The sequence below is a fragment of the Alligator mississippiensis genome, chromosome 5 (genome assembly GCF_030867095.1).
Source record: "Alligator mississippiensis isolate rAllMis1 chromosome 5, rAllMis1, whole genome shotgun sequence".
NCBI lineage: Eukaryota > Metazoa > Chordata > Crocodylia > Alligatoridae > Alligator > Alligator mississippiensis.
This window is the reverse complement of record NC_081828.1, coordinates 38,619,361-38,688,992: the sequence shown is the minus strand read 5'-3', so window position 1 is coordinate 38,688,992 and position 69,632 is coordinate 38,619,361. Positions and strand designations below refer to the sequence as shown.

General features: G+C 55.1%; 4 protein-coding genes across 5 annotated transcripts; all 4 read right to left on the bottom strand.

Annotated features, from left to right (window-relative positions):
• Positions 1-8,353: 8,353 nt before the first annotated feature.
• Positions 8,354-14,040, bottom strand: CACNG6 (calcium voltage-gated channel auxiliary subunit gamma 6). Its single transcript, XM_006277633.4, has 4 exons — positions 13,713-14,040; positions 10,513-10,587; positions 10,131-10,268; positions 8,354-8,841 (listed from the first exon to the last, which is right to left on the bottom strand). Exons 1-4 carry the CDS (start codon positions 14,038-14,040, stop codon positions 8,612-8,614), a joined length of 771 nt encoding a protein of 256 aa, XP_006277695.1. The 3' UTR covers positions 8,354-8,611.
• Positions 14,041-18,853: 4,813 nt separating this feature from the next.
• LOC102569980 (voltage-dependent calcium channel gamma-8 subunit) lies at positions 18,854-32,867 on the bottom strand. Its single transcript, XM_006277632.3, has 5 exons — positions 31,251-32,867; positions 25,242-25,918; positions 24,784-24,867; positions 20,525-20,665; positions 18,854-19,847 (listed from the first exon to the last, which is right to left on the bottom strand). The coding sequence occupies exons 2-5, from the start codon at positions 25,462-25,464 to the stop codon at positions 19,219-19,221; spliced, it is 1,077 nt and encodes a 358-aa protein (XP_006277694.1). The 5' UTR covers positions 25,465-25,918; positions 31,251-32,867; the 3' UTR covers positions 18,854-19,218.
• A 5,539-nt stretch (positions 32,868-38,406) lies between these two features.
• CACNG7 (calcium voltage-gated channel auxiliary subunit gamma 7) lies at positions 38,407-50,229 on the bottom strand. The gene is made up of 6 exons (XM_019482484.2): positions 50,148-50,229; positions 46,076-46,308; positions 45,494-45,580; positions 44,139-44,279; positions 43,513-43,658; positions 38,407-42,693 (listed from the first exon to the last, which is right to left on the bottom strand). Exons 2-6 carry the CDS (start codon positions 46,269-46,271, stop codon positions 42,436-42,438), a joined length of 828 nt encoding a protein of 275 aa, XP_019338029.1. The 5' UTR covers positions 46,272-46,308; positions 50,148-50,229; the 3' UTR covers positions 38,407-42,435.
• Positions 50,230-53,273: 3,044 nt separating this feature from the next.
• PRKCG (protein kinase C gamma) lies at positions 53,274-69,413 on the bottom strand. Of its 2 annotated transcripts, XM_059728103.1 has the most exons (18): positions 68,719-69,413; positions 67,127-67,158; positions 64,562-64,644; positions 63,463-63,574; positions 62,838-62,969; positions 61,278-61,434; positions 59,916-60,050; positions 59,147-59,234; positions 58,336-58,365; positions 57,878-58,021; positions 57,333-57,506; positions 57,038-57,129; positions 56,747-56,809; positions 56,459-56,597; positions 56,067-56,147; positions 55,680-55,787; positions 55,399-55,539; positions 53,274-54,441 (listed from the first exon to the last, which is right to left on the bottom strand). In XM_059728103.1, the coding sequence occupies exons 1-18, from the start codon at positions 68,883-68,885 to the stop codon at positions 54,250-54,252; spliced, it is 2,070 nt and encodes a 689-aa protein (XP_059584086.1). In that variant the 5' UTR covers positions 68,886-69,413; the 3' UTR covers positions 53,274-54,249. The 2 variants fall into 2 exon arrangements, with proteins under 2 accessions (XP_059584086.1, XP_059584085.1); XM_059728102.1 differs by having other exon boundaries at positions 54,350-55,539.
• Between the last annotated feature and the right edge of the window lie 219 nt (positions 69,414-69,632).

The following is a 69,632-nucleotide window of genomic DNA, read 5'->3' as shown; positions in this document are numbered from 1 at the left end:
TTGTATCAGCTGGTCCAGTCCTTCTAGGCAGCCTTTAATCAGGGTTCATTGCCTGCAGCTGGGCTGTTGGTTTTACCAGTCTGCAGACTTCTCCCACCCTCTCCAGCTGGCAGACTGCCCCAAGGCTTCTTGAGCTGGCAGTTTGCTACATGTGCATTAGTAGTTACCTGTTCTTGACTGAATAACCTACAGTGTTACTGCTTGTTATCTGTTATTCAGCTTCTAAGTGTATGTTCTTTAATGTTAATGTTTATCTACCTGTATCCTGTTTACTTCTTCCTATCCCATTGGCTTGTGACCTCAATCCCCAGCATTTTCTGTATAAAACTGGGAACCTTCCTTTTGGCTTCTTGAGCCAGTTACTGGAGTTGCAGGGTTTATTCTAGCATGGCAAGAAGCCAGACACCAAAGGGAAAAGCAAAGAAAGGTGGCAAAACTCTTCACTCACACAAAGGATTTTGAATTTGGCCTAGGAGAGAAAGTAATAGTCAGACATACATTGCTGTACAGCAGAGGTTCTCCAACTGTGGCTCACAGACCACCACTTGTCCACGAACTCCATTCAGGTGGTCCACAGAAAGGTGACATAAGGCTAAAGCTGACAAACATTACACCTGACTTCCCAGAACTTTGCTCAAAAAAACAGGCACATCCATCACATTAGAAAGGTAAGACTACTGATATTAAAATATAAGCTGTGTGTTTTGGTTTGTAGAACAAAAAAAAGTTTATTAAGTGATCCACCGAGACCCTCAGCAATTTTCAAGTGGTCGGCAAAAAAAAAAGTTTGAGAACCACTGCTCTACAGCACACTCTCTTTGTCCTGGCTAAAAGAGACTTTAGCTGATTACAGGAATGGCCAGCCCCATTGTGTACCAGGTGTGTATTCCTCATAAAAAAAACCCTCAGTGTAAATGGTTCCATCACACACCACTACAAAGGAATAGAAAGTAATCTTCTAATATGGAAGTGACTGCAGGTCCTGACAGCAATAGCCATAAATGTGGTACTGGATTTGCTGAAACCAGCCAAAGAAATCCTGACTGATTGCTACAAACTGAAGGTAAGAACTTACCTCCCCTAGCCCCAGGAGCAGATCCAGGGGGGGTGCAATTGTACCCCTGTTTCATTCCTGTTGTTTAAAACTAACTGCTTGGCTGTCACAGCAGCATTTCTCATCAGTGTGGCAGTGCTGAGGGAGTCAACTGATTTCATGGCTCATTGTCATCTCCCTGATCCCCTCTAAACTCTTCATTCCACAGGTGTTAATGACCCTCTTTTCTTTTTAATAGTCTTGATGGCCCACCAATCAAATTGCCCTTTGATCTGCAGTTCTGCTGTCACTGCTCCTGGTAATGAAACTCCTATTTCACAACCCTGCAGATTTGTTTTTAACTCATTTCAATGAAGTGGTTGTTACTTTTGCATCAGTCTTAAACTGAATAAAGCCCCAGGCCTCTAGCCTATTAGTAAAGCTTCTGGCTTATTTTTAACTGGAGAAAAAGTGTGTTGTTTTATATCTGATGATGCACCTTCCCATGTGCACCCCACTAACCACACCATAATGGGAGATGCCATCTGCCCCTGGGGTAGCAGCGGTGGCAGTAGTGCAGAGTTGTGCAGGGGGTCCCTCAACATAGCTGGCATGGAGCTCCCAGAGGCGGCAGCACTGAGCCTCCCCACCCCACTCTGCCCTTTCATGCGGGGTCCCACCCATGGGGGCCCTGGGGGAATGGCAGCAGGGCAGGGAGCCCCAAGCCCTGCATTGGGAAGCCCGCATCCACCCCTGCCCCATGCACAAATCTGGGGGAGCACTGTCCCACCCAATCAGGGACGGGTGGTCACCCTAAGTCCACTGTTAGGAAAGGCTGTTGCCTACTCCAATATTTTAGTCCAAATGGACCTGCCTGGGTGTATCCCAGCTCTGGGAGAGGTCCATTTTAATCCCATGGCAGAGGAAGCAGCTGTCTTAGGGGATGGGGAGTGGGGCAGTGGCCTTTCTGTTTGAGGGGTGATAGCTCCAGTCTAGTCCCAAACTCAGGCCATGGGAGGACTATACGGTGGTGGCTATCATGCAGCATGAGGGCACACGTGGCACAGGCAGCCTGTGTGTGGGACATACGGAAGACTGAGGAGTGGACAGGGAGAAGAAAGAAGAACAGCAGATCAGGCAGGGAGCAGAGCAGCAGAGTGGTCAAGGAAAGGGGATGGGATTGGCACTCAGGGAAGGGATGGTGAGAGGCTAGTTTGTAGCACACCTGCCAAAAAAGTTGGCCCCCACTGGCCTCTACCAGCCCTTCACTGATGTAAACTCACACTCCATTGCAGATTAAGGGGTGGATCTGTCTCAGGGGCCAGTTCTGCCTTTGAACTCCCTGCTGCGGGGGCTAGTTGGTGACTCTAATGAGGCCCCAACCCCTGTGTTAAACAGGCCCTAACTGCTCCACTCCATCCTCTGTCCCCATAGCAAATCACAGGCCTCTTTGGAAAGCACCCTCCCAGGAACCACGGACGCTCAGCCTGGGCTCAGTGACAGGCTCACATCCACGAGATGGCAGTGCAGGCCCACCGGGGAGTTGCTCACTCAGCACCAGGCAGAGACATTTCCCTTGGGGAACAAAACCCCTTACAGTCCCCTCAGTACCCCCGGATCTTCCTCGTCTGTGTTGGCCCCATCTGGGCAACAAGAGCAACCTCTGCCAGTCCCCAAGCATTGGAAATGTGCTGGCCTGGGGGCCTCCCATGAGGGGCGGGATCAACTTTCCCAAATGGAGGGTTTGCTTTGTGAATCAGGTTGTTGTGGGTTCAAAACTCTGAGACCTGGCAGCTCATGATAGCTACCTCCAACACCATGAAAGTGTTTTAGACATAAGGAGCTTCTCTTAGACACAAATAGAAACCACTGTTTTGGACACTGTGAGGAACAACAAGGACTACCCGGCACAACCCACTACAACAACAACCACCAACTACCATCAACCAGCAGGAACCATCAGCAGCCACCTGTTTCCTTCAGAATACCAAGAGAAGAGCTTAACAACAAGCCTTTTTAATATTTATAAGACAGAGCTAAAACTATGGCTGAGGTGGCACCCACCACAGCACTACATAGCCCCTATCCCCTTGTTATAGGATAAAATAAGACAAAAACTGTTGCCAGTTTGAGAGTGGCTGCGAAAGAGGCAAGTGGTAGTTAACTCTGTGACCAGTGCTTCCAACACCATGGAAGTGTTTTAAATATCAGGTGCCTCCTATAGCAGAAACAGAACCCCCTGGCTTGGATATTGAGAGGAAGAGGAAGAGGAGGAGGAGGAGGATCGTTGTGGATAATAATAACAATAACCACAACAGCACTAATAATAGCAGTTACAACTACAATACTGATGAGGATGATAAGAATAATGAACAGGCCCTTCTCTCCAGATACTGAAAGTGGGGCTTAAAAATGCAAGACTTTTTTAAAATTCATAAGATGAAGCTAAATATATGCACTTTGTTTTTATAAAACTTGAGACTTACTGGAGAAAATTGTGATGCCATGGTACAAACGGAGTCACAAGTCTGGGTTAAGTATCTCTCTTAAAAATGCTGAGAGCCACTTAAAATTTTGAAGCAGGGTTGAGTCTCCTGTGACAGTCCAGGAAATATATGAGAAGCAAGGGTTTGTTTGTTTGGGGCAGGGTTTGGATAATGTCTTTGATGGGACTAGCTCTATAGTTGGGAGAGCTGTTAGACGAGGTTTTGACCACAGACTGTCTCAAAACTCTGAAATTCAAGGAAGCCGGAGTTAAAAAGGGATTTAAATAGGTTTACAAAACCCATGAGACTATGAAGAATCACATAGCTGGGTAAAAAGGTCAGAGACTGACTTCAAACGGCAACTTTGGGTTCAAAACCCAGAGGTTGATTTTAAAATACAGAGACTGATTTAATCATGATGTCACCATTTTAAAATTCATTAGTTTTTTTCTTTAATTACAGGTTTTTTCTGCTATTCTGGGCACCTGAAATACTTTTTTTTTAATGAAATGAGATTCTTTTATAAAGCTGAAGCCTCCAGGAACTGGTGGTTTTCAAAAGAGCAGCTAAAATGACAAGAATTGTGATAAAGTGCCTGGAGTGGAAAAAGCCACAGGTGCATGTCCCTGGGGGAAGCTGGGTACAGCCTAACAGAGAGGTAAGTGCCTCGTACAGCCAAACAGTCAGCAGTGGAGGCAGAAGATGTAGGGGGAAGGAGCACTAAGGTCTGAGATCAGCTACTACCTATTTAGTGTCCCAGCAGGAGGATTTGGACTGTGTGAGGACTCTGTTCCACAGTGGAAGCACTGGTCTGAAAAATCCCTGCACAAACATGTGCACATTTACATACACACCCACCCCCAAGCACATAAACACAATTTCATACATGCACATACAGTTACACACAAATAAACATAGGTCTGCCCAAGTGCAAAAATGCCATTTTATGCGTACATACTCACTACTGTGTAAGAACACTCACTGTTGCACACACAAGCACATGATCTGTCTCCTGTACACAGAGATGCACATCTGGTGCCACAAATGCATATGTGCCTCCACGAACCAGTGTGCACAGGGAAACAAGATATCAATGTGTGCACAAGCACTGCTGTCTGCCACCCATATGCACACATAGGCACTCACAGACATACACACAGACACATAACATGCACAGGTATACACAAACACACAACACACAGAGCTTCCCATCCCCATTACACTTGCGCAGAACCCATCAATCACCCACACCTACACCCACAGCCCACTGATATCTGCCTTCTTGCAGTGGCTCCAAGGAGGGCAGGGTTCCCCACTAGAGGGCATCGGCAGTCCGTGGTTTTCAGGGATCTCCCTGTCCCATGCAGCTCCAGCCCAGATAGTGGCTGACGCAGCCGGGCTGTGCTTGGCTGTGAAGGTCACTTTGAGGGGGATGATGCTGAGATGGCGATGCCGAAGTGTGGGAACTACCTACCTGGGCATGGGGCATGTCCCTTCCAGGGGGTGCTGACCCCAGGGCAGGAGCACTAACTGGTACAGAGGGTGGGTGGGCATGGGGCAGAGCCTTTCCCCTCTGTGACATACCAGCTCTGATCTAGCCTCAGACCAGGGGCCTTTCCCCAAAGACAGGGTCACTTGATGTCCCACTGCCCCCACCCCATCATAACACAGGCAGACAGACAAACAGGGGCGGGTGTGAATGGACAGATGAACCAGGCCCAGGCCCCCTGTCCATCTGGCAGGGCAGGGCAGGACAGCAGGCAGCGGCCCTGCTGTGCCCTTGAGCTACCCACGTTCCTCTGCCTCTTGCACTCCCCCTCCCCCTGCCCTCCCCAGCCTCTGGCAGCGCCTCCAGGACTTGGCAAAAGCCTCGTTAATTCAGCAAAATGGAAATGAGCTGCCGCTCCTGGGCCCAAGACATGGTTTAAAGGGGACGCGGCTGGGAAGGGCACTAGGCACTGGGACTGGCACCAACACGAGCATGGCCAAGGGCAACCGCGCTGGCACTGTGAGTGTGTGTGTGTATACATGCATGTGCATGTACACAGAGCAGGGTGTGTAGGGGTGTGGTGCATGGTGGATGTGCAGACTTGTGCAAGGTGGGGGTGTCTGTGTTTGTGTAGCATAACTTTCTGTGTGCAACTGTGTATGTGTGAGGAATACATAGGCTTGTGTGAATGTTTGTGTTAACCTCTGTGTGTATGTGTATGGACTTGTATGCATCTGTCTGCATAATGCTTTGTGCAGATCTGTGTGTATGTGTGTGCACGTGCATGCATGGGGGTGTGTGGGTGTGTGTAGCTATTTAGATGTGTGTGTGTGCGTGTGTGCGTGCGTGTGTGTGTGCACATGCGCCCGCGCAGTGACGTCAGCTTCCGCAGACCCGGCTACTTTTCATTCCAGTCAGCGTCTCCGCTCTGCAGAGCCCAGCTGGGGCCGCCGTGCACAATGGCCCAGACTCCCCTCCCCCAGCCTGAGCGGGGCACAGAGCCCTGCCAGACCCAGGAGGGAACCCAGGCATCCTGTCTCCCAGCACTTTTCCCCTCACCCTTGCACTAACTCATCATACCCCAAACTTCCCTCTCAGAAATAGGAGAAAACCCAGGTGTCTGGGCTCCCAGCCCCCCTGCACTTCCAGACCAGACCCAGTGTCCCCTCCCAGAGCTGAGACAGAACCCAAGCATCTGGGCTAACAGCCCCCCCTGCACTAACTCACTGTTCCCCCATTTGTCTTCCTGCTCATATTGTGCAATCTGCTTCCCTCCATGCACACACCCCAGCTGCAAATCACAGGAGCCCCATGCAGAGTAGCGAGGGTGGGGGAGCGGGGTCTGGTTGGTCAGAGCAGGGGGTGCTGACAGCCAGGATGCCAGATCTGGGAGGGGGCAGGGGTGGCAGCCCCCTCCTCCTCTGGAGCTCTGGTATAGGAAAGAACCTGGGTCAGGACTTGAGAGCTGTTTACACCACACGCTGTAACTGGAGAGCCCAGAGCTGGCCCAGAATAGCTGGGGCCTGGCTGAGCTGGGGCCTGCTGTGTGCCCCCGGCTGGCCTGTAGGGCACACACTGTTCTGCAGGAGATGTGGCTCCTTCTCACATTCTCCATGCCTCCAGCCCTCCAAGCTCCCAGCCACCCCAGACCCCTATAGACCTCCCTCCATTCATCTCTGCTTCAGCTGCAGGCAGAACCCTGCCCTCACTCCCCAAATCCTATAAGCCCTCCCCCTCAAGCCTGCCAGTGTCCCCTGGCATGGGGCCAACTCAGAGCCAGTACCCCTGGAGGGGAAAGACCCCTGTCCCATCCCTACTCAAGAAGCCAGCCAGTGCCCCCTGCCCCAGGGCCTGATCAGGGGCCAGTGCCCCCTAAAAGTAGTGACAGGAGCTACCAACTCCCTCCCACCCCCAACAAAATCCATGGTGCATGGTGCCCAGGGCTCACTGGTTTTCCACTTCCCAGTTTCCACGTCCTCTCATGGCCCCCGGCCACCAGCGCAAATCCAATACCACAGCAGCAAGTCTGCCTGCTGCACTGGCTCCATAGTTAGGCATGTCTCTGACCTCCCTGGGGTGGAGGAGCTGTGGGCAGGGAAATGCCAGTGTGACCAGAGAGTGGGGGGTGTTGAAAGCTGGGTGTAGCACCACCATCCCCACAGTGACTGTCTCAGGCACCACAGCTGCCCAAATAGTCTCGGCCTGTGGTACTGAAGCTGGACAATGAGCTAGAAGCAGGGGAGCTTTGGGCTTGGAGGTGCTGGGCACCTGCTAAGGGGCAGCTGGGGAGAGACTGAGTTAAGAAATGTGTGTGTGTGTGTATATGTGTGTGTGTGTATATGTGTGTGTGTGTGTGAGAGAGAGAGAGAGAGAGAGAGAGACAAAGTGTAAGTTAAGGTAGGTATCTGGTGGGGGGGGTGCATGTCTGTGTGAGAGTATGAGTTAAGTTGGGGGGGATGCCGCGTGTGTGTGTGGCAATGAGTTAAGGTGTGGTGTGTGCTTGTGTGTGGGATAGTGTGTGTCAGTCCCTGCTGTCCCCTGCTGGAAGGAATGAGTCCTGCTGTGTGCATGTGTGTAGGAAAGTACGTGTGCACACAGCAGGAGCATACTCTCCAGAGTGAGAGTATGTAAAGAGTGTGTGTGTATGTGTGGGGGCGGTTAGCTACCCCTCGCTGGAGGGATGAACTGTGATATGTGTGTGTGTGTGACCTGTTTGGCAGCCCGCCCTCCCAGTGAGTGCAGCTAGCATCTTGGCCCATCTGGCTTCAACGATGCTGGAGGCTCCTGCAGCCCTTGGGCTGTTGCATATCCCTTGCCGCTCCACATCAATGCCTTGGTTCTTGCTCCAGACCCACTCGCTCCATTGGGCTGCTCCACTGGGTCTGCACTGCTGGGCAAGGAGCCAGGTGCCCCATGGGGTGCAGTGTGGGGGGCAGTCCCTTGTCACAGGGCATGTTGTGTCCTCTGCTGGGTCCCCACAAGGCGGCAGGCAGATCTCAGGCAAGCTTCACCTGTCTCAGGCACCAGAAGCGGGAATCCCCCTCTGCCTTCATAGCCCTGCAGCAGGCTCTGTATCCACTCGGTATCCAGAGTGACTCTGGATTAGCCCCAAGGGAGATGAGTTCAAGGTGCAGCCTTGCAATCAGGAGTGACTCTGCATTGGCCAGCAGGGTGACTGGGCAGAGCCGGGTGGGTGAGGTGGGGGAGCTGAGAGGAGAAACACACCCCCTGAGGCTAAAAAATAGCTGTTTATAAAAACCAAGGTTTGGTACAGACCCGCTGAGGTTATGAACAATCCCGCCCACTCCAACCCCCCGCCCTGCCCCATGAGCCCACTTGTCCCTCCTTAGCGTAGCTGCCCCTCTCCTTAGCATCTCTGCCCCCTCCCCCTGAAGGGCATGAACCCTGGGGGTCATATTTACAGGTGGGAAATTACAAACAGGTCCCAGCTGGGGAGGGGACAGGGGAAAGGGCAGTTGGAGGGGAGGGGAGGGAGGAGGCAGGGCTCCTCCTCCTGGGTGGGGGTGGGGAGGGGGCCTGTGGAACCCCTCCCAATCCCTCCCTCCTGGCTCCACTGTTCCCCATGTCCCGGGGCCACGTCTGTTAAGAGCTGCTCCCTGGCCCCTTGAGGCAGAGCTCCCAGGGCTTTTTGGGCAAGGCCGGCAGGGACAGGAAGATGAAGCAGCCGCCACCAAAGATGAGGATGGTGCCAGCAGCCACAGCACAAGCCACGGACCATGAGTACTCATACTCCAGCCGGACGCTGCTGTCACTGCTGACCAGCCACCGCACCGAGTGGCGGAAAACCTCCACGCTCACCAGCACCATCAGTCCTGCAGAGACAAGAGACTGGGATAGGCAGGGAGTGCTGCACTGGGAGGAATGAGGGGATGGCAGAGGTTGGGAGGGAGGGAGTGGACTCGGGAAGGGGTGCCACGAAGTAGGGAGTGGAGCAGAAGCACTAAGCAAAATCTGGCCCATGAGCCAGATCCGGCTCATGGGGGTATTTTCCCCACCCCACGACAAGGCAGCCAAACTCCATTTCCCGGCATTCCTGGAAGCTCCTATGGCTGCCGTTGCCAGACCCAGCCCTGCTGCCCAGCCCTCCACACCCATCTGCCCCATACTCAGCACAAGGTGCAGGACCCACACAGGCAGGATGCATGGCCAGGTACCTGGGATGGGGCCATGGGCTGGCAGGGAGTGGTGTCCAGGAGCGAGATGGGCAGACAGGGCCAGGGAGAACACAGGATCTTGGAGTGGTGATAGAGCAGGGCTGGGGCCCAAGGCACTGCACACCCCTGTGATGAGTCCAGTTCCACAGGCAGGAGCATGCAGGGAACAGATCACGGCTCTGCCCCTGCCCTGGGCCCACACTGTCACCACCCCCAGATCCTGGCCCTGGCCCTGGACACAGCTTCCTGCCTGCCCACAAGCCCTGCCCATGCAGCTAGCTCCTAGCTGGTCTTCATGGAGACCCCAGGATCCCAGGGCCATGACAGTATGGGTCCGGGGCCAGGGCCAAGGCTGGGGCAGAGCCCTGGCCCCAGCCCTGCACTGTCACTGCCCCAAGATGCTGGGGTCTCCCTACTCCCACCCACCCATCTTGCTCCCAGCTGCCACTCCCCGCCAGCCCGCAGCCCCATCCCAGCCACCCAACTGTGGGCCCTGCCCATGTGAGTCCTGCCCCCCTCAGTGGGTGCAGGACACAGGCCAGAGTGCCCAAAAGCAGCACCAGAAGGAGCTACCGCTGTTGGGGCTGCCGGAAAATGGAGTCCAGCACCCCACTGCAGGCTGGACAAAATTCATCCGTGGGCCGGATTCAGCCCACAAGCTGGATATTGCCCACCCCTGAACTAGGGGGCATTGTGCTACACAGAACAGGGGTTCAGTGGCTGTAGCGGGGCAGGTGGCCATAGGAGAGAGCCATGCTGGGCCAGTGGGGCAGGTGGCACTAGGGTGCCATGAGCAGGGGAGCTGGGAGGGAACTAGACAAGGGGGAGCAGAGCAGGGGCTCGGGAGGGCATTGTGCTGGGAGGAGCAGGGCAGAGGCTCAGGAGGGCACCATGCTGGGGGGAGCAGAACAGGGGCTGGGCAGGGTGGAGCAGGATGGAGATCTTACCTGAGATGATGAAGAAGAAGGAGGCAGGTTTGAGCAGAAACTCCACGCCCTTGCTGAGGGCCATGGTGATACACAGGGAGCCCATGGCCATCAGCGTGATGCTAAGCAGGGAGACCACGGCTGCCGTGATGTTCAGCTCTGCAGGGGGGAGGCAGGAGCTGATTGGATCTATAGGAGGGAAACTCACCCCACCCCAGAGATGGCGGCTAGATGAGCCCATGGGGCTGCTCCAGGGAGCAGAGAGAGGACAATGTATCCAGGTAGAGGGGGAGGAATGTGGGGCAGGGAGAGAGTGAGATACTGGGGCAGATGGGCCCATGGGGCTGGTCAGGGGCAGGAAAGGGGTTACTGGGGTTGATGGGTCTGGGGGGCTACTCCTGACCTTTCTTCGTCGTCCTCTGGAAAATGTGGGCGTTCTCCCCTGTGGTGAAGAATTTGAAGTAGGAGCAGTTGGCTTCTGAGGAAGAAGAAATGAGCAAAGTGTGAGGCGGAAGGAAGAGACAAGGGAACAAAACATATGGATGGGAGGGATTGGGGAATGAGGACCTCTGATCACAAGGCCAATGCATGACTGTGGGGAGAGGCATTAGAGGGGCAAGTGCCCTCACTCCTGACCCACACGCCCCCTCGCCCAGCCCAGGGCTCCCTGGAGAGGAGCAGGGGCAGCCAAGTTTGCTGAGCCAAGGCTGGATCCAGCACAGCCCTGGTGACCTGGGCAGGCTGGGAGTGGGGAGCTGGCTGCATGGTGCTAGAGCGGGGGGTGGCATGTATCCAAGGCATGTTAGAGCTGCTGTAGCCAGGAACAGCTCAGACACCCACCCTCTGCCCGAGGCTGGGTCAGCTGGAGAACTGTGCAGAGCAAGGACACAGTGTGGGGCTGAGAGCACAGCCAGGTGTGTGCACAGTGACTGTGTGTATGTGTGCATGTGCAGAGGTAACGTGTTCACATGCATGTATCTGTGTGCAAGAGGCAGCTTGTAGATGGAAATAGGTGCAAAAGTGTATGCTGTATGTGTGTGTATGCACATGTACATGTGGGCAGGTTCTCTGTGTGTGTTTGTCTACAGAGGAAATGTGTTCACATGCACGTGTGTACAAGAGGTGGCATGTGGGTGGAGATAGATGCAAAATGTATGCAGTAGCCTTGTGTGTGTACACATATGTGCAGGGGCTCTGTGTGTGTGTTCACATGTGTGTGTCTGTGCAAGAGGCAGCATGTGGGTAGATAGCTGCAAGTGTGTATGCAGGGGTGTGTGAGCACATGGGTGTGTACACATGTGCAGGGGAGTGTTCACAGGCATTCACACACATGCCCTATCCTGTCCAGTCCCTTGCAGCTGCTGGGTTTCCCTGGGCATCCAGCCAAATTGGGGTGCTGTACTCTGGGTTTCTTTGAAAAGACAGGAGGGCTCCCTGGGTCCTACTTTACAAAGGGAATGGCTGTGGGATTTCCAGAGCCCCCATCCCCAAAGCCAGCCTGCTGCCCAAAGCTGTGCAGCAGTGTGCGAGCTGTGTGCTGGAGGTGCCCTGGGGTGCACATGTGGACCCCCTAAACTTTTTCCCAAGACATCACCCAGAAAGCAGAACCTGAGATAGCAGAGCAGCCCCAGCCCCCAGGCAGAACCTTGCTTCAAACCCCAGCTGTACTCACACCCCTAGTCCCAAAACCTGACCAGCCTCAGAGCATCCTGAGGGCAAAATGGACTGCCCAGGCTCCCCCTACTTTCAGAGTCATCCCAACCCCTAACATCCATCCACCCTCAAACCAAAGCCCCCTCCAGAACCAGACCTGCCAGGAAGCTAAGCAAGCTAGTCTAGATCTCCCACAAGGCAAGGACAGACAGACAGATGGGACAGAGGGGAGGAATGGGCACAGAGAGTTCTGCACAATGATGGATGGGTGGATGGACAGATAGAGACCATGTATGAGGATGGACAGAGGGGTGGGCAAGACAGACAGAAGGATACTGGCTCTAGGGATGGATGGACGGGTGGGTGGATGGATGGATGAGTAGGTGGGTGGGTGGGAATGTGGGGCTGTGGGTGGCTTGGGGAGGGGAGGAGGGCTGAGGGGACAGGGTGGGGAGATGAGGCCACTTCAGCCAGACTCCACGTAGTGCAAACCAGAACCTGGTTCCTTCACAGTCCATGGGCCAGACCATGATGGGTGTGACCCAGGCATGGGGTGTGGCTGTCCATGGGCCAGCTGGCACGGGGCCTGCACCACCATGGGCTGCATGCGAGTGCCATGCCGACTCAGCATTATGGCAGCTCGGGTTACCCCAGCCCACGCCAGGAGCCTCAGCAGCTGGAGGCTGTGGTAACCAAACCCTGGTCCCTTTCCGGACTCACATCCCTTTCTGACGGGGACTCAAGTGCTGCAGCGTCAGGAAGACAGAGCCCCAAAGCGCCTGCAGCTCCCCCCAGTAGGTGCCCATTCCAGAGCCAGACGTGGAACCCAGGAATCCAGACTACTATTGACCCCCCACGCAATCTAGCCACAAGACCCCACAGTGGGGACAGAACGCAGGTGTCTTGCTCTAGCCCACCAGACCTCACCCCCCTCACAGACCTCTGAAGCTCTTCTGCAAGGAAGATGAAGCCTGGATAGGGTAGAACCCAGGCATCCTGGTTCCAGCCCCCTCCCCTCCTACTGCTCTGGCCCACCAGCCCCTGTTCCTCTCCCAGCACTACAAACAGATCCCAGGGGCCCTGGGCTCCCCCCTGGGCTCCCTGCGCAGCCTCTGCTGGGAGCAGGCCCCCAGCTGGCAGCGCGCAAGTGACGTCACTGGGCTATTTATGACCCTCCAGCATTGGAGTCTGGGGGGCGGGGGAGGGACGGGGAAGGGGAATGTAAACAGCAGGGGGGTGCGTTGGCACAGACAGACAAACAGACAGACAGACAGAGGGGGGATGGATGGATGGATGGATGGATGGATGGATAGCAGGAGTGTATGAGGATGGATGGATTAGTAGAAGAGGGGCAAGGGATGGACAGACAGACAGAACATGGGGGTGGATACAGAGATGTGTGTAAGGGAACCGACAGCTGGACAGACCAACAGACAAAACAGTAGGTACAGGGAGGGTGTGCAGATAGAGAGACAGGGAGGACACGGATGGAAAGACAAACAGGCAGGAAAAGGTGCAGATCCCAGGGAGGGGCTGGGCAGCTGAGAGGGGGAGCTGGCAGCTTTTGGGGGGCCAGACAGGCTGGGGGCTCCTAGGGCTGGCTAAGAGGGGAGCAGGGCTATCAGAGGAGTCAAGGCAGGCTGGGGGCTCCTGGAGTTGGCTAAGAGGGGAGCTGGGCTATTCGAGGCGACAAGGCAGGGTAGGGGGGTCCTGTGCTGGCTGGTGCAGGGGGCAGATCAGTGGTACCTCACACAGGTCCCAACAGGCTGGTTGGGGAGACAGGCTGGGGGCTTCCTGGTGGATCCTGGACAGGTAGGGGGGCAGGTGCTAGCAGGTGGAGGGGAGGGATGGCATGGAGTGGGGTGGGGTGAGGCAGACTGGCCTGGCCAGGGCTCCTGGCGAGACGGATGGGGGAGGGAGGGCAGGGGCCGCAGTGCCAGCCACACTCACCGCCAGGCAGCTCAGCAGGGCCGCAGGTCTTCCGTTCCTCCTCGATGTCCTCCACCCAGAGGCGCTTGTAGCAGAACTTCCAGAGCCCGTAGTGGGCCGCCTCACATATGGTGCTATGGTTCTGCTTGTAGGTGTTTAGCTCCACCCAGAACTCAGTGCCCACGGCCAGCACAGTCAGCGTGACGCCCACAATGGCCACAAAGAAGGCCAGCTTGATCTTGCCTTCCTGGGCATCCGTCAGGGGCTTGCGCCGCTTGCCACCTGCCCGCCCCCGCAAGCCGGCCACCCGCTGCTCTTCCTCCTGGAGGAAGAAGTTGGGCCACATCATTTGGACCCCCACCGGCCCCTCGACCTGGCCCAGCTGAGCCCCGCACCTCCCTTCCCTGCTGCCTCTCCCGGCCGCTCTGTGCCTCCCTGCCAGGCTATTTAGGTCAGGCGCTTGGGTGCCAAGCTCCTCTGCACCCCAGCAGGGCTGGCAGCGCGCTCACACCCATGCGCACACACACACACACACACAGGCGCATGCACCCCCCTTCCCACCACAGCCAATGTGCTGTGCACCTGTTAGCAGGCATCACCCTGCGCTGTGGCCAGTCGGGTTATTTTAAGGTGTTTGGGGGGGGGAAATGTGTGTGATGGTTTTAAAGTGGTACAAGTCAGCGGGGGGAGCCCACAACACTCTCAGACACCAGGCAGGGGTGTCCTGCCCCATGCACCGCCCCTCCCCCCCCCAACCACAGCATCCTCTGCTGGGGCTGGAGAAGCTGGGAGTTCCCCCACAGCCAGCTCCAGGCCCACAGCACCCCCTGCTAGAGCTGCAGATGCCCCCAGAGCCAGCCCGTGCTTCCAAGTGTCTCCCAGTGGGGCTGGGAGTTCCCACCCCACAGCCAGCATTCCTGCCCCATCCCTCCCCCCCATGAGGCTGTAGCCAGCTCCTGACCCACAGCCCCTCACAGTGCCCCTTCTGGGGCTGGAGCAGCTGGGATCTCCTCCCTCTCCACAGCCACTGATCCTGCCCACAGGGCCCTCTGCTGCAGGGTGGTAATGGGGGCTGCCCCCCTGCCAGCCCAGGGATGGGGCAGCCTCTCACAAAGAGGGTAAAGAGTTAAACAGGCAGGGGACTGGCATTGTAGCTTGGCCCCCCTCAGCACCCAGACCAACAACTGTTGCCAGTGCCCCAGGAGGCTGGAGATCAGCGCTTGCTAATCGGGAGAAGCCTGAGTCAGCACCTCAGGACAAATGTCAGAGGAACACCCCAGAGTGGGCAGGGGGTGCTGTACTGCAGGGAGCAGGGTGAGGGGTGCAGTAGGGGCATCACATTGAGGGAGGCAGGAGGGCAGCAAGGGTAGGGTGCAGTCCCCCCAATGCCTCAGGCTGCTGCTAGGGATGTCATGTAAGCGAGCCCCCTATATAACCAGCCCCCATGACCCACCCCAGAGTCAGCTGCATCTGCCCCAACCTTATCTTGGGGCAGGGCAAGCAAGGCCTTAATTTGAATCAATATGAAACAGCCCAATGCAATTAGGAAATACTCACATCGACAAGCATGGGTAACATCCCGGAGGCAGAAATCTGTCAGAAAGCACCAGCCCTGAGCATATTTTTCATGGGACTTTATTTTTTTAAAGAGAGATTCCAGTAAAAATTCATGCATTTGGGGGGGAAGGGATCTTTTTTTTTTTTTTTTTTGCCATCATTTTTCATACTCAACTCCATAATATTCTCCCATTTAAATCACCAAGGACGCAACAGAGGAGGCTTGTTGTGTGTGTGTCTGTGTGTGTATCTGCGTGTAATTTTGTTGTTGCCGCTGCTGTTCTTGGTTCTTTTTTTATTCTTTGTTTTTAACCTATGTCTCTTTCATATGAAACACACCGGAAACAGGTACTTTGATGGGAGGACAACATTTTTGCTGCTGCTTTTTTTGTTTGTTTTTCAGACATATTTTGAGGGGGGGGTTGTCCTTTTGTTGTTTTTTTTTCTCAAAAATTCTCATTTCCTTTGAAGTCCATTTTTCCATCTTGTCACCATGAAAACCAGAAGAACAGAAAAGAAAAACCAGCTTATCTCCATCATGTTCTGTTTCCTCCCCTCTCCCCCACCCCCCGCCAACTGCCCTGTGTGAACTGAACAAACTCCCGAATGGTTTGTGGGGCAGGGGATAGGGAAAGAGGAAATAAATAAATAGATAAATAATCCCAAGTTCAAACCACTCCATCAAAGGCAGGAAAGGAGGGTGGGGCAGGGGCACACATTTTCCATGGGGTTTGGGGAGTGTGAGCATTAGGGAGAAAGAAGCGTCATTCATGGCTGATCCCTGGTCTGATTGGTCAATTCAGTCCTTGTAAAGTCCACGGACAAAGTCTTTGGAGGTTGTAACCATCAGTCCTGCTCCATCCCAGCCTGGTCTCAGCTGGAGACTCCCAGATGCTGGGCACCACCACAAGGGTAAACCGCAAGGTGATAACAACAAACTTGCAACCCTCTGGACCCTGGAGAGCCCCTCTCTCTTCATTCCCCCACTCTCTTCATTCCCCCACTACCCCTTCCAGAACCAGCAAACATCCTTCCCCATCCTGCTCCCAAGACTCATGCATATGTCAAAAACAGGTTGCGAAACCAGAGAAATGCAAAAATAAATAAATAAATAAATCCAACCCCCTGCCGGAAAAACACGACAGAGCAAAACCCATTATTGACAGAAACAAAAAATAACCGAAGCCCAAGAATCACAACTGATTCACTAGCCTCTTCCATATAGATACATCTATCTATATATAGTTATATATATGTGTGTGTGTGTGTGTGTGTGTGTGTGTCTACATTTGTGTGTGTGTAATTTTTTTTTAAGCTGTCTTGGGGGAGTGGGAGAGGGTTTCCAAAATGTTTCCTAATTATTTGGGAGGAGGTAGGGAGAGGGGGTGGGCAGATTTAAAGAAAAATCTAATGGAATTAATTTATTGCAAAAGGAATGATTTGGAATGGAAACAAGTTTCTGGAGGCCAGCATAAAATAGGAGCATTTCTCAGCTTAGGAAGGGAAGCATTTGTCTCAACAGCTGGGCCACCCCAAAGGCAGCTGCATCTCAGTGCCAGATGAGGGGTCCCTGTATAAAGAGACCCCCAGTGTGTCCCACCCCAGAGGCAGCTGCATCCGCACCAGGTTTTCAACCCCAACTGCTCTGATGCCCAAAGCCTCCTGGAGCAGCATTGGACCTGAGGTGGATGGGGCAGTGGCCTAGGTGTGAAGGGCTACATGTAGCACAGAAGCTGGTCCATATGGCTTGGCAGGACCGTCTCTGCTCCAGTCCATATTTCCTGAAAGGGCTATCATGGTCCATATGGCTGGGGAAGGCTGGTCAGACCATGCCCCATATAGACTGGAAACATGTCCCTTATTCCCTTTGAGGGCTGTACAACCCATACAGCCCAGAGAAAATGCTTCTTTGATGGCCATTTTCACTAATGGCCTGGGAGGCCTCTCTGTCATAGGGCTGTATAGAGCCTGCCTAATGGGGGGAAGCTTGTCACTGCAAGGCTCATGTTTATTACAATGCATGGGGGTACAGTGAATGTTATGGTCTGTAGTGCACAGGAGGACTATTTCTTGCACAGGCTATGTTGCAGGGGGAGCTGTCCCCCACAAGGAGGCTGTGCCATGATGGAACTGTGCATTATATAGTCAATATTCCATGGGAAGGGTGTTGTTTATATGCTCCATATTCCACAGGGGCCTTGTGGGGCCCACCCTGTAGGATGGAGCTGTGCATGAAATGCGTGATCTTACCTAGGACCCGGTCCACGTTGCAGGTAACACAGAGCTGCATGGGGCACTATAGGAGTCTTTGCCGCAGCTCAGAAAAGGGTGTGAATGTTTATGAGACCTGGAGGGAGGGGGGCAGAGCTGGAGCTGAGGGAGGTGCTCACAGGGAGCATTTCTGGCCCTGGTCTAAGTTATCTGGCTTGGAACAGGGCTGGCATGAGGCACTCACCCAATGCTAAGCAACACACTGCCCCAGTCTGCCCTCAGTAGGCCGAATAAGGGGGGGCGGAGGCACAGAATGGGAGTTGCCACTGGTGGAAGGGGCACAGTAAAGGAAAGGAAGACACTACTTTGCACAGCCCCTTCACAACTAAGCCACCATCCCAGAGCCCACCCCTGCATGACATGAGTTAACACGTCTCATCCAGCATTACTGGGGAGACACAAACCCTCTCCCGCTCCCAGAGAAGCTTTGGACTTCACTCAAAGGAGGGGTGTCATAGGGTGGAAGCTGCCTGAGAAATGGCTGTGCCCAGGAGGCAGGGGAGAGGGGAGAGGGGGGGCACTCCTCTTCCTTCTGCCACCCTTGTGAAAGGTGGCACAGAGGAAGAATCTGCCCCCTAGTGGATCTTGGAGTCATTTCACTCAAGGCTTCTGCATGTCGAGGTATCTCGGGGGTGCTTCTGGGTTGGGGTGAGGCTCCAAAAAAGAGAAGCTAGGCCAGGAAATGGCACCCGGGCCCCTTCCTCCATTCCCAGGGAGCCCCCAGGCACAAATGCTAAGGGGGCAGAGAGGCATGGGGTGAAGGAAGGAGCAGGCAACAAGACAAACCCTCCCCCAGCCAAGAAAAAATTTGGCACATTGAATCTCCTACCCCCACTGGCAAGGGGCACTGGGAGAGAAAGTTTGGCACTGGAGTTTGGCACAAATATGAGCCCTTGGCAGGGTGTGAAGGGAGGGGAGAAGGGGACACACACAGCCCCCTCTCCCAAAATTCCCCCTCCCCCATTTACACACACGTGAATTTGGCACTGGAGCATTTCAGGCCCCCCTGCCCCCTACATCTGGTTCCATCCCGGTCACTGCCCCCTCCCAGATGAGGAGAGGTTTGGGGCTGGGGGGTCGTGACTGGAGACAGAAGGATTCAGATGGGGTCACGGAGGTCATCTGTGGCGGTAACAGGGGAGGGAGAGGAGAAATGACTGCAGCCCCCTGTTATAGCCTAGCCCCCAATGCTGAGACATGACTAGTCCCCCACCCAGACAGGGCCTAGATTTCAAGACTTGGAAAGTTTTCAAATGGCTCCTTCACTGCTCTGGTATTCCCTCCCTCCCCCTTTACCTCCCTCCCCCCCCCCCCCCCCCCCAATTCTTTTGCAATGTTCTCCCTCCCCTCCCAGGGCTCACTCCCTACGCCACCTTTCCCCTGAGATATGAGAATGGGTAGAAGAAACTTCCTGCCAGCAGGAAAAGAGGGACATGGTCGATTCTCCACAGAAAGAGAGAGTGAAAGAACGAAAAATGAGCACTGATGAAAGAAGGCAGGCCAGGAGCCAAGGGCAGAAGCAGAAAGGCAGAAGAAGGAAGAACAAATGAAGGAAAGAGGAAGTGGGGCTGGAAAGACGCCTGAAGAGATGCTCTATTGGCTAATGACCTCCTGTGCCACCCTTGCTGTGGCTCATCATGGCAGCCACATCCCTGTGCCCACATCCCCACCCCACCCCCCAGCCTCCCTGCCGCATTCCCTACACCGGCGTGGTCTTCCTGTTGAGCGTGTTGGTGTTGGAGGAGGCATCCTTCCCCAGGGTGCCAGTGGCGCCAGCCACACCAGGACCTGTCACCGTCACCGTCACGCCGGGGTCCTTGGGGAAGGTGTTGTGGAGCTGAAGGAACCCACTGCCAGCCCCACTGGCCCCTGCAGAAGCTTCCCTCTCGCCTCCATAGAGGCTGCTCACGTTGGCCTTGGATGGGTCCCGCGAGAGCGTGTACATGGAGATGTCGGTGGAGGGGAAGCCCTTAAGGCCCACAGGCGAGGTGTCCCGCGACTGTGATGGCTCAGTGGAGCGAGAGCTGGAGCGGGAACGGCGGCGGTAGCGGAAGCGGTAGCTGGGCAGGCGCAAGATGGCCGCCGAGGAGGAGGAGGATGGGTTCTTCAGCAGCTCGGTCCGGCTCTTGCAGTGGGCCTCACGGTTCTTCTCAATGTAGATGTTGACAGCCAGAACGCCGATCATCTCAGCCAGGATGAAGGACAGGCCTCCAAAGTAGAAGGACCAGCCATAGGAGTAGTGGCTCTTCTTATCCTCATCACGCTTTGTGCCTGGGTCACCAGCGTTGGCCGAGATGTACACTATCACCCCGATGATGTTGCTGAGGCCTAGGGAGGGGGGTAGTAGAGGGGATGGAGTGGAGAGAGTGGGGCAGGGATGGAGTTTGGGGGAGTTTTGGGGTGGGAGTGGGGGCAGGGAGGTGAGACAGAATAAGAGGGGCAGAGAAGGGTTTTGGGGAGAGGGAATAAGAGGGGTGATGGGGCAGAGATTTGGAAGGCAGTTGTAGGGGTTGGAAATGGGAGGGAGGAGAAGGAAGGAGCAGAAAGACCCATTAGGGAGTCCACTCCATGGCTTCCTTCCCCTAGACCCTAGTAGTCCCTGTCACCAGCAAGGAGCAATGCCTTCCTTGATCCCATCCCAGCCCCTCGACAGCCATGTTCCAGGGCAGCAGTGGCAAAGGTACCCTGTGCCAGTGGATGGGGAGAGAGCCAGTGCCCCAGCCCGTCACATGTAAGCCTCATCCATTCACTCACACTGGCCCACTTTCCTGCTAGGAGAGCAACAGGTCAAGTTCAGTCCACTCAAGACATGGATGGGACAGGGTCTAAGAAACCCCAAAGCCATGCCCCACCAACTTGTACCACCCCCCGCCCCAGTGGACACCACATAGCCCATGGCGAGGCCCATGCCTTGGGCCAGGTTCCTATGCCAGACCATGCTGTTGCAATGACCTCTGCTGGTTTGGGTGGATGTGTGAGGCTTGTGGCAGACTGACCCCACTCACCTGCTGCAACAAACAGGATCCCAGCCCCGAGGATGATGTTGCGCTTGGACTTGTAGACACGACTGGCAGCCACGCAGAACCCTCCCAGCAGCAGCAGGATGGCACTGAGGATGGGGAAGATGCTGGAGGCACGAACCACACCTGCCAGGGAAGGAGAGACACGTCACTGTCAACGGAAGAATCCACTGTGCTGACCACTCAGCCAAAAGGAGTTGGTGGCACTCTAGGGACAGTAGCCAATCAGAATTCAGAAGTTTTAACTCATGGAGTTCTATGGTTGATCATACTCCAAGATTTCCTGGTTTTTCTAAGGCCTGTTGCCAATCAGAATGCAAGGGATACAGGTCAATGGCCACTCAGAATATAAGGTTTCTGGCTCTCTGAGGCCAATGGCCAATCAGAATTCAAGGCTCTCCAGCATCCTAAAGCCAAAGGTTATTCAGTGTTTAGACTGCACAGGCAACCAGAAGGCAGTAGCTAGTCTGAATACAGGATTAATTTGATTCACTGAGACAGTGGCCTATCAGAATCCAGGTATTCCTACATCTGTGAATTACAGCACCAGCCAGAATCCAACATTTCTCAGCTTTCAAAAGCTCTTATTAGTATAGCAGCCAAGTGCTCTCAAGCTAACAGCCAATGAAAATCAGAGTTTCCTATGCTCTGAGGCATAGGAAAAATCCAGAGTTTCCCAGCACACAAAGGCCAACAGCCAATAAGAATCTGGGATTTTTGACAGCCTTTGGGCAAAAGTCAATTACTACACACGGTATCCGCACTACCTGCAACCAACAGCCAGATTCAATGACTTCCCAGTGCCCTGAGACTAAAAACCAACAAAAGACCAAGATTGCTCAAGCCACTCAACCAATCAACCTATTAGCAATCAGGATCACTCAAAGCTCTGAACCCAGCATATACCCACATTCCAGATCTGCCTGTGCCCTGGGATCACAGCCCATCAAAATCCACTGTTTCCCCAACTTCCAAAGCTCCCAGCCAATCAGAACTCAAGATGCCCCACCACTCAGAGACCAGAGTCTAGATCAGTAGCACTGTGAGGCTAACAGTAATCACATCCATGGATCTCCCAAGGTTCTTACAACTACAGCCAATCAGAATCTAGGATCTCTCAGTATTCTGATGCTACCAGCCTATCAGTACTAGGATTGTTCACTATTCTCAAACCCACCAACCAATCAGCAACCAGAACCACTTGGCATTTTAAAGCTATCAGCCATTGAGAACGCAGGATTTCCCAGAGCCCTCATGTCACAGAAGGATTTCTGACCATCCAAGGTAATCTGAAAGAGAGACAGAGCAAACTGAGTGGCTAGGAGCTGGTGGAAAGTTCCATTATAACAACTCAGACGGGAGGGGAAGCATATTTCTTGCTTCCGAAATTTTTTTTAAACATAATACAATCATTTAAAACATAATTCCCTAAAGTGAGCTGCAGAACGTTTGCTGGGGAACAGGGATATGTTATGGGGTTGTTCAAGTGGCAGTGGCAGCATGGGAGTTAGGTGAGCCTGGGAGTTAGGGGCACAACCTCTGAATCAGAAATTTCTAGACCAGTGGTTTTCAACCTGTGGTCCATGGACCCCTGGGGGTCCATAGACTATATCTAATTGGGCCTGTAAAAGAGTATTATGATCAATCAAAAGTACATGAATACCCGCACTTATAATTCAAAGGGGTCCACACCACCATTCTATATTTTTTAGGGGTCCCCAAATGAAAAAAGGTTGAAAACCACTGTCCTAGACCTTAAACACTTGAGGCTGCAAGTGAGAAAGGAATAGCAGAAAAAGCCCTGGTCATGTCCTCTTCACTCTGTTTCAGCATCCACTCTCTGCCCCTGTGTGACACAGAATCTTGGGCAAGATGGACCTACAGTAAATGGCAGTTCTTAGGATCTTATGTTCAAAGGAATGCTGTCACAAGTCAGGAGAGGCCAGAGTTAAAGCTGTCTACATCACTCTAAGTTAAAAGCAGAGTGCCATGTTGTTCTTTGGGAAATGGTCTGAGCCCTAAAGTGATCTGGGCTCCACATTCCCCAAGGACTGCTTCCTCTCCTTATGTTCCATTGTGATCCCTAAGGTCAGGCCAGAACAACCAAGTACAGGTTCTATCTGTGCACCATGTTCATTTGGCTAAAACACGTGGGAAGTTATTCCCTGTAGTCGCTTTGTAGCTCTGAAATTTGCCCCCTGCTCCCTTCCTCTTGAGGCCCATCAGAGCCTGAGCTTGGACATGTTTTGGAAGCACTGCAAGACCTTTTTGTTTGGGCTGGTGTTTCACAGGAGAGATGAAGTTTGTGGGAGTTGTTTGAAGCATCAAGGAGTTGGTTTATTACTTTTTACTTCATTTATCTTATTTTCTTTTCTTTAAACATTTTATCCAGTTTTATAATTTATGTGTTTTAATTATATGCTGTCCTGAGCCTTTTTTGGTGGGGGGAGGACCAAAAATCCAATAAATAAAGAGAGAAAAATCTTGTTTGATGAGGTATATGGGAAGGAAACAGGGCTGGGAGTTACTGGGTTAATAGCAGTCTCCCAAACCAAAATAAAATAACATAAAGAAGCAATACTACAGAAGAGCAATGACTTCATGTTTATTCTTTCAGATAGAGAGATAAGGATACATCCATCTATCCCTACACATACCTCCATCTGTCCTTCTGGTACATACCCATCCTTCCTTCCTGCACCCATCCATCCATCCATCCATCCATCCATCCAACCATCCTAACATGACCCTCTCTGTCTGTTCTCATATATATCCAGCCAGCCAGCCCATCCCCACATCTATCTAGCTAGACACGCATCCATTCATTCATCCATCCATACTAATTGTAAATGCATTTATACTGGGGTTTTCTTTTTTATTTAACTCACCAGCAGTTGTGTGTCAGCTTATTAGCTCTGATTTTTTTAAGTCACAATTAAGTGCATTAATAAGCATGTAATTAACCTTCTGAACATGGGAGCGAGTGAAAAACTAGGTATTGGACCATGGTTGTGCCTATAAAGAGCCTTTGCCAATAGCTCTTACATGTGTGAAATGCCCCCAACTCGCCCTGGGGGGGCAGGGATACTGTCTCTGAAACATAGTTATTATCATCCAGATGAGAACGTTGTTATTACTGTCTAGAATTCATTTGTGACTAGAGGTGCTATTTAGTCAGGTACTGCCCAGACCAAATTGCCGAGATTAAAACCCTGTCCCACTACTCACTGCCTAGCCAAGGCCCCCATTGTTCTGGATGTTGCCCAGATACATGGTATGAGTCAGTCTTTGAAGCAAACAGCCAACTGATCCCAACAGAGAGAAATGAAGTAGTAGTATTACCATCTCCCTATATGTGGATCTGGGGTCAAACTTGTGTCTCCTGACACTTTAACACTTCCTTTTGCTAGTCCAAGCCTCCCTGTCCCATTCTTTGCCTTGTACTTGTGGAAAAGGAATTCCGTAGGCTGAGAGGGTATTTTTCAAGGAAAACACAGTTCTGCCTCTGACCCCTTAACTCCCCCATCCCCAAATCTAACTATTGGCCCAGCCAACCCAGGCCAGAGACAGCTATTCTAGTAGCTAAGAATATGCAACCTTCAGCCACATCACAATGGATTTTCATAGGGAGAGGGAAGGGGAAAAGAACTAGACTTGCCTGAAGGCAATTTCCCTGCCAAATATCAGCTCTGGAGTCCTAGATGGCTCCAGCTCCAGTGAGGCTTAAAAAAAAGAAAAAAACCCCAATATTGCAACAAATTTTTCTCCGTTCCAGGGAAAGCATCTCCAAACTTCACCAGGGCCCTGCCTGGCGTTTCAAAGCCAGAAGACCAAAGCCCAGCCAGGGGTCTTCAGCCACTAGCTCAGAAGAATCAGAGCAATAAAAACACCACCACAACAGGGAGGTGAAGAGTTCAAGCAACTCTAGGAAGAGCTAGGTAGAGACTGGGATAAAATCCACATTTCTGATACAAAATACAACTCCATGCCCATTAACTGGCAGTGGATTGCAATGATGCAGCGAGAGCTGAAAGCCAAAAACGCCTGACTGCATTCTCTCTGATATAGCCCAGCCCTGAGGCCCTCAGCAGGGAGACATAACTGCATCCCTTCTGCTATAGATCAGTTCCTGGGCCCCCCAATGCTGGGAGCAGAGCCTGGCCCAGTTCTGTCCTCTGGTCATGAGCACATTGGCAAGCTGTGGCACTGAGTCAGCTTGCTGTGGCAGCGCGGTCGGTACGTACGTAGGAGGTACTCTGCACTGTCATGATCATAATCCGTGTCTTCTGGGAAGTGATTAATTTTCAGGCACACTCCCCTCTTCAGACCTGAAATGGAGATAGAGAAAACCAGAGTCACACTCCATTCTCCCCAGGTCTCTCTCTCCTGTTGCCCCCCGGAACTCCAGAGCTGTGAGCTTCCCTACAGCAGTGCTCAGTGGGGGAGCCTACTGGTGTGAAGTTCCCAAGAGCAGCACCCAGTCAAGGAATCCAGTGTTGTAAACATCCCAAGACAGTGCCCAGCTGGGGATGTCAATGATATGAGTTTCCCTACAGCTGTGCCCAGCTGAGGGTGTCTAGTGCTATGAGCTTTCACACAGTAGTGCCCTGGTAGGGGTGTTCGATGCTGTGAGCTTCCCCACTTCAGTGCCCAGCTGGGGATTCAGGCTAGATCAGCATGAGGGACCCCCAAATGAACATACCTTCGAGGCAGCATATCCTCCAGAGCCCGGAGTGCGTCAAGCCACCTGGGTCCTTCTTGTCCTTGTGCTGGGTCTCCTCACTGGAGATGTTGGTGGTGTTGCAGATGAAGGCGCGGGCATAGAGCCAGTAATCAGTGCCGATGGCAATGGTCATAAGGCCAAAGGCTGCAAAGGCCCCCACGGTGGTCAGAAGGATCTGGACCCCCTTCTCGCACCACACCATTCTCTCCTCATTCCAGCGCTTCAGGGACTCCAGCTTGGCAGAAGTAATGGGGGGCACGAGCCACAGCAGGAGACAGAGGGGGTTTTCTACAGAGCTGGGATAGAACCCAGGAGTCCTGGCTCCTAGCTCCCCCCTGCTCTAACCTACTAGGCCCTGCTTCTCTCCCAGCTCTGGGGCAGACCCCAGGAGTTCTGGCTCCCAGGTTCCTCCGCTCTGCTAACCACAAGACTTCGCTGCCTGCCCAGAGCTGGGATTCTCTCTTTCTTTCCTTCCTTCGCCCCCTAGCTGGTGTCTCCTTTTTTGTCCTCAGCACCTGCTTCTTAGCTGGGACCTCGGGGGTAGTGACTCATGTGTTACCAGCCCCTGGGGCAATTCCATGGATGGAGACACTCAGCGTGGGCCAGTGTAGTGGCAGAGGACTGGTTTCCCTGCTGTTCTTCTCCAAGCGAGGGTCCTGGGGGAGATGGAGATGGAGAAAGGGAGATGTCAGTCAAAAGGGAAGGCAGGCAATAGCCAGAGCAAATGTATCCCCAGATCATGAGACCAAGCCTAGCCGGGGGACCCGTGCAGGACGCAAAGACACCCCCAGCTATGCAGCTCCCCCACATACATGCAGCCCCGTGCACTTGTCAGACCTCCACAACCTCCCCACATGGCTCCCCTACCACCCTTCAATCCACAGTCCCTGCACACCCGTCACAGAGCCCCTCTTCCATGGAACGCCCAGCAGCCTGCCTCACAGCCTCCCCATAAGCCCCTCAAAAACAGCCCCTTCACAGAAACCCCACTTCACCATGACCCCTGCCCCCCACGAGCCTCCCTCCCACAATTCCCTATAACCTCCTCCCCCCCAGCGTATATACACAGGCCATTTATACAGCTCCCCTTTACAGAGCTGGGGAACAGAGCCCCACCATGCCCCTCTCCTAGAGCCGAGGCCATAGACCCCTCACACAGACTCCTGCAATTTCCCGCGCACCCAAAATCCCTCATACTACCCTCAGTCTCCCTCACACTCAGCCCTCCCAAACACCCTGCCCCCTTGGAAAGGTCCCCCACTGTCCCTCCTGTTCACACACATCTGCCCACCTGCCCCTCATCGAGAACCCCACTCACTCCCCCATAGCCTCCCCATTTCCCTTCTCACACAGCCCCCAGAAACCCTGTGCTACTGCCACGGCTCCCCAACCTGTCCTACCCCTCACCGAGCTTCTCATACAGTCCCACACAGAGTCCCTCTGCCCCACACACAGCCCCCCAAACTGCTCCCACTAGCACCCCTACAGTGCTGCCTCATACATAGCCCCTAGTGGTCCCCCCATGGCCTTCACAACTGCCCCTCCAAGCAGAGTCCCCTGCCACTGCTGCCTCCTGGGCCCCCACAATCTGCCCCCACTGCTCCCTTACAGAGCTCCCCTACACAATGCATTATACAGCCCTGCCCCACCACACACAGCCCAAGAGAACCCCCACTGCCTCCACACAGCTCCCCCACGCACAACCATCCAGTGACTTCCCCACAGACCCCCTCACTGGTTTACCCTCCCCTTAATGTGCCCCTGCCCCAAAGGGAACCAAAAAGGGTCACAGGTGATGCCCCAAATGACTAGAGCTGCCAACTTGGAGGAAGACAAAATGGCAGGGCAGAGTGTGAAGGTGGGTGGGGCGCGCTAGGAGAGGGACAGGAGAGGTGAGATGCCTCGCATTGGGAGAGACCATGGGGAACTACAGGGAATCATTGAGATGTGAGGGAATCAGGGGTCCCCAGGGAGGATGGGAGATTGGGGGTATCAGGACTCCAGGTGGATGTAGTGAATTCAGCCATCATGGCAACAGAGTCATCCAGTGATAGGTAGAGAGGTAGATGGAGTGTATGGGGATGAAGGGATGGATAGATATATAGATGTGATGTATGGTAATGGATAGGCAGGCAGGAAGGGTATATGGATGGATGGATGGATGGATGGATGGATGGATGGATGGATGGATGGACGGACGGACATACATAGATAGCAGCAGAGCAGGGGAATGTACATATATTGAGAGAGAGAAGATGATAGATGGATAAACAGACAGATGCTGCATGGAGGCAGCTAGATACATAGACTGTGGGAGTGGACAGCAAGAGCAGTTCCATTACTTTAAAGTGTGTGTGTTCAGGGGAGGAAGGCAGAGGGAGGGTAGTTTATAGTGGATCAGCTGAATCCAGGCCTGAGTTCAGTCTGTCCTCTTCTGACTGGCAGTAAGCAGAAGCTGAAGTGGAACGCCATAACTGTTTCATCCTTGGGGTACAGCACTGCAGTTTGGCTTCACAGGCCAACGGATAGGAGCAGACAGATGGAATAGGGACACTGCATCAGCTGGCATGCCCTCCCAAGAGCCCCATCCTGCCTCCTGTCCCGTCCCCCCTCACCCCTCAATTTAATATAATGCATTGGTATGTCTGCCCAACTGACCCATGGACCCACTGACCAACAGAAGGAGACAGTGAGTGCAGATCAGAAGGAGGGGTAATGGGCTGGATGGAGACAGACAGACCAGCAAATACAAAAGGGTCCACAAGCCACTGTCCTGGACTCTTAGTGAATCTGACCTTCCCCTACTGGAACTTCCCCTTGCATTTCCCAGCAGTGCCTACCCCACACCTGCTCCTCTCCCTTGGTTGTCCTCCAGGGCCTCTCTCCGCAGGCTGTGGGACATCACCCTCCCTGTTAGAACAACCCCATCTCATTCCCTGGCATTTTGGGCATGTGCGGGGGAAAGAGCCAGGATCTCTGTTCCCTTAGAGACGAGGGATTTTTTTCTTTAATCCATCTGCCGCTCACCAATGCTGCAGCTAGAACGTCTGTGCTCACACGCGTGTGTCACTCGCACAGCTGATAGGCACGATCAATAGCAAGAAGAACTAGTACCCACCCACCATCTGCACAACCACCAACCACAGCCCACAGCTTGAACATCCACACTCACACTGCTGGGTCAGTTGGACATCCACTAACCATGATCCACACAGTTAGACCATGCGTTGACAAGTGTGTGTGTCACTTGTACAGCCATTTTCTGTGATCCATGGCTCGAATATCTATGCACACATGGCTGTGTCACTTGCACAATCATTATCCAGGATCTATGGCTAGAACATCTATGTACAAATACATGTGTCACTTACACAACTGCTAGCTACAATCTTCAGCTACAATGTTCATGTATCCACACATGAATGTTATTTACACAGATGTTAGCCACAATCCGTAGCATGAACGCATAGTGTGTGTCATTAGCATATGTGAGCTGTGAGCTAGAATATCCATGCACACACCTGTGTGCTATTTGCACAACCATTGGCTGTGTCTAGAAAGGCCATGCACATGCATGCATGTGTCATTTGCAGACTCCCAGATACCCAGCACATGTCCAGGATATTTGTGCACTCGCCCCTCTGCTTTGCACAACTCACAACTGTTAGGCACCATTTAGAGCTACAGCTTCTACACATACCTGGGTGTGTCCTTTAAATGACCCCTTGAGCTGAGATGCCTAGCTTGAATGCTGGCACATGCGCGCCATTTGCAGCACAAAATATCAGCCATGTTCCACCATTAAAACATCCATGCATGTGTCACTTACACAACTGCTAGCCACAACCCACAGCTGGAGAAGCCGTGCACACACATGTACATCCCTCACACAACTGCCAGCTCTGAGTCACGCCTAGAACAGGGTGTGAACAACTGCAAACACATACAGCCAGTATCCATGGCAAAAAATGCCAATGTACCTGTATGCGTGTGTCCTTCCATGACTGGAACATGCATGCACATATGTGTGTCCTTTGCACAATAATTACCCATAATCCCTGGCTAGAACACCCACACACACACGCTATTTGTACACCCATTAGCCACAATCCCTTTGCACACATGTACATGTCCTGTACACAACCATTTGCCACAACCCACAGATCAAACAACCTAGTATGCACAGATGTGTCATTTCCAGAAAGAAGCTCCAGCTATAAGAACACCAGTGCACACACACACATGTCATTCACTGCACACTTGTGCATCACACTCCTGCTGGGTCTCCAGCCAGGTCCCTTCAATTTCTCCTGCCTCTTGACTTCCCAAATCATATCAGCCCCAGCTCTCATGCTGAGTCGCATGCTCCTTGGTGTTACAGGTGACTCTGAAAGAAAGCACAAGCATGTGGGAACACACATGCATGCACATGAATGCACATCCAAAGAGCTGCACATGCAAAGAAACATTCCATATACATGGAATATTGTTCACACAACATCAGAACACACACACACACACAAGTGCGCACCCAGAGCATTTTGCACACAAAGAGATACAGACAGGCATGTAGCATCACATAAAGGCTAATGGAGAACAGTATACAAATGCGTACACACACATATGCATCACACACAAACAGAAACACACAAAAAGCCCCAAAGATGCACACGCAGAGCACTGCATTCACAGACACACAAATAATATACATTGTCACATCTACTCAGTGAGAAACACACCCAAAGCTTTACAGAGATGCACATAAATATATAGAAAGTGCCACACAGTCACACGCACACAGCATCCTGCACACACATGCAGAAAAACAGAAGAGTGAATGGACACACACATACACAGCATCACACAGCTTCACCAGAGGCTGGTGCACACACATGCACACACACATAACACCCCACTGACACATGCACAGCTTCATAAAGAGACACACACATATAGGCATGATCACACACCGTGTATCATACAGTAATGCACACACCAAAACACACAGACCATTGCAAAAACACATGCACCCACTCACACACACAGAGCATCCCGCTGGAAAAGCATGCCTGTTACTGAAATCTTGCCTCCTCCTGTATGAATCAATGTCTTCCCAAGCTCTGACTGGTTGTGTGTGGTTCTGTGTCTGTGTGCACGCACACACATGTGCTGGAGGAGGAAGCAATTGCTCCTGCTCCCCAAACCGCAAAGCATCCCCCGCACATGGCCTGGCCCTGCCCCCGCCATGCCCAGCCTGCTTCTGGTGCATTTTTGCACCTTGGCCCTGAGGTTCTATGTCGCCTGTTTCCAACCCTGCCTGCCACCAAACGCCCCTTCCAAGGAGCCAGCTGCACTCATCCGGGACCCAAATGACTCCCCCTTCCCCCCCCCAACCCTCTAAAGCCCACAGCCACCATGCCCCAGCTTGTAAAATAAACCACCCCTTGCTATTCCAAGCAACAATTGCCTCCCAACAAAGATGAGCTTGCTGCCAATCAGCCAGCACTGCACACATCCCCTGGGCAAAACATCCTGGGGGCAGAGCAGGTACAGAGCCAAGGGGCGACCCACGATCTGTTGCATATTTCAGATTCATTTGCTCTTCTCTCCATGAGGGTTCTGAATAAAATAGCTGTCCCTCCATCCGTGCATTCATTCATCCCTCCATCCATCCCACCCCTCCATCTATGCATCCATCTGCCCATCTGTGCACCCATCTCCCTCCATCCACTTCTTTGCCCCTCCATCCATTTAACCCTCCATCCCTCTGCCCATCCATTCATCCCTCCATCCATTCACCCCTCTCCAAAACCTCCAGTCTCTCCCACACAGCTGAAAATCAATGCAAGCTACATGTTGGTTTTGGAAGACCCCCCCTTACACATACACATACCCTTTTGCCCCCACACTTGCCCCCTGCCGAACCCTCCCCACCCCACCCCACCCCACACCCAGAGCCCACAGTCCCCAAGCAGAGGAGTGCCTTACCTCTACCATAAAAAAATCTCCCCAAGTCAAATCAAATGGAGGGGGGGGGCGGATCCTGTGCGGTTAGGCCAGGTGGGGGTCCAGGCCTGACAGTGCCCTGCCATGCAGGTCTTGTGTCCTGGTCTGTGCCCTAGAAGATTCTGTTAAATGGCGTTTCTATGAAGAAGGGTTATTTTGCAGAAAAGGAGTCGCGGGCTCTGAGCATCCTGTTATTATGTCATTGGGAGAAACCACTGGGTGAGTCGGAAAAGTAACGGAGGAGAGGGGAGGGGGGAGCCAAGCAGGGAGAGGGGATGGGGAGTGGGAGGGGTGGGGGAGGGGAAAGGCAATAGAGAAAGGGGGAGGCTATAGGGTAGGAGATGGGGGAAAGAAGAAAGGTGATGAGGAGCAGGGACAGGAAGGGGACAGGTTGGGGAAAATTGGGTGAAGAAAAGGCGTATAGAGGATGGAAAGGGGTATGAGGAGGAGTGGAGGAGGGGATAGATACATACATACATACAGACATACATACATACAAGGGAGGGGGGTGAGGCAGGCAGCCACGTGTGCCTATCTGTGCTGTGTAGTGCACTCTGTGGACAGGGCACTTGCATGTCTCCCATATGTGTGCACATGTGACACACCTGTGCATGCTGCAGATGTCACCCATGTGTGCCATGTGTGTGCAGGATATGGATCATGCTGCCAGTGTGATGGGGAAGAAACCTACTGTACAGGTCAGTGGGTCTCACCACACAAGCATGGCCAGCCTGTCTGGCCATGACTGGGGGCAGACTGAGCTGCTGCATCATAGTAAGGCCAGCCTGGAAATGCTTCCAAAAGCACATGTATGAGGCACAGATGTATAGGGCATGGAAGCAATTCACATGTGCTGCATATGCAAAACAGGCATGTTGCACACATGTAACTTGGACATCTCACAAACAGAGATAATTCCCATGCTGCACACATAGAGCCCCTGCCCAGTAAGCCCCCATGCACACACATCCCATGTGTCACACTTATGGGTGACACAAAAGCTTGGTGCATCAAAACAATGCACACGGGTTGTGCATGCATGGTGCCTACCTGCTGAGTTCATGTCACATATTAAGCACCCATGTAATGTGGGGAAGTGCAATGGGCATGCAGGATACACACATGGTATGTGTACATGCACACAGTGCACAAGCCAGTGGCCATGGGGAGAGTCCTATGGTCCGAGCTTTACAGGATGTCTCAACTAGATTTGCTTCTGGCCTGAGAATCTAGGAAGCTAGGACTCTTATGTAGGTCTGTGTGTTTCCCATGTGCATGGCCTGTGCACATCACATGTGCCTGATTCTGCACTCTAGTGTATGCAACATTGCTCGGTGCATGTTGAGGGGGAGGGTACTCTATGCCTCCCATGTACACCGCTTGTGTATTATTGCACCTGGGCAAAATATGTGCACACCATGTGTTCTGTAGCCAGAGTGGGCACATCATGAAGGCGGTGTGTGCAGGTCAGAAGCATGCATTTTGCCACAGGTTTGGGTGTGTGCATCCTCTGTGCATTGCATGCATCTCTTGCATCCACAGTGTACACACATCTTGCATGTGCATCATGTATGCATGCTCCATATGTGGGTCCCAGGCACATGCACCCTGCATTCTGTGCATGCCTCGCTCCATGCAGCTGCATCTCACCTGTGTGCACATGTGCCATTCATGTATATTCGCTGGACACATTGTGCCTGTGCAGTGCACGTGTGCACAGTGTATGCATTGCACATAGGCATTGCACAGCCATAGCTCCTGTGTGCTGCACTGAGCAATGAGTGTACATCGCATATGCACCATGCAGCAGTGCTTCACTCAGAGGTGTTGTGTGTGAGACCAGGCAGACACATCATGCACGTGCATCACATGTACTGTGCCTGTGCACATATGATTCACACACACAACGCACCAACCTGGGCCCACAAATTCGCACAGCACGCAGGAAATGTGTGGTAATGCCCAGCACTCATGCCCAGCCTAGGACCTGGTACAGGCACAGTGATCCTGTACCCAGCAGTAGCAATCCGCTCACCTCCCCCCGCCTGCTCCCTAGCTTCGGTTGCCATGCCAACAGGAATGCTCAGCGCAGGCTGTGTGCTGTGCGGCACTGTGACAGCACCGCCCCTCCCCCCTCCTCCGACCCCCAATGAGGAGCTCAGGGGGTTGGGGGAAGAAGGCACTCAGCATGGCCAGCTGCCGTTCTAGAGCCACTAATTAGCACCATGGCTTAGAGGACAGCCAGGCCATTCTGGAGTGGTCTCATCCAAAAGCAGCCTCATTCTAGAGCAATGGGCATGGGTGCTTGAGCAGTCTAGAGCCAGGCATGGGGCTTCTGAAGTGTTCTGGATCTCCTTTCTGCAGTTTTCTAGAGCAAGACACTGCGGTGCTGCACCACGCATCCAGACTGCCACCATGGTCCAACTCCTGGTGTCCAAGTAGAAACACGCTCCAGAGGAAGGTGCTCCCTTGCAGAGTCCTTCTAGGGCAGCATACACATGTCAACACCTGGAGGGCTCCAGGAGAACCTGCATGAACTGACTGCATCATTCCTAAAGCACCATAGCCTGCATCCCCCACCCGGGAAATAGTCTAGAGCAGCTCAGCCCCAATACTGTGGCTCTGCAGCACACTGAAGCAATGTACACAGGTAGTGCATCGCTCCTGAATGAAATTGCCTGGCCTCTGCTGCTCCAAAGTGATGCCTCTAAAATCCTGTAGTGTCATGGGGCAGCCAGCCCAAAGACTGATGTTCCAGAGCAGGAGTGGCCAACAACTGGTGTGGGTAGCCTGTGTGCGTGTGGCACATGGAAGACTGAGTAAGGGGCAGGCAGCACAGCAGCAGATAAGGCAGAGAGCTGAAAGCAAAGCAGCAGATTGGGTAGGGCCATGGAAGCAGAGTGCAGAGCACCCAATCAGGCAGGGGAACGTGATCAGAGTGGCACTCAGGGAGGTTGTGCTAATTTGTGGCACACCTGCCAAAACGGTTGGCCCCCACTGGTCTCATGTGAGCAACCCAGACCCAGTGGGAATCTGGCTGAGCACCTCAGTCCTGCACTGTTCTAGGCTACACCTGCAACCCTCACATCTTTCTACAAGTCATGCTATGATACACTGCATATGTCTAGTACCGTGGATTCTCTAGAGCAGTGGGGGGACCAACTTTTTTGGCAGGTGTGCTACAAATTAGCCCCATGCTCTCCCTGTGTGACACTCTGATCCCCTTCCCTTGCCCAATCTGCTGCTCCAATTTTGCTCTTGACTCTGTGCTTGCTGCTTGATATGCTCTTCTGCTTTCCATTTTCTGCCCTGTGTCTGTTCCTTCCTGCTGAAGTGTCCTTCTGCCTGATCTTCTGTTCTGCATTCTGCTCCTTATCCTACCTGCTGCTATGCTGCCTGTCGTCCCCCCCCCAGTTTGCCACATGCCCCACACAGACGCTGCCCACACTCATGGCATCCATGACAAAGTTTGGCCAACTCTGCTCTAGAACAGCAATTCAGGTAACAGCTGTGCTCTAGTCCACTACCTCCAGGCAGAGCAGCCCATCCAATTCTGTGAATAGTGATGAACACTACAGAGTCCTGGAGCCACATAGAAGTACTACAGCCTTCGAGACCAAGAGCAACAGCCCTAAAGTACTGCAGCCTTCTAGAGCTGCAGCCCAGAATACTGCAACCTTCTAGAGCAATGATCCTCAAACACTGCTGGAGTCTGCAGCCACAATGCAAAATACTGCACCTGTTGAGACCAATGACCCCCAATGGTGCACCTTTCTAGAACAATGTCCCTGAAACACTGACATGTTCTAGAGTGGAAATAAAACACACAGAAGCATCCTAGGGCAGTGGTAAATAATACTGCAGCCTGCTAAAGCAACCATTCTTAGATACTCCTGCACTCTAGAACAATTACTAGAATACTGAAGGCTTTTAGAGCATCAACCCTATCATACTATAGCCTTCTGGAGAAGTCTCTAAAAATACTATGGCCTTTTACAGCAATGATCCATACCGCTGTAGTATTCTAAAACAACCACCTTAAATACTGCTGTGGTCTACAGCAAGGGTCCAAAATGCTGTATGATTTGAGAGAAAATGCCCTGAAATGCCGAGGTGCCCTCAAGTAGAATGGTGGCATTCTAGAATGGGAGTGAGAAGCATGGCCTCCGAGTCAACTTCTTGGACTTCAAATGCTGGAGGCTGCAAGTGTGAAATGAACAGAGGAAAAAACCTTGGCTATGCCTTGCTCACTCTCGATTTCAGCCCCTGCTGTCTGGCCCTGCATGACACAGGAGACTGGGCAAGACGAACCTATGGGCTTGATCCACTAAATGACAGCTATTAGATTTTCAACTTTTATTCATTTGTGAATCCCAAAAAAATGTCCAATGGAGGTGTGGACCACTTTGAATTGTAAGTCTTGGGTATTCACGTACTTTTAAATGATCATAATCATCTTTCACAGACCCCTGAAACAGTCTGCAGACCCCCAGGAGTCTGTAGATCACAGGTTAAAAACCACTGTTCTACAGCAACAACTCCAAGCAGAGCTGTATTTTAGTGAAACAATTCCAATACACAGCAGGAAGCTCAAGTAACCCCAAACACTGCAGAATAATATTGGGGTGGGGAATCACCCTAATATTTCACAGTGTTCAAGAGTCATGAGGCTAACACATGCCATTCATTTCTAGAGCAAAATCCCCACACCCTGCTGCATTCTAGAGCAATGAGCTAAAAGGCTACTGGACTGAAAGGTTGTGGTGTTCTAGAGCAGCGGTTCTCAACCTTTTTTTGTACCGGGACCCATTCGTAAACATTGATGGCCAGTCCCAACCCAGTGCCCCTCATTCCTGACTCACTGCCTCCCACCCCCAGGCCCCAGCCCCTCAGTGTGTGGTGTGGAGGGGGAGCTATGGGGGCCCCCAAGCAGCCCCTTGAAGGCTGGAACTCTGCTATCCTGCAAGGGAAAAGCCACCGTTTCCCATGTTTTTCTCCTTTAAAAGAGAATCCATTTTTAAAGTTTGTTGATCCATTTTTTAAAGTTTGTTTGTGATAAACAAACAAACTTTCATATATTCTTGTGACTCACTTTTGGGTCGTGACCCACAGGTTGAGAAACATTGATCTAAAGGAAACACTACACATACACTACTGACCTTTAAGTACACATGCAACAACACTGTGGAATCACAACACTAAAAAAATCATGATTTTTGGGAGTGCTGACTTAACAGCTGGCATTACTCTAGAGCAGTGGCTTTCAACCTGTGGTCTGTGGACCCCTGGGATCTGCAAAAGATGACTATGATCAATCAAAAGTATATCAATACCCACACTTACAGTTCGAAGGGGTCTGCACCTCCATTCAAAATTTCCAAAGGCATCCGCAAATGAAAAAAGGTTGAAAACCATTGATCTAGAGGTACAAGCACTTCAGTAATGTGATAGCCCCTAGTATGCTGACAACTGTGTGGAGCTGGGGGAGTACTTTTATAAAGTGGTGGGGTGGGGGGCGTGGATCTTCCAGTGACGTGTAAAACCTACCTAGAGGAAAAGCCGGAGAGGACTGGAACATCAGAGCTGAAAAAAAGTCAGACCCCAAAACTGAAGCATGCCAAAAGAACAAAGTTGGCCAGGCCCAAAGTACCAGAGATCAGGAGTTACTCTTCTTCTTTTACACAGAGGAAACTGAGGCCCAGAGAGACACAGGGACCAGCTGACGGTCACACAGAGAGTGTATGTGTAAGCCAGGGAGTGAACCCCAGCATCCTGAGCCCAGGCCAAGGACTTTACCACAGCTCCTCTGCAACACTATCCTGTGGAGGTGTCAGTCTTGGGGTCTGCACCCTGGAGGGCTCCACAAGCTAGAGGGATGCAAGGAGGGAAATCCATAATGACTGGGAGGGGGTAGGGAGAGAGAAGCAATTTAAAGGAACAGCTGCCTTGGGGTTGCCATGGCAATGACATCATGAAGCTAGAAACCCCCAGCCCTACACACAGACACACGCGCATGCACACACACACACAACCCTCCCCCCTACCATGACATGAGGGGCCTGCAGAGCAGCACCCCCACCCCTGGGCCCTCATGCCCCTTTTCTGCTCCACTCCTATCTCTCTCCTTCCTCCCATCTTCTCACGCTGCGTCCCCCTCCCCATCTTCTCCCCACCCCATTCTCACCCCCACACCCCCTTCTCCAATTCTCCTTGTCATGCTACTTCCTCCCCCTGCAAAGTCCTCCACCGTTTCCCCAGCAACACCCCTCCCACCCCTGCCCCCTGCTCCCCCCAGCCCTCCCCTGCTTCTGCCGCACAGTGCCAGGCGGGCGCTGCAACTCCAACCCTGGGCAAGCATCTGAAGGACCAGGCCCAGCATGTTGCCATGGTGACTGCTAGTGCCTGCCGTGCAGGATGGAGGCCCGGCTGCTGCACCATTGCCAGCATCCTCCCACACAGCCACACAGCTGAGGCCTGCCAACCTCCACGCAGGGAAACCGAGGCACGGGACTGCAAAGGAGCGTAGCACAGACCCAGGAGTCCTGGTTCCCAGCCCCACTGCTCTAATCCCCCAGCTCCCAGGGGGAGATAAAAGCCATGTGTCCTGGCTCCCAGTCCCCCTGCTCTATCCCACCAGACCCCACTCCCCTCCCCTCCCAGAGCTGAGGCAGAACCCAGGAGTCCTGGCTCCCACCCCCTACTCTAGCCCCCCAAGTCCCAATGCGGGGATAGAACCCAGGCATTCTGGCTTCCAACCTTACTGTTCTAATGCACTACAAAGCCCAGGAGTCCTAATCCACAGGGGACAATTCCCCCCACCCCAGCTACAGGTTCCCTGGAAAGCAAAAGGCATGGCCCTGCCCTGTTCCCCAAGGGGTGAGAGATGCCCCAGAATCAGGGTGAGGGGTACCTGGAAGTCCCATGCACAGAGATGGAGCTGGGGGAAAAGGGACAGGAGCAGGGGAGAGGATGAGAGGGGATGAGGATAGAGGCTTGAAGTCAGGGCTTTCAGACTAGAGACTGATGTGCCAAGAGGGACGGATGGGAAGGTGGAGGGGCATGCAGTGGCTTGAACAGGAGGCACGCAGATGGCCGCGTGGGATGGACAGACAGACAGACTGCAGGGCCGGGGCCCTGGTGTGTTTGAAATCCAGTTTATTGAAGTCATTTTGAGTTCTATTTACATATCGTACAGCATACCTGCAGGGGAAAGGGAGCCCAGTGCCCCATAGGGACCCCAGTCGCCTGTCGGGCTGAAGGAAGGGGCCCAGGTGGCTACAAAGGAAAGTCTGGCAATAAAAACAGGAGCCCTATCAGTTATCAGGTTATAATGCACTCCCATCCCCACCCGCCCCTTTCCCCGCCCTACCACAAGCCCCTAACCTACAATGCAAACTAAGAAAATAGGCATCGCCTCCCCCTCCCCCAGGTCTCCCCTCAGCATTTCTGCCAAGCTGATGCCCACCCCACAGGCTACTGGAGTCCACTGTGCACCAAGGGGGGCATAGAAAGTTAACTCCTTCATTCCCATAATCCCTAAATGCTCACCATGACCTCCCCCATTGATCCACTGGGGTTGGAGGGGCAACAGCCCTAGGTTAACTCTTTCATTGCCATGTCCCCTCAACATTCTCCTGGGATGATCCTAGGGACGGGAAAGGAAAAGGCCAATCTTTTACCCCTGCACAGCCAATCACTGGCTCAGTCCATGGCTTGGGTGCACCCAGAAGCCTTGCAAAACCAGGAGCTGCTACACCCAGTCTTTTCCCCTCCCACCCCGCCAGATGCCACTCATTCTAGTGCAGAACAGGGCATAGCTGGGGGCAGGGGAGTTAAGGTCCTGTTAATTACTATTTCCCACCCCCATTCTTGCTTGGAAATTGTGCTGCTCCTGAATTCACTCTTGCCCCAGAATCACCTGGACCTCTAAGGGAGAGGCACAGGGTCTCTTGGCCTGACATTCAGTCCTTTCCCTTGTTTTAACTGACCAGAGCCAGTCCCCTACCAGAGCTGGGATAGAACCTAGAAGTCCTGACTCCCCTCCTGTCTTGCCTTAACCCACCAGACCCCACTACTCTCCTAACTCACCTTTCTATTCTGGGTTGTATTTAATGCATAGTAGAGAACTTAATACCAAAGGAGGAGATTGGCAGGACTCCTGGGTTCATCATGCTAATCAGACTGCCCTCCTCCACACCATCTCCCCACCACTTTCCTTGCCCCTCTTTTCCAGGCACAGAAAAGTTAAAACCCCAGAGGGATTCCTGCATTACTGTGCCCATTGCAGAGGGAGATGGGGTGGGGGGGAGGGGAGGTGAGTTGTCACCTTGGGGACTATTAGATATGGGTTGAAGTTCACCTGAAAGAGGGAAGCACCTGGGTTTGGACCTCCAGGTCTGGGTTCCCCTAAGGGGGAGGGCAGGATTGGAAGCCTGGATCAGCAACACAAAAATACAAATCCAGGCCTACTGCCTTTTGTGCTAGAAAGAGCCCTGCCACCAGGTGGCAGCAGTAGGAGGCTGTTATCTCCTGTGTGGACCAGCCACAAGGAAGGACAGGGGAGAGAAGAAGTGGCCTGTGGCAGGTCACAAGGCCTACAGCTGCTCAGAAAATGAGAACAAGCAGGAATAGCCCAATGTAGCATCACCCCCAGACTTTGACAGGGCCAAGGCCAAATCCTGATTTCAGCTCTGCTAGGTCCATCTGGAGTCAATCTGGAGTCACTCCCCCCTGCTCTCCAACTCTTGACAGCTGGATAGACTGCAGCTGAGTCTGAGAAGAGGGACTGTGAGGATAGAGACCCATTGCTCTGTCAACAGGAGGAGCAGGTACTCTTCCAGGCCCCTCTCCTCCTGCTGCCCCTCCAGAACTCTCCCCCACCTCATGCCCCAACCCCATCCCCTTCCAGAAACCCTTCTCCATGCTGTCCCACACAGGAATGCTGTCTCCATTGCAGTTTCCCCATGTGTCATAACCCCCCAACTGCTACCAGCAGAAAATGGGGGAGGAATTGTCCCCTGGCCTGGCAAGGAGAGATGTTTTTGGAGCAAGAGAATCTGAGTCCCTGAGGCTGTGGGGTGTTGGGAAACTCACAGTGCCAGAAGCCCCCTACACTGGTTTGCAGAGCTGGAATTTCCATCTGGGGCACTGCAATGAGGAAGCTCACAGCATAAGAAACTTCCAGGTTGCTACTATTGTGGGGAAGCTCACCACATCAGAGAACATGTGTGCAGATAACCTTGCCAGAGGAGTCCAGGAAAGATACACTGACTTCACCCACCTATGTCAGGGCATTAGGGACAGGATTAGCAGTACCTGGATAGCAGGGGGTCCTGCAAAGGCCCAGCTGGGGTCATGTTGGCTCCCTACCTGCCCCTGCTGCCCTACCCCTAGTGCCCCAGGCCATATCCCTATAACCCCTTGCACTCCTCCCCCCATCCCTCTCCCCTCCTTTTTCTTTTGCTCTCCTTTATATCACCTTCTCTCCCTCGGGCTCTCTCTCCTCCACAGGCTGTATTTCCACCTTCCTCTGCTGCTACAAAGGCAACATGCTCCTCCTTCACTCACACAGTCACTGCAGTGAAAGAAATTCCAGCCTGGGAGACCCCTTCCCCCCTCTTCCCACTACCAATATGGGGAAATGACTAAGACAGAAAGAAAAAAAAAAAGGAAGAATGTCTAGAAATTGGTATGAAAACAAATGGCAAAGAAAGAACAAATGAAAAAGAAAGCAGAAGAGAAAATGCAGAGAGAGGAAAAAAAGACAAAAGAAGGAAAGAACTTGCATATTTTGCAACAGAGCAGTGAAAGAAAGAAAATGCAGAGAAAGGAAAAATGAATGAACAAATGAATGAATGAAAGAAGCTGGAAAAGAATCAGAAAAAAGAAACAGAAAAAGGAGGACACAGAAGCAGAGCCCAGAGGCAGCCATTCTGCAAGTGGCTTACAATGGCCATCACCGGCAGCCCAGGGCCCTGTGAACACCCACATGGAGGAGTTGTGGCTGCAGGGCACACACTTCACAATAAAGTCTTGGCTTCTTTAAATGCTCTTCAGCATCAGGAAGACATAGAAAAGGGGCCGGGACCCGGAGTCTGTGCTCAGAGGAGTGGGTGGTCTCGTACAATGAGGCATTGTTGGCCAAAAGACACATTTGCTTTAGGCCTGTCCTTGGCGTCTGTTTCCATCCCCCTCAGCCCCATAATTTGTCTCTTGTTTCAAGTTTCTTTTCATGCGGAAAAAAGTTACCCACTGCTCTTTGCTCCCAGTCTACTCTGGGTTCACACTTGTAGCTGCAGCTTTCCCAACATCCACCCCAGAGGCTGCAGTTTGCTTAGGAAACAAAAAAGGTATTGGTGGGGAACTGGGAAATGAGGGTAAGGGACTTGCGGGGCAACACAGAAAATGGCTAATACACAACTTCTTGTTGGGAGTCGACCACTGTGGGGTGAGTGGCAAGATGGTGGCAGAATCACTGCCTGTCAGGACCTGGGAGAAATGGCCTGTCAGGATCCAGGAAAGGGAAGGGGACACTGATGCAATAGCCACCAGAATGGCAGGTGAGCAGTTTTCTGTCAGGGGTGGCCATTGAGCAACAGATGAAATGATAAAGGGAGACACGATACGAGGGAAAGGGACTAGTGTGGCAAAAGAAGAACAGTGGAGAAGTAGCTTCCTGTCAAGGTAGGCTGTTATGAGGCAAACAAAGATGGCAGGACAGCCACTCCCTGCCAGAATCCATGGCTGTCTCAGTGACAACCAAAATGGCTGACAGGGTGACTTTTCTGTCAGGATCTGTGACGGTTCTCCTATGACAACCAAAATGGCTGACAGGGAGACTTCCTGTCAGATGTCTGCCTGTCTTCCCACAACAACCAAAATAGCTGTTGGAGCAAATTCCTGTCAGGATTCCTACCATCTTTCCACAACAAACAATACGACTGTTAGGATTCCTGCCACATTGGGGCAGACGGGGTAAACCTCTCCCCTCCTCCACCCAACATCTCCCTGCAACTGGGGACACCTCCCAGGATGGTGTGGAGGCAATGACAAAGGGGAGCCATCTCGATGCAGTGACTGTCACTGCATCGCCCAGCTGGGGATGGGCAGGGGGCAGTTTGGGGGTTGGGGGCAGCCAGCAGTCTCTGGGGATGGCCCAATAGGCAGTCTAGCAGGGCGAGGTGGATATGTGCATGTGGTCAGGGTACTTGATGGCAGGCGGGTAGTTCTGGGTCATCTGGATGGAGACGTCACTGGAGATGTCAGAGGGGCTGCGCCCACGGTGCCAGGCCTCAGGGTGCAGGAACTGGCCTGAGTAGTCAGAGCAGTCGCTGAGGCGTGGGCGGTAGAAGGCTGGATGTGGACGGTACATCTCCTCCTCCGCGTACCGCTTGGTGAACAAGTACACAGACATCACACCGGCACCCTGCGAGGGGACACAACATTAAGAGAAGGGGGGAAGGAGTGGGGCCAGAGGAGAAGGAGACAATATGGTGTTGCAGCCTCCACGCCATACACTGCTAGGTCCCATTTTTGGCAAGCCCTTTTCTGGCCCCTCTTCCATGGTCCCTCTTCAACCCCAAGCAGGGCTCAAACCCTAGTCCTATGACTCCAGGCTCCAAGCAAAGGGATCCTGGAGTGGTGGGCTGGCCACCAGGGGAAGCCACAGCTACCAGAGGAAGCCACCCACCAGGGGTCAGCCACAGAACCCCAGCAGTTTGAATCTCTGTCCCTTACCTCCATCTCCATGTGGAGATGGAGGTATCTCCACAGGGAGGGTTCCCCCCACCCCATTCCTTCAGCCTTGGTTAAGGCTCATTAATTCTAACTCATAATTAGGGGGAAACAAAAGTGTGACTTCCCAAGCTGGCCAAAATCACTGAAGTCACAGGTCATTTAGGAATGACCAGGAGTCCCAGTTCCTATCATCCTCATACTAAGCCACAAGATCTCCAAGTTCCCTCCTAGAGCTGGGATCCATCTACCCCTTTTCCACCCTGGTCCCTGGTAGGATAGCACTGGGTTGAGCCCATGTGTGCGTGTGCGTGCGTACGTGCTCCACTGCCCTCTGCATGAAGCCATCTGCCCTGTATCTGAGCCCTGATGCAACACCCATACAGGGGGGATTCTCCCTCACTCACACTGTAGTCCCAGGGGCAGGAGTTCAGGTCTCAAGGGAGGCAGCACACGCCTGGAAGGGGCTTGCAAGGGTGGACATAACTTTTTGGGGTGCTGGGGCACAAACCTCTTTGAGGAGGAAGGAGGAGGCGGCAAAGGCAAAGGACCAGCCATAGCGGTAGTGGAAGTACTGCTCAGACCCGCTGGGGCGGTTCATCACCTCATCGTTGATGCTGGAGATGTAAAGAACCAGGCCAACCACCAGTGACAGACCTGTGGGAGACCAGGCACAGTCAGCTCCTGGGCCACAGCTGCCTCTGGGTTGCTTAAACAGGGAACCCTCGCAGGGCACCAATGCATAAGGTGCTGAGATGCAGCCACCTCTGGGGTGGGACATATCAGGAGCTGATTATTACACAGGGACCCCTCAGCCAGCAGTGAGTTGCAACTGCCTCTGGGATGCAGTGTTATTTAACAGTAACATGAAAGAATTGATGGAAATTTCAGACAGGAAGTCAAAGTGAATTCTGCACCAAACCAAAAGTTTAGGTGGGATTTTAGAAGACACCAGCCTGAAAAAAAAGGAGCACCCCCTCCCCTCACCATGCTGCCAGGAATGAAGAAGTGGCCTAGTATCTCCTTTTCCTCCCCTGCCCTGCTCCCCATGGTGCTTCACACCAAAACCCCCAACCCACTCCCCTTAGTATGACATCCCCCTCAAAAAAGCCCTCAGCCCCCTTCCTGCTCCCTCACCAGAGAGGATGAAGAAGATGCCCGAGACGAAGGCCAGGATGGTTCTTTGGGGCCGGATGTGTCCGATGTTGCTGATGACGAAGGCCGTGAAGACGAGGAAGAGGCTGACCATGGGGAAGGGTGTGGCCGTACGAACAGTCTCTGGGGGACCAGACATGGTCAGATGGGACCCCACAGAGTCCCAGCCCCTGTCTCCCAGCACACCCTGACCATCAAGACAGCCTAAAGGCAGCCTCATGGGAGCCCCATATCCCACACACACCCTGACACATGCACGCACACACACATCATTTGTCCAGAGACACATACACACTAGTTTCATCGCTGCCCTAAACGCCACAAACACCTCCCAAACACACATGCACACACCAGTTCCTAAGATACTCAGACACTTTACTGGTGCCCTAAAACCCACACACACTTCACCAACACCCCAATACACACACAGCCCCCTTAGAATCATGGCTGCCCCTGAGTCCCACACACATCACCCTCCAACATCCTGCAGGCACCCCAAAATGAGCCAGACACACTCACACCTCCCAATGACAGGCCCACCCCCACTGGTTGTGAGAAGAAGAACCCCATCCAACCCCCCCTGCATCCCAGTAGGAGTTACCTTGACTTCCCTGTTGTACATACCTCTACTGTGCGCCACACCCCTATCATCCCTTTGACACCCATGCATCTACACATGCCTATGCATACTCCTGCCCCCACCACCTCTCAGTACAGCCACACTTTGACATACATGTACCCCTACATGTACCCCTACATGTACCCCTTCAGTACCTATCCCCAATGCACACCAACAGCACCCCAACACAGAGATACTTCCTACCACAAGCACAAGCTGCATACACACACTGATCATCTCCAAGCGCCTGAGAATGCAGGTGGCAAACACAGACCATTGCTGCAGGCTCACCCTGAAAGCGCAAAGGGGGTCAGCTCTAACTGCATTCAGTAGGGGGTGGTATGGCACACACATCTACATGCACACGAACACATGCACACACATGCTCTCTCTCACACACAAACACACACAGCATATCCCCTCTCCCCCCTTCCACACTGCTCCATGGTTAGGTCACTGCACCACCAGGCCACAAATCTACCCCCAAAACCCTTTTTCTGCCTGCTGATGGCTCCCAGAGTCTGTTGGCTGAATTTTAACTAAGCACTGCTCTGTACCACTCCCAGCTCCAAGCATGGCACAGCCTATTAGCCTGGTTGGGTCACAGCTGAAACACTGTTCTCCCCATGTGCAACCTCTTACTTGAACACATTGCTTGCTGCCCCCCACTCCCCAAACACCTTTCCGCCCAGAGTGGTGTAAAGGGTGCTACACTTACTCAGGATGTTCTCTGTGTTTTCAGTCACCAGATTGACTTCAGGCTCCAGGAAGTACTCGGATGCCACACATCGGCCCTTCTCCCGACCTGAGGTGAAAGAGAGAGAGGTCATAAGGCAGGCATCAGGGGTTCACAGCTGGGACACTACCATACAGAAGCCTGGGTTCTAAAAAGTCCCTAGCTAAGGGCACTGCTGTGGGGAGACCTGCAGCATGGTAGCCCCCAGCTAGGTACCGCTGGAGGGAAGCTCACAGCACCAGAGTCCTTGCCTGGGTACTGTTGGGGAAGACTGCAGTGCTGGAGCCAGTGGCTGGCCACTGTTGCGGAGAAGCTCACAGCCATGAGAGTCCCTGGCTGGGGGACACTGCTATAGAGAGGATCATAACACCAGAAATTCCCTGCTGGGGACATTGCTGTAGTGAACCTTTCAATGCCAGGAAATACCCAACGGTGATAATCCCAGAAAGGAAGCTCACAACACCAGGGAATCCCCAGCAGACGCACTGCTGGGGGGGAAAGTCACAGCACTAGTGGGGAGTCTCTGGCTGGGGGCACTGCTGGGGGGAAGCTCACAGCACACACCAGCAAAGAAGCAGACCCTCCAGAGCCCAGCATGCAGCGCCATCTTGATCTCAGTGGTCTGGTTCTGCTGCAGCACGATGCCCTCCTCCATGTACAGCCAGTAGTCGGTGCTGACGGCGATGCCCACGAGCAGGAGCCCGCACGCCCCAAACACGCTACTGAGCAGCGTCAGCGCCCGACTGCTACAGTTACTCATCCTAGGGGCCGGGGGGCGCCGAGCGCAGCACAAGGACCTGGGGGTGTAGAGCATGACTGTCACCACCCTGCTGGGGCCCCTGCCCTCCCACAGCTGGGATGCAACCCAGGAGTCCTGGCCCCCAGCCCCCTGCTCCAACCCAGCAGCCCCCACTCCCCTCCTGGAACTGGGATGGAACCCAGGAGTCCTGGCCCCTAGTACGCCTCATTGTGACTGGTCTCCCCAGCCTCACGATGCAGCGTGCAGGGGGCTTGGGGGGGGAGGAGGGGGAAGGTTGTAGGGAGGTTGGAGGGGCTGTGGGCACAGGCAGGGGTCTCGCAACTCCTCAGCTGGGTTCAAAACAAACCAGTGATCCCAGGAGACCCCACAACAGTCCCCGACACGACCTGAGACACCTGCCCCCACACCCTAGTCACACCGCCTGACACACTTCCAGGCCCTGCCCCAACATGGCAGTGGTCCCCAGGGACCCTATGACAACAGCCCACGTGACCGGCAAAGCCTGGCCATCACACGCCAGCCACCCTGGGACATCCTGCCTCCACACACCAGCCATGCCCAGAGCCTTGCTCAGCCCACAGCCCTGTGGGCTCCCCCCGCCTCTATGCTCTGCGCTCGGTCTGTGCAGCCTCCTGCATCCTGTGTCCACCTCCCCCACCCCCCATACCATACAAGCAAGTGCCTCCCCAAGGCAGACAGGCCCTGGGGTGTCCTCATACCTACCGATTCCCTTGCCCCACGCACCATGCAATCCCCACCCTGACATGGCCCCTGGACCATCCTGGTTGCTGGCCCCTTTATCCTGCCACCAGGGTCCCCCTGTCCAACCCCCTCTCCGCAGGATCTCCCCCCACACTCACACCAGGCCAGTTCCCCCCTTACCCCTCACGCCGGATCCCTCAACCATTGCACAGGACCCCCCCACTCCCTCCACCGCGCAGCCTCCCTACCATCACCTGGAGGGATCCCTCCCCTCCCCCCTACATCACCACAGCGCAGCATCCTCCTGCCCACCAGCATAGGATCCTCCCGCATTGTGCAGTCCTTGTCCCCACCCCCGCCACCCCAAACCCCTCAGCCTCGTGTCCCGTATTGTAGGACAGCAGGCCCCAGACACCCCCCAGCCCGCGCATGGACAGCACAACAACACCCAGCACCACAGTTACAGCCCACCGTGGCACAATGCACACAGGCCGCACTGCCGGCACCCACTCCCAGCACCCACTGCATTACAACGCATGGACTGGCCACTGCCAGCGCTCACAAACACGACAACACAGAGGCAGACACACGGGGACACGTCCCGCGCTACATCACAACACACAGGGGCAGCATCTATGTGCAACAGACACTAAAATACAGCCCGCACCGCATAGCAGGGGGAGTGTGACAGCACACTGTCACGCCACACATGCTGCTTCACAAACACAGCGTGCTGACAACATGCACTTGCACAACACACATCCTGCCAGAACACACAAGTCACTCAGAGACACCTTGCTGAGACAAAAAGTCCAGTGATGACAACACACACTAACAACAGAAATAAACCCACGCCAACACAACACACAAGCCTAACACAAACACACCCAGTATACAATGAGAGTAAATACACTAGTACAATACACCCACACACATGCCAACACAACACATCCAGGATGGAATCACACACACACACAGAGGCATGGAAGGAACTTAAAGATAGATACAGCACTAACAAAAAATGGACACAACACACAACCTACTGGATACAACAAAACTAAATAATGCAGAGAGACATGAACACAGGAACACAACACACACAATAACCACACACCGTACTGCACATAGCACACACAAATACACAATGTCACACATTAGCACAACACACAAAGGCACACTACCAAAGCAAGCACACAATATCCCAAGCACAACAGCACCGAACAATATATACAATCCCACACAACTTACCTAAGAGAGCTGCACAAACTAAACACACACAGGGGCGCCAAAGAACACATAATAGCACAAGACACAGATACAGTCTACTGTGCATAATAGCTGCAAGCAACATACATACACACAATGAACTGTATACAGCAAGACTAAATACTGCATGCACACACACATTCAGGGGCACTAAAGAACACCCCATGAACCAACACAACACCTTCACTCATACAAAGCATACACAGTATATGTATATAGCAGCTGCAAACAAGGCATTCTCTCTCTCTCCCTCCCTCTTTATATCTACCCTTGCATTAGAAAATGGGTTGGGAAAAAACGCAGAATATAAGTCACCCGCAAGCCTCAGGGACAGAACAGCACAAAGCGGCCTAGTGAGGACTGATGGACACACAGGCATACACACACAGCAGGGGACAGCACTACACATACATAGTTACACATACACACGCACAGATCTACACAAACATAAGCACATAGCAGACTACATGCCAGAAGTCAGTCTCCCTCTAGCGCACAAGCACACACAGAATTACACGCTGACCTTTCCTCTGTACCTATATGTGTACATGATAACACATGTTGTGTCACGCTCTCGTACACATGGTCACACACAGTTCCCTCTTATGTCAAAAACATGTACACCGTCACATAAGTTTTGTGGCACACACACATGAACATGGTCACATATGTACCTACAAACACACAGAGATATGCACTGTGACACATACATCTCTCCCACTGATACATATATAGTCACACATGCAAATGCAGAGCCACACAGAGACTCACACAGTTCTTTCACATACATGTGTGCACATGTGAGGACACTCAGTCTCTCACACAACTTTTCTTTCATACATGAACCTCCCAACACAGGAAAGCCAGCACACCTATATATGCACCCTCACTTGCAGACACACACCAACTCAAACACACATGAGCACACACATGTACACACATATGCATTTGCACATATGTATACACACACTCATGTATGTATGACTGTACATCAACATGCATTTGTTTGCATGCTCTCAACGCACATGGATACCCACAAAGATACACTTCTGTGCACTCTCACACAGGTGCACAGTCACACACATGCAGCCAGGTGCATGGAAGCATGTGCACATGCAATGGCACATATGCAGATGCACATCCACATGCTTGCACACCCACACATATCTATACACTCACATATACAGGTGCAAGTGCACACATACTTGCACAAACACACTCCCCACACATGTGCCTACAAGCTCCCAAACAGGCTTGCACACATCCACACTGTGGCACATTTACACACTCCCACACCCATGCTTGCACACTTACACACCTTCACACCCATGCACTCTCACAGCTACCCATACACACACCCATCCATGCTCCCGCACACCCATGCTTACATGTATCCACACTCTTACACATCTGTACACACATCCATGCTCCCACACATCCACTGGTATACATGTACTTGTACACATCCAGGCTCTCTCACATATATACACACAAGCCCTCTTGCACACAGACATTCACATCCCACCAGGATTACACACACATGAGCACACCACCAGGCTTACACACTCCTGCACTCTTGCATGCACACACGCACACACACACAACCAGACTTGCAGTCCTGCACTCTTGCGCATATACACAACCAGGCTCACAGACTCCTGGACTCTTGCATGCACACACACACACATACAGCCCGGGTCGCACACACCTGCACTCGTGCACACACCCGTACACACTCATAGCTAGGCTCTCACGCGCGCGCGCACACACATACAACCAGACTCGCGCGCGCACACGTACACACACACACACACCCGACTCGCATACACCTCCATTCTTGCACGCACAAACACACCGGCTCGCGCACACACACGCCCGCCCGTGCCCCTGCCCCTGCCCGGGGCTCACCGGACACTCAGACGCGGGGAGGCTGCTGCAGGCGCTGCCCCCCGCTGCGCTCCCGCATCCCGGCCGCGGCGGAGCCGGCTCAGGCGGCCCGGAGCCCGCGGGGGGCGACCGGCGCCATGCGCTGCGGGAGGGGCCGGGCTGCGGTGGCTGCGGGACGCGGCTGCGGGCGGCGATCCCGGCCCTACGCTGGCTCCGGCGCCCCCCGCAGCTCGGCCCGGCCCCGCGCGGGACGCAGCGCTCGAGCCGCCGCTCCCGCCCCCCGCGGACACCGTGATGTCACGGCACCGGCCGCGCTTAAAGCGACAGACCCCCCCTCCCCCGCCGCACACCGGGGACGCCCAGGTCCTCTCCCGGCGCGGGGGGCGGTGGGGGGGAGCAGCCAGGACGCCTGGGTTCTATCCTGGGGGGGATCAGGGGTGTTAGAGGTGGGGGTGGGAGCCCGGACGCCTGGATTCAATTTGTACCCCCCTCCTCCCCACCAACACCACCCACCCCTGAAATTCTGCATCCCTCCGAGCCACTTGTCCAGGTCCTGCTGCTGGAGGAGATTACCCCCCCTCCCCCGACTTTGAGCTTCCACTTGGGGCCTGGGAATGAGGTAGCAGGGAACTGGAGCCCCCCATGGGCTGGAGGTGGCTTGAAGAACCCCCCTTCTCCCCTGGTGCATGGGGTGGAGAGCCCTGCCCACTCCCACCCTCACCCCAGCCCCAGCTTCCAAGATGAGGACCTTGGAAATGATGGGTTAGGGGCACCTCTGCCTAGCACAAGTGCTGCAAACCAGTGAGACAGGGGCCCATTGCACCAGGTACTGCCCAGGCCCCGGGCGACAGAGGCTCCCTCAGAGGCACTGGCTGAAGGGTCTTGTTCTTCCACTTGGGGTCGTGCCAGTTGCCTGGCTTGAGGCAGAGGAGACCTGACACAGGCTGGGGGGTGTCTCTTTTCTCTGTGCACACAGCACGGTCCTCTGCTGGGGTCTTCCAAACTGGAACCAACACCTGACTCACAGCTACAGGGCAGGGTATTAGCAGCGCCCTGTCTCTCCAGGTGTGGGGAGGGCTAGATGCTGGGGAGCCCTGGGGTCTCCTGCAAACACCAGGGCCCCAACCTGATGGCAGAGGCGGCCCTGGGCTCCCTACCTTGCAGCCCAAGCTGCTCAAGGTGTCTCTGCAGCCAAACTCCAGCATGTCCCTGGCCTGCCAGAGGGAAGAAGGATGGAACCACCAGGAAACCTGAGCCCTGAGACAGCGACATTGATGGAGAGGACATATAGGACAAAGAGGGATTCATCTCCACCCAGCCTCCAGCCCAGGCCTGGCTCCCTTCAGCCCTCCCCGTGCTCCTCACTTATGCGCCCCCAGCCTTGAGCAATGCCCCTTCCTTTTCACCCACAGTGGGCCCCCCAGCACTAGACTCCCCCTCACTCTCAGCCTGCAGCCCTTGCTGTCCCAGTCCCAGGGCCAAGGTGGGTGTTACATATCCTGTAGCTCAGCACTGCAGGGCCTGAAGTGCTGAGCGCACTCTTCTCTCCTTGTCTCTCTTTCCACCACCGACCACCCCAGCCCCCACCCCGGAGTGTGTTCCCCCCCCCCCTCACATGCCATGGCTCTGTGCCATGCTGCACTGTCAGCCTCCAGACAGCACCAGAGACACCCCATTACTGACTGGAGGGGAACAGGATGGGGGAGAACCAGATGGAGGGCAGATGTGGGGGGTAGGTCTCCAATCACAGCTTCCCTAACACAGAGAGGCCTCACAAACCCCTTGCCCAGAGCTCACTTCAGAGCCCCATCTCCCAGCACAGAGCCCCAAAGCCGTACCCCACACACTTTCCCTTCATATCTGCCCCCCCATATACAACCCACTTCACTACACCCCCATCCCCTTCCCTACACTCCCACTTCACAGGTACCCACTCTCACCCCTGACAGTGCCTTGCTCCTTCTACAGCCAGAGCCCCCCTCCCCATGCTGTCCCTGCCCTGATGCCCAGCACTGACTCCCCCACCTCCATGGGCCTCCATGCCAGTCCCCCACTCCTGCCACGTAGACCCCCACCCCCACACAGTGCTCCATAGACTCCTGTGCTCAAGGTGCCTCCACATCCAACCTCCAGCTTGTCACTGGGAAACTCAAACCCCCTCCTAGGCCCCTCCCCCCATCCTCCTGCATTTCTCCAGGTCTCCCCCCACAGTACCATTCCCCTCACAGGACCCTCAAACCCCACTCCCACAGAGGCCCTCCCCATATAGCACCCCACCCATCCACCTCATGCAAAAAACCTCCCACCCACACCAGCCCCTCCCTCACAGCCCCAGTCTCACACACAAAGCTGCCTCCTCAACCCTCCCAACACCATACATAGCCCCCTCAACCCAGCAGAGCCCCCCTCTACAGAGCCTCCCCACAGTCCCCTCCCGGCCAGCTAGACCCCTACCCAGCACAGAATGGGGGTGGGGGGGTCTGTCTGTGTGCAGGCACTGCAGCTGAGACCTGACAGACTCATTGCATACACGGGTCACACACCAAGGATGATTTCAAGATATCTGGGGCTGGTGAGATAGGGGGCTGGTGCCCTCTACAGGAGAAATGTTCCTGCCCTCCCCTCCACCAGCTTGCCAGTGCCCCTGCTCTGTGGCCAGTCAGGGCCAGCACTTCTGGGAGGAAAAGGCCACAGACTGGATAGTTTCCCATATTTCCCCTCATCAAAGTCCTTCTGCAAGCTTTCGCCTTCAGCCCCAGGGGGCAGGGAGCGCTGGGGGGCAGGGAGCGCTGCCAACCTTGACTTGGACCCTAGCCCACCCACAGCTGGGTTGGAACCCAGGCATCCAGGCTCCCAGCCCCCAGTGCTCTAGCCCACTCCCCTCTTAAAGTTGAGACAGACCCCAAGTCCTGGCTCTCAGCATCCCCGCCTCTCCCCTATTGAATCCCCTCCTCCCCCAAAGCTGAGGCAGAACGGAGGCATCCTGTGCCTCCTCCCCCCAGCTCTAACCCACTAGACCTCCTCTCCCCTACTCGTGTCCTGGCTCCCATCCCCCACATCTGTAACCACAGCAGCCCACTTCCCTCCCCCAGTCCAGCTGGCAGTGGAGCAGCGTTGGACAGATGGACAGACAGACTGAGGCACTGCTGGTTGGCAAATCTTTTATCCTGAAGTGCGTTGACCATCAGGGTCTTTACAACGCGGTGCGGTAGCTGGAAACAGCGGGGAAGGAAAGGGTGGACTCTGGGGGACTTCTTCATGGGGCAGGATGGGGCTCAGCTTACAGCTGGACATGCAGCCCCCAGGGGGTCCTGTGACACTGCAGTGGGGGTGGGGCTGGACACCTGGGTTCTATTGCTAGCACTGGCACTGAAGAACAAAAGTGCCCTGTCTCCCAGCCCCACTCTCTAACCAGACCCCACACCCCACCAAGCCTGGAGAAAACCCAGGGATCCTGCCCCTCCCCCCCCCTTAATGGATCTACAACCCACAAGGGTCCCTTCAGCTCATCCAAATGAGCCCTGAGGTTTGGGGTGTGGAGGGCTGGGAGCAGGAGGCAGTCTTCCCCAGCCCAGGGGATTCCTCAGGACTCTGGATTCACAGCTGTGGTGGAACCCAGGGATGCGGGGTCAGAGGGTGCAACCAGCCCCCGCTGCAGCAGTAGCTCAAAGCATCCATTTAGCCAGAGCAGAAGTGTGGGGTTGTGGGGCCTGATGGGAAGAGAGGAGGGCAGAGGAGGCAGGGGCTGACCCCAGATGACCAGCATCCCCTAGGTCAGGTGTTGCCAAAGCCATGGAGGACAGGGCATAGCAGGCGGCATTACCCTCAGGCCCCGGCACTGGGGGCACTGTGCTGGAGGGGTGGGCTCAGCAGGGGGGTGCCATGCTGGGGCTGGGGGCAGGGACACAGGGCCCCACATTCCCATCCTTGCACCCCCCACCCACCAGGGTCAAGCAGAGAAGCTGATTCTAGCTGAGGCCAGGCAGCCCTGAGCATTGCTTGTGTGCAGCTCTTCAAGAGGCCCCCAACATGCCCCCCACCAGAGGCAGCTGCATTTGGGCATGCACAGTGCAGGCAGGGTCAGCTGGAGGCAGGCGGGTGGGCCAGGGTGGGGCCGGGAGGGTCACACCAGGGAGACAGGTGAGATGGGGGAACTGGGGGAGCGCAGCGAGGGGTGCATGAAGTCGGGGTTAATGTAGCTGAAGCCCTCAAACTCGGTCTGGTCCAGCCCTGCCAGCACCAGCTGGTCAGGGGGCGTCAGTGCTGGCACCGCCCGTGTGAAAAACTTGTCAAAGTTCTCGCCATTCTTCCCACACTGTGCCCGGCCCGCCGGACAGACACACGGATGGGGGATGTGGGGGAACAGGAGACAGATGGAAAAATGGGCAGACAGACAGAGGAGGAGGAGGAAAGGCAGGCAGTTGGACAAGGGAGAGAGACAGAGAGACCAAGGGATGAATGAGAAGACAGACAGGTGGAAAGAGAGATGGACAGGCAGACAGATGGACAGACAGACCAGGAGGGAGGGAGAAAAAAGATGGAGGAAAAGATTAAACAAAGATGAAGCTGGTTGTCTTCAGGGTCCCAGAGCCCCCTCTCCAAGGCGTGGTGGGATAAGCCAGGCTTGGCGGGGCTTCCAAACTCCCGTTTCCCCATCCTCCCAGGTCTCCCTCAGGCCCCCATTCTCCAGTGGCTCTGGGGTTCAGAGGCATGGGCTGCTGGGGTCAGAGGGTTGGGGCCATTGGGGGCAGTTGGTTGCTGGGCAGGACATGAAGAAAGCCAAGAAGGGCACAGAGATGTGGGGACCCATGGAGCAGGGCATGAAGGGAGCTAGGGGGCAGGTCCTGGGGCGTGGGGGGTTGTGGATGCAGCTGCTGGTGAGGCATGAAGTGGGGCACTGGGGGGCGAGAGCAAGTGCACAGGCACTGTAGAGCCTGTGTGTGACCCCCATCTTCTCCTGGGCCATGAGGGGTGGGGGATGTGGGGGCCATGGGGAAGCATGTGAAGGGGCCATGAGGGGACTGGGAGGTCTTGCAGCTACTCATTGGGAGGCTGGGGAAGGAGGGCAGGGGCAGGGGTAGGGGCAGGGACCACAGGCACTATCAAGGGGTAAGGCAAGAAGGGGGCAAGGAGGGGCTTTGGGGGAGGTGGGGTAGGGGTTCATGGGAGGACTCCTGGAGAGGGTAACACTTGCTGGGCAGAGCACAACAGGGCAGTGGAAGAATACAGGGACTGTAGTGAGCACAGGGCAAGGCGCCAAGGGGGCACTCACAGGGCGGGGTGTGAAGGGGGGTGGGATCTCAAGCCGCTCCAGGCGCTCCCAGTCCAGCCAACGGAAGAAGCCATGCTCCCGGATGTCCTGCTCCCCTGAGGGCCCTGTGCCCAGCCGCTTCAGGGGGTGCTTCGTCAGGAACTGCACAAATAGGCGCATGGACCCGAGACAGTATAACAGCACCAAGGCCCACATTCCCCACCCCCAGGGCTCTGTGCATCAGCTGGCCCCCCCATCCTTCCATCCAGTGCTTCCCCACCCCTCATGCTTGGAGCACTCACCCCCTTGCAGATGGAGACGGCCTCACGGGACAGGGACTTGGGGTAGGACACGGTGTGCTCCATGATGGACTGGAACAACTCGTCCTCGTCTTCACCATCAAACGGCGGCTGCGGGGAAGCATGAGGCAGAGACAGGGCCTGGGCACCCACCCCAGAAGGCACCACCCAGCCCCTTCCCCTTCAGCATCCTACAGCCACATCACAACCCTCCCAGGAAGTATGCCCTGTGCCCTCCACAGACCCACCCCAGCCCCCACGCCCCCTCCATGCTCCACCCAGTGACAGCCACCCCCACCTGCCCCAGCACCCTCCTATGCCCCACCATGAACACGACCTCTAGCCTGGCCTTTGCTGCCCCCTGGTGGCCACACCTGGCTCTGCACTCACCTGCCCAGCCAGCATCTCGTAGAGCAGCACCCCAAAGGACCACCAGTCCACTGACTTCCCGTAGGGTTGGTAGGCAATGATCTGGGGGGTGTGGGGGAGGGTTAGAACAGGAGGGTGCCCTGGGACCAGGACACCTGGGTTCTGTCTCCACTCTGGGATGGGGTGCGGTCCAGTGGGTCAGCAGGAATAGGGCTGGGAAACAGGATTCTTGGGTTCTCTCCCTGCTCTGGGAAGGGGTGGGGTCCACTGGGTTAAACGAGGAGTATGGCTGGGGCCCAGGACACCTGGGTTCCATCCCAGCTCTGGGAGATGAGTGAGCCTGGTAAGTTGGAGCAGGGGGACAGCAAGTGCCTAGGACTCCTGGGTTCTCTCCCGGGTTTAGGAAGAGGTACCTCTGGGGCAATGTAGTCAGGGGTGCCACAGAAGGTTCGGGTGGTAACCCCGGGGAAGATGTTCTCTTTGCACATCCCAAAATCTGTGATTTTGATGTGCCCCTCGGCATCCAGCATCACATTGTCCAGCTTCAGGTCCCTGCAGGGCGAGAGGTGAGGGCAGTCACAAGGGGCCCTTCCTGACAGGCTGGAGGTAGGGGAGATTGGGCAGGGGTCCTTCCCCTCTGAGGGGAAATGACTCCACTCTGCCCCTAGTGGGGAGAATATGGCAGGGGTGGGAGCTCTCACCTGTAGATGATGCCCTTGTTGTGCAGGAAAAAGAGCCCTATGGCGATCTCCGCCGCATAGAACCTGCCGAGGGAGGAACCTTCCCTCAGCACATGGCCCAAGCCCACGGATGGCACAAGATGGGACACCCCCACACCTGCAAGGGCAGGGACCTATGGGCACTGCCTGCCTGTCACTGCAGTGCAGCCACCTCACAGGCTGGTTATACTGGACCCTCTTGCCCACACAGATGCAGCTGTCTCAAGGTGCCCTCAATGCATGACCCCTCAGCTCCTTCTCAGGTGCACATACATGGCATGGGGCTCCTTGAACTTCCCGACCTGCTGAATGTGGTACATGAGGTCTCCACCATTGACATACTCCATCACAAAGTAGAGACGGTCCTGCAGGGGGGGGGCGGGCAGCAGTTGGAAAACATGGGAAGAGATCAGACCAGGCCACTGCCCTTACCAGGCCTGCCTGCCCCAGTACCCTGCCCCATCCCTGCCACATCCAACCCAGCCATCTGCTCCATCCCAGACTGCCAGGACTCTTGACCCTGACATCATAACCCCACCCTGTCCCAGACCTGCCCTCAGCCACCTACCGTGGTCTGGAAGGTGGAGTGAAGCTGGGTGAGGAAGTGGGGGCGCTCACCCAGGGCCAGCACCCGCCGCTCCACCATGGTGCACTCCACATCATCGTCCTGGATGATCACATCCTTCTTCAGGATCTTGATGGCATAGAGCTCCTCTGTGCCCCGGCGCTCAGCCAGCATCACCTACAGGAGCCCCGCTTAGCACCTCTGGGGTGACAGGCCCTGGCCCCTCCCCTTCATGCGGACCAGCCAGGGCTAATGTCTAGCAAAGGGTTTCCCCTTTGCTAAATCCCACTGCACCCCCTCTCCTCCCACAGCTCAGGAAAGACCCCAGGAGTCCTGGCTCTCCCCCCCAACCCACCCACCTGCACTCCCACTCCCAGAGTCAAGATAGAACCCAGGTGTCCTGACTACCAGCCCTCTGCTCTAACCACTAGACCCCACTCCCCTCCCAGGGCCGGGATAGAACCCAGGTGTCCTGCTTCCCACCCAGCAGGCTCCCTGTTGCCCCCCTGGTGGCCTGGGACCCTTGCATCCAGGCACAGCACACTCACCTTGCCAAAACTGCCCTTGCCCAGCACCATGAGGAAGTTGAAGTCGGAGATGTGAAAGCGGCTGCTGCCAAAGAAGGTGATGCGCTTGGAATCAGTGGGGCTGGGGCTCAGACTGGACGAGGGACCGGGGCCACGACGCACCCTCTGGGGGACAGAGATGCAGCAGGTCAGTGGTGGCCCCAGCTCTGAGGACGGGGGCACCGGAGATGCCAGGAAGGGAAATTTTTGTGGGGGTGGGAACTGCGGGACTGCACAAGTCAGTCCACACCCACTGTGACCCACTCCCCTCCCAGAGCTGAACTGGAACCCAGGTGTCCTCGCTGCTCTAACCCACCACACCCCTCTCCCACTTTGGGAGGGCACTGATGTTCTTCTGCTGCCCTCTGGTGGCCAGACAGGGAATAGTTTTCCCAGGTGTCCCCCTGTGCCCTCCACAAGCGGACCCAGCCTGGCATTACCTCGTACAGCTCCAAGGGATAGTTACAGGCCTGCAAGAAGAAGGGGCATAGGGTAAGCATCTGCCCTCAGCTGAGGAGGTGGGCAGCAGGTGAGCCCTAGGGCCCCCCTCTCCAAGGAGATGCAGGGAGGTGGCAGGATGCCAGGGCCCCTGTCCCGAGACTGGAGCAACATGGGGCTTCACAAGCAGCACAGAGCCCCCATTCCCCACAGCACAGCACCCCCGATCTTGACCCGGCTGAGACCCCACCCTTGCTGCCTTCAGCACAGCCCTGCCCTGCCACATTCCCCACAGCCTGCCACCCCCTTAAGGAGGTCTGCGCTCACCACTGGCATAGAGTGGCTTCACATAGAGCCCCCTTCCCTCAGCCTCTTGTCCTACTCAGCCCATGGAGCTGTTATCCTCACAGCAGCCTGTGAGCAAGGTCCCTTGTGAAGAAGTCACAGGTTCACAAGCAAGTCAGAATGAAAGAGACCCCATGAGGTCATATCGAACCCAGCCCCCTGTTCAAGGCAAGATCATCCCTGACTAAACCATCCTAGCCATGTGCCTGTCCAGCCTGCTCTTGGAAACCTCCAGGGATGAAGACTCCACAACTTCTCTAGGCAGCCTGTTCCACTGCCTGACCACCCTGAGTCAGAAAGTTCCTCCTAATCTCCAACCTAAATTCCCTCTGCTGCAGCCTGAAGCCATTGCTCCTAGTCCTGTCCCCTGTGATCACAGAGAAAATCCAGTCTCCATCCTCTCTGTAATCATCAGAGGGGGGTGAGGAGCTCAGCCCAGCTAAAGGACCTGGGGGGCCATGGGGTTACCTCAAACTTCTGCAGCAGCCCACAGTTTTCAGCGTCTGCCACGGGGACATTGTAATACTCCCCTTCCTCCTGGTTGAGTAACTTGTACCTGAGACAGCGACGGAGACAGGCAGGACACCATGGCAGAGGGACAGGAGGAGAAAGGAAGAAGGCAGCCGTGCCCAGACAAAGTGTGTGAGAAGTGCCACACAGGAAAGCACAACCAAACATGCAATGGGGAACATGCAAAAGAGTGCAATGAATGCCACAAACATGCAAGGAATGAACCAGCCCATCAGGTATGTGCAAAAAGACCCAGGAAGAAATGTGTGAAGGGGAAGGTGTGCAATGAAAGTGGAGAGGAAATAAAAGCACAATGGGAAGAAGATGGGATGGGAGGGAAGAGATGCCAGGGAAAGAGAGAGAGTGAGGAGGGCAAAAGGAGGGTGCCAGAGCATGAGGGGAACCAGAGGAGGGGGCAGAGACCATGAAAATCCGTGTGAGCCAAGGAGAGACACGGGGCAGACACGCAAATGGGGAGACGCAAATGAAAAGCAGATGCAAAGTGTGCCAAGTGCAAGGCAGGAAGGTAAGCCATGCGGAGGGAAACGAGGTGGCACCAGGGACCCGGAGGCAGTGGGGGCACAACCCGGTGGGCACAGACAAATACCCAGAACAGACAGAACGATGGAGAGAGAGAGCAAGAGTGAGCTGTGAGCCTCGCGCATCCACGTGCCTCTTAGCCAGGCCCCACATGGCTGGCACAGTGCCCAGTCCCCACCCCACTCACCATCCATCCACATGGCCCTTGAGAAGCTCTGACACCCCAAAGGACATGGCGCCCATAAAGTCATTGCGCGAGGTCCGGTCCCAGTCCCACACCTCAATGGACAGGCGCCGGTCCACATCACCTGGCCGCAGGGTGCTGTGGGGAAGTTGAGGGGGGTGACCCATCATACCTGACTTGCTCACTCCTTTAAGGGCGTGGGAGAATTTTTGTCCTCCAGCTCATAAAAGCCTTACTACTGCTGCTGCTGCTGCAGATGCAGAGTGGAGATCTCCTACTGCATAAGCCACAGGCTTGCACATGTGGAGACCCTATTTTGCATGTGTGAGATGGGTTCATAGAAGTATGCAGTGTCATGTGGATGGTGGAAGGGGTCACTTGTGCAAGCACTGGTGCAAGAGGGAAGCTCACACCAGCTAACAGGCCTCCAATGTGTCCATTGTCTCCTGAGAGCACCTCCCTGCCCCATGGAATCCTTGTACACCCACATGTTGTGTCTGTCTGGTAACTGTCATATGCCCACCTATCCTTGGGGTTCAGGCTCATGGCCACACATTTGCAGAAGCACTCACACGTAAGCCCAGGAACTCACGAACAGGCATGTGCGTGTTTGCACATACATGGAACCATTTGCACAACTGAGTATCCATATGTCAACTTCCATGTGCCCTATGCTGGAATGTTCAGGTCTCCTGTTTGTGCACACATGTTCCAGGAAGCTCTTGCACATGGACATCCACATGCACACCCACATATAGAAATGCTCGCACACCCAGGTCTCCACTTGCATGCACACATGTGCAGGATCTTGCACATTGTTGCCCAGCCAGGTGTCACATCCATGAGCACGCCCACTCCTATAACTTCTCTCACCCTTGCAAGCCCAATCCACGTAGCAGCCACCTGGGCAATGTCTTACATGCACCATTGCTGAAGGCTCGCCCACACCCACGTGTCACATCCACACGCCTATTCACTCATAAAAGCTCTCACACACCCACGTGTTGTGATGACATGCATACACCTTAGAGAGGCTCTCACATGCTCACAAGTCCTATCACCACACGTGCACACTCATGGAGGCTCTTGCACACCCATGTGTCATTCCCATGTGCACACCATGTGGGGACTTTTACACACCTATGTCTCACCCCCCCTGTGCACACCCCATGGAGGTTCTCACACACTCGTGTTTCACCCCCATGTGCACACCCCCATGGAGGCTCTCACACATCTGTGTCTCACCCCCATGTACACACCTTGTGAGAGATCTTGCATGCCTGCATCTCACCCCCATGTGCACATCCCATGGGAGAGAGGTTTCGCATGCCTGTGTTCCCGTGCCCACATGCCAGCAGCACTCACAAGATGAAGGATTCGTTCCACACAGGGTTGAGCGTGGCCTTCACGGTGCGGGTTTTCTGCTTGCTCACATTCTTGGGGTCTGGGATCAGCTTTAGCTTCACATAGGGGTCCGACAGCCCATTGGGGTCCATGGGGATCAGGTTCCGGGCTTCACCCACTGCCAGGGAGAGGGATGGGAGGGAGGCATACTAGGTATTAGCCAGAAAAGGGGTCACCCTGCCCCACACAGTCCAGGGAGTGACTGCAGCTGAGCCTGTTTTAGGGGCAGCCTGGATGCCTGGGTGCCATCCCAGCTCTGGAATGGGAGTCCAACATGGTGTGGTGGGTTGGAACAGGGCGAGTCTGGCAGCCAGTATGCCTGGGTTCTACCCACAGTTTAAACTGTGGGATATCCCACACTAACCCCACACGCTGTGGAGGACTGGCTGTGGCTGTGGCTGTGGCTATGGCCGTGGTGTCAACAGTCCTCAACTCCCAGCCCCTTCTCAGAGAGCAAGGGAGAGTGTGGAAGGAAGTGTGGAGTGTGTAAAGCTGCAGAGCTCAGAGACAGAGAACCCAGGTATCCTGGTTCCCAGCTCCCACTGCTCAAACCCACTAGATCCCACCCCCCGCTCCCCTCTCAGAGCTGGAAGTTGTCCTGAAGACTTTTACACAGGGATCCCAACCTTTGCTCCCCCTGCTTCCATTGCACTTAGGCCTATCCCACAGCATCTCCTAACCCCAGGGCAAGGGCCCCAGCACCTGGGAACAATGGCTGGGCCCAGTGAGAGGGAACCAAGTCACCACCAGGGAGCAGCAGACACCAAACAGCCACACAGAGGGATGGAGCCTGCCCAGGGCACAGGCAGATGGACCTGCAATCTGAGCTGCCCCCAGCCCCTGTCTATGCAACTCCAGCCCCTGTCTATGCAACCCCACACCCATCCCAGCAATGACAGCCTGCCCCCCAGCCCAGCCCATGGGCACGGATCGGCTCCAGTGCCCCCTGCAGCCTGCAGCAGGGCTGCAGACCCTCCCTGATACCCCCCTGCCCTGTACTGGTAACGCAGCCCCTGCCCCGTGGTCCTACCAGTGACACAGAGCCCTTTGCTTTAGCTGTACCCACCCGTACCCCATGGCTGTGCTAGTGACATAGACCTCCTTCCCATGTCTGTTACCCTACCCCACGGTTGTGCTGGTGGCCCTCCTCCCAGTGACCCTATTGGTGACACAGATCCCTGCCTATGGCTGTATTGGTGACACACACCCCCCCAACTTGGCCATACCAGTGACACAAAACCCTGTCCCATAGCTGTACCAGTGACACAGACTCTCCCCATAGCTCTACCCCTAACCCATGGCTATGCTGGTGACATAGACCCCCACATCCTGTGGCCACACCAGTGACATAGACCCCTTTTCCATGGCCGTACCAGTGACAGAAACTCTCTCCCCATGGCTGTACCCCTATCCAATGGCTGTGTTGGTGACACAGACCCTCCACCCTGTGGCCATCCCAGTGACACAGACCCCCACCCAATGGCCATCCCAATGACACAGCCCCAAACCCTGTGGCTGTACCAGTGACGCGGATCTCATCCCCACTGAGGGTCTCGATGTCGAGCTGCAGGCGCCCACGCCGCTCTGTGTGATCCACACCGCACAGGCTGGGCACGCTTTGCACACAGCGCTTGTGCACATTCATCTCGCAGCCTGTGGGGCCAGGCCATAAGTGGGCGGTAGCTGTGGCCCTGTGTACCCCCCTGTCCCTACCCCACCATCCAGGTCTCCTGCCCTTGGACCTAGGGGCCTGTCTCCCAGCCTCCCTTTACCCCTGCCATGCCCACCACTGACCTCATGCACTGCCAGCCTAGCCATGACACCCTCCCAGATTTTACTCTGCCCTCACCCCAAAACCCCCCATCCCCACCCCAGATTCCCTACTCTGCCTGTCAGACCCCCCCACATTCTCCAACCTGGCCCTGCCTACCAGGTCTTGCCCCACCATGTACAGACTGGCCATGCCCACCCTCTCTTGCTCCACCCACTCTCAGGCCAGGCCTCCAGGTGTTGCCCTACCCCACAATATCTAGGCCTGCCCTCATGCCCCACAGCCCACGTCCCTGCCCCCATGCTACAGCCTTTCCCCCCTCACAACCCCACAGCCCCCCAGACCTGCCCCCCCAGCCTCTCCCCACACACTTACAGGAGCACTTCATGCCCTGGTGGACCAGCCCGTAGAGCAGCGACCCACAGTGGTCGCAGAAGGTCGGGCTGCTGTAGCTGTGGATCTTGAACTTGTGCTTGTTCCGGGGGTCCTGGGATGGGGGCGGGGGGAAGATCACACATACACGTACACACACAGATGTGAGAGGCAATTCTGCATGGGGGGAGGCCTGAACACTTGCATGTGTGACCTGTGCACATATGAGTGCACAAGCACTCCTGGGGCAAGAGGGTGAACTTATCAGGGCATGCACACAGTCAAGGGGCACCAACGTGAAGGTACACTAAGGTGTGCAAGTGCTCAAGGGGTGTGAATGGGAGGTGATGGGGATGTGAGCTTGGCTGACTGCACACATGTGTCTGCATGGCCCACATGAGCTCACACAGGGAGTGTACATGTGTGTCTGCAAGTGCCATGTGAGCTCATACAAGGGGTGCATGTGCGTTTGTGTTTGCCATGTGAGCTTGCATGGAGGGTGCATGCATGTACCTGCTTGTGCCATGAGCTCACACAGGGGGTGCATGTGTCTGCATGTGCCATGTGAGCTCATACAGGAGTCTGTACATATTATGAGCTCACATAGGGAGGTACACATATATGTCTGCATGTTCCATGCAAGCTCACACAGGGAGTGCATGTGTGTGTGTGCATGTACCCCCATGCATTCAGACGGGGGGTGGAAAGCGCACACAAGTGTGAGCCGTAAGGACGCTCTCTCATTCCATCTCTCTCCTCTCTTCCTCCTTCCTTCTTCCAGGCCAAGGACAGAAGAATCTGGGCCATGTCAGTGCCCCCCCCCCCCCCCCCCCCCCCCCCCCCCGCCACACCCCTCCTTGCCTGGGCAGTAAAAATAGCAGGTGAAATTGGGACATTTACCTGGCGGGGGGGCCCCAGGCGTGGGACTGGGGGAGCAACATGACCAACCCAGCCTCCACCAGGGCCCTTCAGCCAGAGCTGGAAGAGAACCCAGACATCCTGGCTTCACCCCCTGCCCTCCCCCGCCCCGCTCTAACTCACCAGACCCCACTCCCCTCCCAAAGCTGGGGGAGAACCCAGGTGTCCGGAAGGTGGCACTCACATCTGTCTGGGGTCCCTTCCCGGCACCAGGGCATTCAAAGGTGACGAACTCATGACAGCGTTTGTGGACCACGAAGCTGCAGACTAGAGGGGGTGGGGGCAGGAGGGGGCAGGTGCAGAGGTATGGGGTGAGAGTGGGGGGTGGGAGAGAGCAGTTAGCACAGGAAGCCCCAGGGCAGAAACCGCCTGCCCCTCCCAACCCTAGCTGAGACCCCTCCCAACACCCCCAGATGTGGGGTGCATGGGGAGCTGGGGGGTGGCTGGATGGGGGGCCGAGTATGAGGAGATCCAGGCCACAGGTGAAAGGCCTAGGCAGGGGTAAGATGGGGGTGACTGAGTATGAGGAGATCATGTGTGCGGGGGGGGGGGGGTCACCCCGTACCTCCCCCCTTGCAATACCTTAATGATGCTGGAGGAGTGAGAGAGAGATATTTGGGAGATGGGTTGCCATGGAAACGGGCAGCAGCAGAATGCACCCACGGGGAGAAGTGGGGGGTGGGGGCAGGGGGCGAGGGGGAGATGAAGGTGAGAACTCAGCTCCCTCTCCCCCACCCACCCACAGCCCCATGCCGGAGCTCCAAAACACCAGACCTGCACCCCTCCCAGAGCTGGGAGAGAACCCAGGCATCCGGGCTCCCAGCCCCCACCATCACTTGGCTTCTTTTCCTGGGACCTGATGGCAAGGGGGCACGCAGGGTCTGTGCTGAGACCCAGAGACCTCACTACACTCACAGTGGAAGACCCATGTACGCTGACACCTCAGCCCCCATTGCCCAGTGTTCTCACAGCAACAGGCTTCTGCAGGTTTCTCCCAGCCCAGACAACTGCCAGGAGGCAAGAAGAGAGCCAGGCACAGGCGGCAGCCTCATGCCCACGCATGCACACCCACAGTCCCAGCAGAGCCTGTGTGCATGGGGGGGGGGGGGGGGGGCAGAGAGTACAGCCATGCATGACTAGCCTGGGGCAAATGCATGTAACAGTGGCTGGCAACACACACATACCTGCACACCTACAGTGGCTCCTCCCCAAACAGGCTTGTGAACAAGGTCCCTTTGCACATGGATGCACTAAACATGTACCCCCCACCCCCAACACTGCCACCTGTCAAACCTGCATGTGTGGCCACTGTCACATGTGTCTGCACATGCCCTGCTCCCTTGGGCCTGAGCCCACACATGAGCAAACACTGTCTTGCACACGTACTCCTAGGCCCCCTCCATGAACTGTCATCTCCAGGGATGTGCCCATGCACACATGCAGGCTGCCACACACACATGTGCTGCCACACACGTGTGTACACCCACGAGCTCACAGGCACCTCAGTGCACTCACACAGACGTCCACGCATGCCTACGTGTGTGTGCGTGCTTGCAGGCCCATCCATGGGCACACATCCCCATGCTCTTACACACACACACACACACACACACACACACACACACACACACTCTCTTACCTCCCCCACCCCCAGTGACAAGTTCCCTCCCCACTGGTTCCAGGCTGCTCCCTTTGGAGGGCACCCCAGAAATGTCTCCTCAATAGAGATCCCTTCCCCTCCTCCAACCAGGACCAGCACATCCCCCTGCCTCACAGTCCAGACCTGCTCGTTGCCTAGCAACCCCACCAGCAGCTGCCATGGAGGCTACCTAACAACCGAAGCCCCCTTCCCTCCCTTCCCCAGGGCCCTACCTCACTTGCCAGTCACAGGCAGAGCCACGCCCTCAGCCAGGGCAGGGGCACCCCCGAAGCCATGTCTGCGGGGGGGGGGGGGAGGAGAGAGGCCCCTCCCTCACAGCCCCCAGCACCCTCTCCCCAACCCTAACACTCCTAAGATGCCCTCTGCTCCCCCACAGTGACCCACAACAACACAGCCCCCTCTCATGAACTTGTGCCCCCAAGAGACCCCCCAGCGCCACAGGCAGTGAGGGGGGAGTGAAATGAACCACCTGCCACACAGACAACTGGGCTGAGACCTGGCAACTTGTAACACATCAGTGACGGAGCCCAAGAGGGTAAGAGATGTGGACAATCCCAGGGGTCAGGAGATGCTGGAGCCAGTGGGAAGGAGAGAACCCAGGAGTCCTGGCTCCCCTCCTCATCCACTGTAACTTGCTATACCCCATTTTCCTCCCAGAGCTGGGAGGGAACCCAGGAGTTCGGCTCCCCATCCCCCTGCCCCTTGTTTTAATACTTGGTCTGAAATCTCTGACTGTCCTTAGAAGAACGCCTGGAAAATTCCACTTTTCCCTGAACCCCGACACACGCCAGTGAGTGAACTCCCTCAGTCACACAACCAGTGCTTGACTCCCTTAAACCACTTTGAGAAACGGGGCCCTGACTCCTGGGTTCTTCCCCTAGCTCTGGGAGGGGAGTGGGATCTAGTGGTCTGATCATGGGGTGGAGGGTGCTTATACAGGGCCCCTCATCAGTGCTGAGTTGCAACTGGCTCTGGGATGGGGCACATTTGGGGCTGTGTTCCCCTACATGGTGGTGGGAGACAGGACCCCAGTAAGCTGGGGGTAGGGGCAAAGTGGAGTGGGGGTGCCAGGGGCATGGGGGCACTTACCCAGACACTGCAGGCCCTGCTTCCCGATGCCCCTGAAAGCAAGAGACACATATGCCATTAGTTGGGGAGATACCAGCACCTCCGCCCGCATACACACAGTACACCCCAACAGCTGGGTGGGGCACAGACCCTTCCCACAAGGGTCTGGGAGCCCAGATGCCTGGGTTGTATCCCAGCTCTGTGAAGGGATGGGGGCTGGGAGCCAGGACTCCCGCGTTCTGCCCCCCTGAGTGCTTGAAGTGCTTGATAAGCCCAGGGCTGGGCAAGCTGCTGATGGAAGGGGAGTCCAGGGCTGGGCTGGGCTGGCAAGGGGGCAGGGATGAGGGGCACTGGCAGAGTTGGGATGGAGAGAAAGAGTGACAGAGAACCCAGGAGTCCTGGCTCCCAGCCCTCTCCCATCCATTAGACCCCGCCCCTGCCCCCACCCTCGCACCCCTGGGGCTGGCTCCAGAGCTCCTGTTTTGCGGTGGCATTTGTTATCAAACACTTGGCACCTTGCCTCACAGTCATGGGTGGGAGGAGGGCACAAGTAGCTGGGGGGAGAAAAAGGGGTCTCTGGGTCACCTGTTCCACTGGCCATGGCATCAGGCCACCCGCAGGCCCTGGTCTTCCCTAGCCCCCTCAGCGTGGGGTACCAGAGTCAGACTGGGTCCAGATATCCCAAGGAGAAGGGCATGAAGTCCCCATATTGTCCCCCTCACAGGGCTGGGATAGGGCCCGCGGTCCTGTCCCCCAGACACCTCTGCTCTAACCCATCAGACTCTTTCCTAAACCAGCACTTTAAAAAACCCCAGGTGTCCTGTCCCCCACCCCCCATTCTCTAACCACTAGGATTCACCCCCACACAATCTCCCCATCCCACCATCCAGGTGCAGCCACCAATGGGCCAGGTACATCACTGGGCTAGGGACACTGGTGGGGGGTAGTCCTCTGGCTGTGGGGGTGTTATCAACCCAAGGAGGCTGCAGGTGAGAGTGAGGGCACTGAGGGCTGGTGGGGCCTGGAGGGGACAGCCCCCCCAGAGAGGCAGTAAGGCAGGTGCTTTTGGGGGTGTCTGCCCCCACCTAGCCACATGCCATCCCCAGCTGCTGGGGGCACTTGGTGAGCATTGGTGTGTGGGTGGGGGGTGTTCACAGGACAGGAGGTTGCTGAGGGGACCTGAACAGGTGGTATCCTAGAGGTAGGCTGGCCTGGATGCATGCCCAGTAAGAGTCCAGGGCAATGCTGTGGTGTTTAGAGGGGTCTCACCAGGCAAAGATGCCCAGGCTGCCAGACAGGCCAGGCAGGGGTGGGGAATGCAGGGCAGGGTGGAGGTGTACGGGGTGGGGGTGTATGAAGCAGGGGAAGAGGATGTGGGGTAGGGACGGGGACTGTACGGGCAGGGGATGCAGAGCCCGGGGCGGGAGATGCAGGGTATGCATGGGGCAGGGGCATAGGTGTGGGCTGGGGATGGGGGATTTAGGGAGGTGGGGATGGGGGATGCAGGTTGGGGGCGGGAAATGGATGGCACATGGGCAGTGAGACAGGGCAGGGGATGCAGTATGTAGGGTAGGCACTGGAGGACTGCCAGGGTAGGGGTTCAGGGGCCTCACCAGATGAAATCGGTGCAGTGGCTGCAGAACGTGGGCTGCTTGAAGAACCGGGCTGTGAACTTGTGGCTCTTGACCTCATGCACGACCTTCTGGCGCAGCGCCCCTTTGCGGCAGAACAGCGGCTTGGCCCGGCAGTCCAGCTCGGGTGGGGACCCCACCAGTGCCATGGTCCCACGCCCCACAGCCCGGCGGGTGACCCCCACACACAGGCAGATGGAGCCACCAACGAGCAGGCAAGGAGGCACGAACGGATGGGTGGATGGACGGCTGGATGGATAAACAGAGGGATGTATGAACAGACGGATAGATAGATGGACAGACGGACAGAGACAATGAACGACAGGGTGGGCAGATAGATGAAGGAAGGGCGGCAGGGCCGGACAAACAGACAGATGGACAGACAGATGTGAGATGAGCTGAACAGACCAGATGGACACACCCAGGGGGAGAGGGACGGACCGACAGGCGGAGAAATAATGGGTGGATGAACAGACAGACGGACCACAAGACAGAGCGAGCAGAAGGATGCACAGATACAGACGGCGGGTGAAGGATGCCCGGAGCGACGGACAGACGAGCCAGGCAGGAGGATGGCGAGGGCTGGTGGGTGGGGGTGAGGCAGCAGGCGCGAGATGCAGCAGTGCCAGCGAGGCGAGGTGGGCACGAGAGCTGTGTGTGCTGGGGCTGCCGGCTGGCAGGGGGAGCCGGGGGCGGGGGAGGGGTGCTGACAGCTCTGGGGGGAGGAGTCTGCCTTAAAGGAGACTGAGTGCAGGGGGGGGCAGGACCCCAGGCTAGGCCTGAAGTGCCCCCCCCCAGCCAGCCCTGGGGACGCCCACACTGCCTGCCTGGTCCCCACCCTCCATGTGCCTCTTCACAATCCCCACCCCACCCTCACAGGAGCCCCCAGAGCCAAA

Bases quoted from the DNA above. Each gene is read 5' to 3' on its own strand.
- CACNG6 (XM_006277633.4), bottom strand. From the start codon at position 14,040: ATGATGTGGCCCAACTTCTTCCTCCAGGAGGAAGAGCAGCGGGTGGCC. The intron at 10,588-13,712 runs GTGAGTGTGGCT...CTTCTTCCTCAG, and splicing joins CCCTGCTGAGCTGCCTGGCG to AAGCCAACTGCTCCTACTTC. The intron at 10,269-10,512 runs GTCAGGAGTAGC...TCCCCCCTGCAG, and splicing joins CCAGAGGACGACGAAGAAAG to AGCTGAACATCACGGCAGCC.
- LOC102569980 (XM_006277632.3), bottom strand. From the start codon at position 25,464: ATGGTGTGGTGCGAGAAGGGGGTCCAGATCCTTCTGACCACCGTGGGG. The intron at 20,666-24,783 runs GTACGTACCGAC...CTTCCCTGGCAG, and splicing joins CAGTGCAGAGTACCTCCTAC to GTGTGGTTCGTGCCTCCAGC. The intron at 19,848-20,524 runs GTGAGTGGGGTC...CCCCCTCCCTAG, and splicing joins GATCCTGTTTGTTGCAGCAG to GCCTCAGCAACATCATCGGG.
- CACNG7 (XM_019482484.2), bottom strand. From the start codon at position 46,271: ATGAGTAACTGTAGCAGTCGGGCGCTGACGCTGCTCAGTAGCGTGTTT. The intron at 45,581-46,075 runs GTGTGTGCTGTG...CTTTCACCTCAG, and splicing joins GAGGGTCTGCTTCTTTGCTG to GTCGGGAGAAGGGCCGATGT. The intron at 43,659-44,138 runs GTGAGGGAGCAG...GGTCTCCCACAG, and splicing joins CATCTTCTTCATCCTCTCTG to GTCTGTCACTGGTGGTTGGC.
- PRKCG (XM_059728102.1), bottom strand. From the start codon at position 68,885: ATGGCACTGGTGGGGTCCCCACCCGAGCTGGACTGCCGGGCCAAGCCG. The intron at 63,575-64,561 runs GTGAGTGCCACC...CCCCCATCCCAG, and splicing joins GGAAGGGACCCCAGACAGAT to GACCCCCGGAACAAGCACAA. The intron at 55,540-55,679 runs GTGAGTGCTCCA...CTATTTGTGCAG, and splicing joins CCGTCTCCATCTGCAAGGGG to TTCCTGACGAAGCACCCCCT.